The 72,089-nt window shown below is 37.4% G+C and overlaps 2 protein-coding genes and 1 non-coding gene across 3 annotated transcripts; 2 read left to right on the top strand and 1 right to left on the bottom strand.

The window, feature by feature from the left end:
• Positions 1–30,714: 30,714 nt before the first annotated feature.
• Positions 30,715–32,369, bottom strand: LOC104247859 (mitogen-activated protein kinase kinase kinase 20-like). The gene has a single exon (XM_009803988.2). It carries the CDS (start codon positions 32,192–32,194, stop codon positions 30,875–30,877), a length of 1,320 nt encoding a protein of 439 aa, XP_009802290.1. The 5' UTR covers positions 32,195–32,369; the 3' UTR covers positions 30,715–30,874.
• A 29,646-nt stretch (positions 32,370–62,015) lies between these two features.
• On the top strand, positions 62,016–62,122 carry LOC138872226 (small nucleolar RNA R71). The gene has a single exon (XR_011400695.1). It is a non-coding gene; the product is annotated as a small nucleolar RNA R71 (small nucleolar RNA).
• Positions 62,123–65,492: 3,370 nt separating this feature from the next.
• Positions 65,493–67,250, top strand: LOC104212717 (hydroxyproline-rich systemin B-like). Its single transcript, XM_009762067.2, has 2 exons — positions 65,493–65,590; positions 66,316–67,250. The coding sequence occupies exons 1-2, from the start codon at positions 65,503–65,505 to the stop codon at positions 66,939–66,941; spliced, it is 714 nt and encodes a 237-aa protein (XP_009760369.1). The 5' UTR covers positions 65,493–65,502; the 3' UTR covers positions 66,942–67,250.
• The last annotated feature ends 4,839 nt before the right edge of the window (positions 67,251–72,089 follow it).

Here is a 72,089-nt window from a genome sequence, read left to right as displayed (position 1 = left end):
CTGCCCCAGTTTTCTTGCTTGGGGAATTTATTTTTTACACTTATGTTGCACTATGTGCGTTACGCACACTGTGCCTATTATGCACACTATGTACATTATGCATCCTATATTCGCTATGATGCACACTATGACCGAGCCGTGAGGCGCCTACGTATCCTCTTTGAGGAATCAGGTCAAACGTAGTTCCCACGGTTTTGTATTTCTTGTGATTTTATCTCCCTTTTTTCTTTTCCTTCTTTTTATTTTCTTTCTCTTTTCTTTTTCTCTCTTTTTTTTTCCATGTCTTTTCCATTAGTGATTCCAAAAGAGGGGTATGAAATAATTACTTAAGGCTCAAAGGGGGAAGCAAGGGTTAAAAGTGTTTGGATAGAAGAAAGAATTGCCTCCGTCATCTCATTATCCAACAAATGCCAAATACAAACAAATAAACCAAAAATTGCCATAATTAAAGAAATTACGCATAATATCTCTTGACTGCATCTGAATTGATAGCCATGTCGACACATCTACCCTCGACATCTGTCAAACACAAAGCACCGTTGGACAATACTCTGGTCACGATATAAGGCCCTTGCCAATTTGGGGCGAATTTGCCTTTTGCCTCGACCTGATGTGGGAGGATCTTCTTCAATACCTGCTGCCCTACCTCAAACTTCCTGGGGCGCACCTTCTTATTATATGTTCTTGCCATTCTCTTCTGGTACAGCTGACCATGGCACACTGCTGCCAATCTTTTCTCATCTATCAGGCTCAACTGTTCCAATCGAGCTTTGACCCATTCATCATCATCAATCCCGGCTTCAGCGACAATTCGGAGGGACGGAATTTCGACTTCCGCTGGTATTACGGCCTCAGTTCCGTACACCAACAAATAAGGAGTTGTGCCTATGGAAGTTCGGACGGTAGTGCGGTAACCCAACAAAGCAAAGGGTAATCTCTCGTGCCATTGTCTGGACCCTTCCACCATTTTTCGCAGTATCTTCTTGATATTCTTATTGGCTGCTTCGACTGCTCCATTCGCCTTGGGACGATATGGGGTGGAATTGCGGTGTGTAATCTTGAATTGTTGGCATACCTCTCTCATCAAGCTGCTATTAAGATTCGCACCGTTATCCGTGATGATCACTTTTGGGATCCCAAATCTGCAGATGATATGGGAGTGAACAAAGTCCACCACTGCCTTCTTGGTTACTGATTTGAAGGTTTTAGCCTCAACCCATTTGGTGAAGTAATCAATGGTCACTAGAATGAACCTATGACCGTTGGATGCTGCCGGCTCGATGGGCCCAATGACATCCATGCCCCATGCCACAAACGGCCAGGGTGCTGACATCGTATGTAACTCTGTTGGCGGAGAATGAATCAAATCTCCATGTATCTGGCACTGATGGCATTTCCTCACAAAAGTGATACAGTCGTGTTCCATGGTGAGCCAATAACACCCTGTTCGAAGGATCTTTCTTGCCAATACATATCCGCTCATGTGTGGCCCACAAACTCCAGCATGTACCTCTGCCATAACCGTCGTTGCTTGACTGGCATCTATGCATCTCAACAATCCCAAATCCGGGGTTCTTTTGTACAATACTCCTCCACTGAGGAAGAAACCATTCGACAAACGCCGAAGGGCTCTTTTTTGGTCTCTAGAGGCATGTTCTGGATATATCCCCATTCTGAGGTATTCCTTGATATCATGAAACCAGGGTTCGCCATCTGCTTCTTCTTCTATGGCATTGCAGTAGGCGTGCTGATCACGGACCTGGATGTGTAGAGGATCAACATACATTTTGTCAGGGTGGTGCAACATTGATGCTAAGGTGGCCAAGGCATCCGCAACCTCATTGTGAACTCTCGGGATGTGTTTGAACTTCACCGATCGAAATTTCTTGCTCAGATCATGCAAGCATTGTCGGTATGGTATGAGCTTTAGATCTCGTGTTTCCCATTCACCCTGAATTTGATGTACCAAGAGGTCCGAGTCTCCCAAGACCAAGACGTCTTGGACATCCATGTCAGCAGCCAAGCGCAGACCCAGAATGCAAGCCTCATACTCGGCCATATTGTTGGTGCAATAGAAGCGTAGTTGAGCCGTAACAGGATAATGCCGTCCTGTTTCAGAAATGAGTACTGCTCCTATTCCAACCCCTTTCGCGTTTGCAGCTCCATCGAAGAAAAGCTTCCAACCCGGTTCCTCAGGCAATTCCAACTCATTTGTATGCATTACCTCTTCGTCAGGAAAATACGTTCTTAAGGGCTCGTATTTTTCATCAACGGGATTCTCTGCCAAATGGTCTGCCAGCGCCTGGGCTTTCATGGCCGTCCTCGTTACATAGACGATATCAAACTCTGTGAGCAGAATTTGCCATTTTGCCAACCTTCCCGTGGGCATAGGTTTCTGAAAGATATACTTCAATGGGTCCAAACGGGATATGAGATAAGTAGTATACGAAGACAGGTAGTGTTTCAACTTCTGAGCTACCCAAGTTAGGGCGCAACATGTTTTCTCGAGTTGAGTGTACTTGACCTCATGTACTGTGAATTTCTTGCTAAGATAGTAGATGGCTTGCTCCTTCCTTCCTGTGTCATCATGTTGCCCCAATACACAACCAAATGAATTTTCCAAGACCGTCAGGTAAAGAATTAGGGGCTTCCCGGGCTTAGGCGGGACCAATACGGGTGGATTAGACAGATACCCTTTGATTTGGTCGAAAGCCTCCTGACACTCTGCCGTCCAACCTACCGCAGCATCCTTTTTCAGCAGCCGAAATATGGGCTCACAAGTTGCTGTGAGTTGAGCGATGAACCTGCTGATGTAATTGAGTCTACCCAGCAAACTCATTACCTCTGTTTTGTTCCTTGGCGGTGGCAAATCTCGGATGGATTCAATTTTGGATGGGTCTAACTCAATCCCCCGTCGACTGACGATGAATCCTAGCAACTTTCCTGATGGAACCCCGAATGCGCATTTGGCCGGGTTAAGCTTGATATCATACCTCCGGAGTCTTTGGAAAAATCTCCTTAGGTCTGCTACATGGTCCTCCTGACGCCAAGATTTGATGATCACATCATCGACGTACACCTCGATTTCCTTGTGTATCATGTCATGAAACACAGCAGTCATTGCCCGCATGTACGTTGCCCCGGCGTTCTTTAACCCGAACGGCATTACCCGATAGCAGTAGGTTCCCCATGGCGTAATAAACGTTGTCTTCTTAGCATCCTCTTCGTCCATTAGGATCTGATGATAACCCGCATAGCAATCCACAAAGGATCCGATCTCGCGCCCAGCGCAATTATCGATCAGGATATGAATGTTGGGTAACGGAAAATTGTCCTTGGGACTTGCTTTGTTGAGGTTGCGGTAGTCGACGCACACCCTGATTTTTCCATCCTTCTTTGGGACTGGTACCACATTGGCCAACCACTCGGGATATCGAGTGACCCGAATGACCTTTGCCTGCAACTGCTTAATCACCTCTTCTTTGATTTTTACACTCATTTCTGTTTTAAATTTCCTTAGTTTTTGCTTGACCGGAGGGTATGCCGGGTCAGTGGGCAATTTGTGAACCACTAAATTGGTGCTTAATCCAGGCATATCGTCATATGACCATGCAAAAACATCTTTGAATTCCATGAGGGTTTTGATCAATTCTTCTCTGACATTCGGCTCAATGTGGATGCTAATTTTGGTCTCTTGGACGTTATCAGCGTCTCCTAGATTCACAGCCTCAGTGTCATTTAGGTTAGGCTTGGGTTTCTCTTCAAATTGGCACAGTTCTCGGTTTATCTCTTCGAAGGCTTCACCTTCGTCACATTCAGATTCATCATCACAAACGACCTCTTGCATCATTGAGTCGGATTCAGATTGATTTATTAGACTAGGTCGAAGATCCGCTGTGCATGCCATGTCATTAGAACCAGTAAAAAGAGAACTGTTCAGAAAGAAAAAGAACAAAACAAAATTAAAATGGGACAAAAGAAAAGAACTTCATTAAACTTGCGGGATAAAAGGGTTCACACTTTTACAAAAACGAAAGTAAAATTTGGATTACACCCTTGAATAATCCGGACAAAACAAAACACACAAAACATAAATCAAAGCCTACTACCAAGACTCCCCTCGGACAGGAAGAGGAGTAACTGTCCAATTGTTGGTCTTGGCCTCAGGCCCCACAAACTGTATCTCTGCTCTGCTAGAACCTTCTCCAGCTTCCACCATACTGACATCCGCGAATAGCCTCTCAAAACTCTGATTCAGGTCTTCATTTATACCGATCAAAGGTCCTAGAATCTTTGGGACCGGTGGCCCCTTGGCACTTGCTTTGACAAAAGACCTTGAGAGGCGTGGCACTGGTTTAGGCAGAAACCAGACCCTCTTCTTCATTTTTCGCGCTTGCTTTCTATCTGCTGCGGTTGGTTTGAACCCCAATCCGAAAGTTTCCAGATTTTTAGGAAGGGAGACAGGTTGGACAATCCCTTGAAGCTCGACTACCAGGCCTTTTCCCGGCACGAATCCATTACCCAGCATTTCTGAGACCATCATGACTGTTGCGGCAGCTACCCTAGGGTGCGGGATGATTTCTCCTTCAAAAATTTTGTTGGCCGACCCTGTATCGAAAATCTGGTAGAACCAAGGACCTTTGTCATCAGCGGTCTCTATGAAAGGTACAATGGTTCTGCCCATGGTGCACGTTGTATCCTCGCCGTGTAACACGACCTCTTGTTTTTCCCACTCGAACTTCACCATCTGATGTAGGGTGGAAGGCACCGCTTTGGCTGCATGAATCCAGGGTCGTCCTAACAACAGGTTATAAGAAACTGTGGCATCTAACACCTGGAATTCCATGGTAAACAGGACTGGACCAATGGTCAGTTCAAGTACAACATCCCCTACAGTGGCTGTTCCGTTTCCGTCAAACCCTCGGACACAGATGCTATTCTTGCGGATTCTTCCGCGGTCGATCTTTAACTAGTCCAGAGTGGATAATGGACAAATATTGTCACTTGAGCCGTTATCCACCAATACTCGAGTTACCACCGAGTATTCACATTTGACGGCTAGGTATAGAGCTTTATTGTGCTTCGTGCCTTCCACTGGCAGGTCATCATCTGAGAATGTTACCCTGTTTACCTCGAAAATCTTGCTGGCAATGGTTTCCAGGTGGTTTACAGAAATCTCACTAGGTACATGAGCTTCGTTCAATATCTTCAGCAGGGCCCGACGATGCTCCTCAGAATGGATCAGTAACGACAACAGTGAGATCTGGGCCGGTATTTTTCTCAGCTGTTCGACCACAGAATAGTCCTGTACTTTCATCTTCCTCAGGAACTCTTCAGCCTCTTCTTCGGACACAGGTTTTTTGGTTGCAACTGGTTTGGTTCTTCTCAGCTCCACCGGAGCAAAACATCGACCGGATCGAGTCAGCCCTTGCGCTTCACAACTGACTTCTTCCACCTGTTTTCCTTTGTACATCACCACCGCCTTTTCATATTTCCAAGGCACAGCCCTGCTGTCAATCATCGGCAGCTGGACCACAGGCTTTATGGTCACCCGTTCTCTACATACCCCTTTCAACACGACCGCCGGTGTGGGCGGGATCCCTGGTATTACCAACTTGCTTGGCTCGGGTTTGCTTGTTATGGCGGACGGGCTCTTTCCCAATATCACTACCGGCTTGACGCCTTCTCCCTGCGACTGTACACTCGTTCCTCCACTGGTTGAGACTTCTTTCGGGGCGGCTTGGATCATCATCACTGTTTGTGAGGGTTTTCTCAATTCTCCTCCCTCACACACCAACTCAATCATGTGAGTTTCGTGGTGCGCTGGCAGTGGGTTTTGGTTGATGTTAGGAGCTTCTGGTGTCTGGACCTCGATCTTATTGGTGTCGATAAGATCCTGTATGGCATGCCTTAATTTCCAGCACTTCTCGGTATCATGCCCGAGCATCCCTGAACAGTATTCACAACTGATTGATCGATCCAAGTTCTGAGGTGGGGGATTTGGTTCTCGAGTCTGGACAGGACTAACCAAACCCAATTGCCTCAGCTTGTGGAACAAAGCGGTGTAGGTTTCTCCCAACTCCGTGAAAGTTCTCTGCTTCCGCAACCTGTCATTCCTAGCATCTGGATTTCCCCGGAAGCCTGCCCCTGAAGGGTTTCTATACGCCCTCGGTGGAGGATAGGTGTTTTGTGGTGGTGCATATATGTTCTGGGGAGCCGGCGCGCGCCATTGTGGGCGAACCGGAGGCTGAGTGTATGCTTGGGCCTGGTGTACGGAACAATGTGGTTCTCGAGGCGGATAGAAATTTTGTGGTGGGTTGTATGGGTAGTTTGACCTGTGAGGTCTGGGTTGGTTGTAGTGCGGCCTGCCAGCCCTGGACCAACTGCCTGCCTCGATCGTGGCAACCTCTTCTTTCTTTCTTCTCAGCGCACCTCCCGTGCCGCTTTGAATAGCCTGGGTTGTGGCTTTGAGTGCCGAATAGTTCAAGATTTTGTCAGACCTCAGACCCTCTTCTATCATGACCCCTATCTTGACCACCTCGTTGAAAGATTTTCCAACTGTTGTCACCAAGTGACCAAAATAGGTTGGATCCAGTGTCTGCAAGAAATAGTCCACCATCTCTCCCTCTCTCATGGGAGGATCGACTCTAGCTGCTTGCTCTCTCCAGCGGAACCCGAACTCGCGAAAACTTTCCCCGGGTTTCTTCCCAGTTCTCAATAATGTGAGACGGTCAGGGACTATCTCGAGATTGTACTGGAAATGACCTGCAAAAGCCTGCGCCAGATCATCCCACGTGTACCACCTGCTGGAATCCTGCCTGGTATACCATTCTAGTGCAGATCCGCTCAGACTTTGGCCGAAATAAGCTATCAGCAGCTCATCCTTGCCGCCTGCCCCCCTCATTTTGCTACAGAATCCCCGCAAATGTGCCATGGGATCACCGTGCCCTTCATATAAATCAAACTTAGGCATCTTGAACCCAGCCGGGAGTTGGACGTCTGGGAAAGGGCACAGATCTTTGTATGCTACGCTGACTTGATTGCCCAGCCCGTGCAAGTTCCTGAAGGACTGCTCCAGGCTTTTGAACTTTCTCAATACTTCATCCTGTTCAGGGGCCTTAGCCGGCTTCTCAATCTCTGCCGGCACTTCCAAATGTGGATTGTAAGCCTGTGGTTCGGGGGCATGAAACGTAGGCTCGGGGGGGTAGTATTGTGTATCGTGAGCCTGAAACAATGGCTCACTGGTCGTTCTTTGCAAAGGGGCTGATGTTGGTCCCACAAAAATGGGAATATTGGGTGTTGGGAGAGGTTGATGGGGTGGTGGAGCTTGGGAATCATGAGGGCTTCTTTCTTGATGATAAAGGGGATTTGGGCGGCTTGTGGAAGGGCCAGAGTGAGGGTATTCCGGCATGTGCCCCAGTGTTTCAGGGCTCTTTTGTGTTTTGGCTATGGCTAGCTGCATTGCATTCATCTCTAGTCCCATCCTTTCAATCTTTTCCATCGCTTCTTTTAGCAACTGGCTCATCGGCCTCTCTTCCTCATTACTATTCTCTGAAGTAGTCATGCTGGTTGCTATCGGTCCTTTGGATCTGGTTTGATAGGAGTGTGTTGCCAGAGTTCTTTAACAACTTCGTTTGATTCAGACAACAACAAACTTTGTTAGCGTTAGAGTTTAACAGATTTGATCATAACACATAGAGGATGCAATGCACCTAGGCAGTTAATTGTTTCTACATGCTTTGCTTCAAACAACATGCGTCATCCCGGTTTGCTCATTCGTCCCCTTTTAAAGTACTTTGGGAAACCCTGTGTTTTATTTTATTTTGTATTTTCTTTTCTTTCTTTATTAAAAGCGGTCGAATCTTATGGGGATTGCCTACGTATCACGTCCCCGCGTGAATCAGACCAGGCGTAGTTCTGCCTTAAAGTAAAGAAACACAAAATTCTTGTGAAATCGTTAAATTCATTCTCAAAATTTTGCTATTACAAATTACTTCAAGCAAGGAATAGCAATAGTACAGACTCCACAGTTCTTAACCCGTTTTGACTAAAAGAAAAGAAAACAACATATGGAAAAGCAACAAAGCCAAATAAACAAGACTCAACCAAAGATTAATTTTCCAACTTAGGGGCCCGCGAGGCATCATTCGGCCTTTCCGCGGCCCTTGGTGTGAGGTCCCTCTGCAGGCTTTTCAACTCATTCATGATTCGGTGGACGCAACCCATGATGGAAACAAGGAGGGTCTTCCGAGGCATTTGCTCGCATGCCAGGCATCTCATGTAGATGTAATGCCCAATCTCGTCGATCCTTCCTCGAATGTTGTCCCTTTCTGCGAACAAATGCCTTATCTGTCGGTTCTTCAACCCCAGTGTTTGCGCATTGTTGGCAAGCTGATCCTGGAATATCTCCATTTGTCTTTCCATTCTGGTCATTGCATCGTAACATCGCCTTCTGTCGGCTTGGGCATCTCGTGCTTGTTTGACGATCCGATCATGTAGAGTGGAGTTCGTCTCCCTCAATATTCCGATGCTCATCTCATAATCCCTTATGACCTGTTGCAAACGCTGCTTCCGGGCCATTGTGTGCCTTGCCCATCTGACCTTCATCCTTGCTATGCATGCTTCTGATTGTTCTAATTCTTCTTGGCTCTGGATGACCTGACTTCTCAAACTTGCTATCAATCTTTCGTCAGAGCGACGCTTCTGTCGGTCAACGTTACTCTTACTGGCTTGGCGAAGGCGGGCCTTCAAGGTTTGGTTTTCTTGGGCTAGCTTGTTTCTTTCAGCCTGCTCCGAGGCGACTTGCACATTGTTCTCAAATACAAGCCTTTCGACTTGTTGCTTTAGCTTCCCGATTTCAACCCGGTAACCTTCCTCCCTTTTTAACCATCCCCATTGCTCTTGTGAATCATCTGTGAAGTGTTGGACGTGGGCCCTTTTAGCAGGTCTTTGCCGAATCTAAAACCTTCTCTCGAACCAAGCGTTGTACTTTGGGTCTACCTCACCTTTAGCTAGTTCTCGCACCATGGTCTTGGGCTCCAAGAATCTACATTCATGCCACAGTTTTCTAATTTTCCCCTCGGGGAATATGACTCCCGGGCTTAATTCCATGGCATGCTTGCTCAGATCTTCATCAGTAGGGACTACTTGAAACCTGCCCAGTTGTCGTAATACCCGATGAGGGGCATATGGCTGGATGCTGCGAAGCCCCATTAAGAGAACATGACATTCTTCAGCCGACATGTAGATCACCTCAGTATCAGTCAACCAACCGAATGCCCATTCAATTTGGTCAGCTGTTGTTGACCTTAACCGTGTAAACCATGCTTCGACACCTTCAGGAAATCTGGCGCCTGTCATGCGCTTCTTGAATCCGCTGATACAATTCCTCTCGGTCAACCCGTGGTTCATGTATCCTACTCGGTGATGGAGATGTTCCTGCATCCATAGCTGAAGTAACAGGTTGCAACCTTGGAAGAACTTGCCTCCTTCTCGGCATATAGTCAGAGCCCGGTAGATTTCGGACAAAATCAAAGGAACCACAGTACTATTGGTTCTTTTGATTGCCACGTCGGCCATCCCTACCAGACCTATCTCTATCTTTTTATCCTTCCTTGGACAGACCATGACTCCCAAGAATGCTGTGATAAAAGCCAAAGTACGTCTTGCTTCCCATTTGTTTCTGTTCCCTCCGTGAGTTAACCCAAGGTTCGGTTCCTCGAAACCCTGCGGGGTTCCGTACCGCAGATCACAATATCCTCTCGATAAATCGTCATGTTGTACCTTCCGACTAATGCTTAGTAGATCCAGAAACGCATGCGGAGACACTGGCCTTGGCGAAAGCAAATATTGCCCTCTTAACCTCTCATTCAATCCCGCATATCCGGCGACTTCCTCAAGTGTTGGTGAAAGTTCAAAGTCAACAAAACGGAATACATTGCGGGTTGGGTCCCAAAATGGTATTAGAGCTTCAAGAATATCTGTCCTTGGCCTAACGCCCAACAAATTTACAAAACCTCCCAATATTCTTCCTACTACCTCTTTGCTATTGGCTTCCAAATCATTCCACCACATGTGGAGTTGTAGGGGGACCTCGCTGAGGGCCGAGAATGGTTCATTTTGCTCTGTGCTCATCCTGCACATTTATTAAGGTGACCTTTTAGGCGAAAACAGAAACCTTTATTTTGACTCTAAACAAAAATCTTGGAAAACAAAACAAACAGTATATGTATTTATATACATGTGTGTACATATATGCTTTATGGTATATCATTATTGGTAAAATGAAAAGGGGAGTTGGACCCGATGAGGGTTGCCTACGTATCTCACATCCGGTGAGAATCAAACCGGCGTAGTTCGGGTTATAAACTAACTAGCTTATTATTTTATTTTATTTATTTTTTCTTTTTCTCTTTTTTTTTTTGAAAATAGAGTAAAATAAAATAAAAACTCATTCCTCATTCCTAGCCTGCCATTTGTTTTTCTCTTTTCCTTTTTTCCTTTCTTTTTTTTCTTTTTTTTTCATTCTTTTTTCATTCTCTTTTTCGTTTCTTTTTTTCTCTTTGTTGTGGTCGAATCTTATGGAGATTGCCTACGTATCATGACTCCGCATGAATCAGACCTTGCGTAGTTCGGACCAATAAGAGATAAACAATAACAAATAATTTTTCAATTTTCATATTAAAACAAACTGGGTTTCAAGGATTTAAAGATGACCCGCAAACTTGAAAATCAAACAAACCGCACGTTCTAATCAAAATATTGGTAGACTCAAAAACAAAATTCCAGCTCCCTTTCTCTGTTAGACAAATGCAACCAAATGGTTATTTTTGCAAATGTGGCCCCTTCCAAATTTCACATGAATTTTGAGGCCGGGGAAGATTAGTTTGACACTTTACAAACTTGTCCATTCTTTCACGAAAATAAGCGTTCGACAACTGAAAGATACTCTAAGGCTATTTCGGCAAGAACGGTTTAAGACGCGGCCGAAGCTGGCTCGGCTTATTTTATTCTTTCATTTTTTTTGACTAAACATCCAAATGGCATTCACCTGACCGTTTACTCTTTGTTTTTTTTTCAAATTACGCTAAAACCCTTGTGTTGCAAACACGGCCTTTCGACGTCTCGGGGACGAAGCTTTTTAAGGCTGTGTGGGCCAACTGGACCAAACTCCCAGACACGACCCAAAAGGTGGCTGTTTACGCAAAGTCAGCCTTCCGGCGTCCCTTTCGGGAACATTCGGCTATTTATGACAAAACAGCATCACCCGACTTCTTTATGACTCTTTTTATTGTTTTTCAAATTAGAAAACTCAATATTACAAACACAGCCTTTCAACGTCTCGGGGACGAAGATTTTTAGGCTGTGTGGGTCCATATCTCAAAATGACCCAAAGGTGGCTGTTTATGCAAAGTCAGCCTTCCGGCGTCCCTTTCGGGAACATTCGGCTATGTCTTGATAAAACAGCGTCACCTGACTCCTTTATGACAAGATTAAAATTTGACATATATTTTTTATTTATTTGTTTTTTGGCTATTTTAGCAAAAGGTGGGTTGGACATCACCCGACTTAATTATGACAAGATTAAATTTTTTGATTTTTGGCTATTTTAGCAAAAGGTGGGGTTGGACCCGATGAGGGTTGCCTACGTATCTCACATTCGGTGAGAATCAAACCCGCGTAGTTCGGGCAATCAGGAATAAGTAGATGAACTAACTTTCTTGAATTTGTGAAAGAACTACTTTAAAAGAAGAAATGAAGTATATTTTTTTTGGATTTTTGATTGATCTCCTTTTTTGAAAGAAATACTTCTAAGATATATTTTTGAATTTCATTTGCTTTTTTTTTTATTCTAAAGAAGAAGAAGAAAGTATTTTTCGGAATCTTACCTTTAATAAAAGAAACGCTTTTAAATTTTTTTTTTTGAATTTTGAATTCCCTTTCAATTTTTAAAGAAGAATCAAAATATTCTCGCTTTTTTTTTTTTATATTATTTTTTTATTATTTTGTTTATTTAATTTTTTTTTTAAAAAAAAACAATTGAAAAGACTTTCTAAAGAAGTCAATAATGGAAAATATTTTTGGATTATTTGTTTTGAGAATTGGGACTCTAAAAACTTTTGGCAAGACAATTGTTCTTGCAACAGATAAAGATATATATAAATTTTTTGGAAAATAAGAAAAACTTTTTGGATTTTTTATATATATATATATATACTTGCGACAGATAATGAAAGACTCCTTTTATTTTTTTCTTTTATATTTTTTTTTTTGCATTTTCATAAGCAAATAAATAAAAAAAAACCGTTTTTTTTATTTTTTAAAATAAGACTCTTTCTTCATTTTCTTTTTAATTGCAAGACAAACTATATATCTTTTCTATTAATGCTTTTTTTTTAATAAAACAAACTAATAAGACATATATTTTTTATTTTATATTCTCAAAATTTCGGCAGAGTTTCGACACTACTTGGACATTTGTTTTTTTTTTCTTTCTAAAAATAAGTAGTTATATCTCTACACTGCCATTTCCTCATCTTTTCACGATTTTCTAATTTGTGGAAAATGATGACAACATACAAAATCTTTTGAATTTTCATGCCTTGTTTTTATATGTATTTTTATTTTTTATATTTATTGTTATTTTCAAAATGTGACATGGGAAACATAAGGATTTCCAAGACATCTTGGATTTCGCAAATGTTCCCCATGAGCCTTTTTCAACATATGAAGCGTGGGGGACATATGGGAATTCCAAGACTTCTTGGATTCCACAAAGGTTCCCCATGTGTTTTCCCAAAAAGCAAGCGTGGGGGACATAGGGAATTCCAAGGCTTCTTGGATTCCACAAATGTTCCCCATGCTTTGATTAAAATAACATCATGCTGGACATGACCAAATGACCCATTCGCCCTTGACTGAATACAACATGTAGCACATAGGATGTCATAAGATGGTCTATTATTTTCAGGTTGCTTGTCCTAGACGGACCCAACCCCTGTGTTGAGTCCCCTAAGTCAAATGCACATGATGCAAATAAACGTTCCTACTAGGGATCCGGCATGTGGCTTTGTTATACTAGGTTCAGAACCTGGGTGTTTGTTCTAGACCTGGCTTACCCGAGCGGACAGCTCGAGCCGAGGGGGGCAGCGTACCGGGAATACAGAAGCTTCACCGGCTTAGCAACTTGTCCGAACCTCGTTCTAAATTGGGATTTGACACTATACAGAAAAGAAGTCGTACGAAGTACACCCTTCTTCATGATTTAGAAGACTCAGAAAGGATATGGGTTTCGGCACAGTTTATATACAGTTCACATAATATCAAAGCGGTAAAAGCAACATTTAGCACATTAGGCTCAAAACATGTAAAAAATCAGATAAAGCCAAATATAACAATTTATCTAAGCTCGAATTTCTAACCCTGAACCAGTGGTTCTGGAAAAGTCCCCAGCGGAGTCGCCAGAGCTGTCACACCTCCTTTTTTCGCACCTGAGGGGGCGCGAGGGGAGTTTTTCCAATTAAAGGACAATCGAAACGGGATTGGTTTATTTATTTCAGAGTCGCCACTTGGGAGATTTAGGGTGTCCCAAGTCACCAATTTTAATCCCGAATCGAGGAAAATAATGACTCTATATTATAGTCTGCGTACCAGAAATCCGGATAAGGAATTCTGTTAACCCGGGAGAAGGTGTTAGGCATTCCCGAGTTCCGTGGTTCTAGCACGGTCGCTCAATTGTTATATTTGGCTTGATTATCCGATTTTATACAAGTATGAACTTATGTGCAAATTCTAACTTTTAACCGCTTTATTATTATTGTTTTTACAAGAATGTGAACATCGCTTAAAACACGTCTTTGGACTGCGTCACATGAAATGCACCCACAATCCGGAACGCATTTTATTTGATGTTTTGAGATTTGGATTTGGGTCACATGAAATGCACACCCGAGTTTAAGAAAGTAAATTATTAAACGCGCGCCTAAAGAGACTATCACGTTATTATTTTGCGGAGGCCGTGAAATTCGCTAAACGACCCTCCCGAATTCTAAGTAATTTTAAATAAGTATTTACTGAGGGCCCCACAATTTGTATTTTTATTCGGCGAGGCTCATCTCATTCTTATTTTTTGAAGGAATTTGCAACGACGTGGAAATGCGTCTCGGGCCACGTCACAATCAATGTGCCCGTGACTAGAGACATATTTCGACTCCGTTGAGATTTGGATTTGGGTCACATAAATGTGCACCCGAGTTTAGGGAGATAACATTATTAAAGGCGCGCCTAAAGCAACTAGCGCATTATTATTTTTGGTAGGGCCACGAAATTTGCTAAACGGCCCGTCCCAGAATCTAAGTATTTAATACACATATTTTGTGAAGGCTTCGCAAGGTGTACATTTTTATTTGGCGAAGCTAGTCTCGTTTTTTATTTATTTATTTATTTATTATTATTATTTTTATTTATTATTTTTTAAAAAGGATGCCATTTTTACGCCTTTAACAATACTAAACCTTACGGCTTCTTTACAACTAAAATCTCATAACTTGTCAAAAAATTAATAAACTGCGTTTAGCGAATGAGTGTTTCGGGAGTAGTAACAACAAGTACTAATGTTAATTTTGTCCGAACGAACTAAGCAAAGGACCACGAACAAATTAACGTCAAACTCGTGTCACAGAACAACTAGCCTAACTTAATTAAATGACATCAAATAAACAAGAATAACATAACATGAAAATGAACCAAAGTGCAGACAATGGAACATAGGCAGAAAATTTCCATACCAATTTTTATATTGCATCTCAAACATTCCACGTAAAGTTTATTTATCTAATACATCGAGGTTTACTGACCTTTGCACCTCGACAAACTCAGAACGACAAACACGATTCCGACGGAACTCAAGCCGGACCTCACTCGACGAGGAATAATGATGAAACCTTGGACAAACACCTCGACGTACCGGACCTCGACGTACCGGACCTCGACGAACAGAAAGCTCGGACCCACAACTGTCAACGACCAGGGATTGTTTGGTTGCTGCTGTATTTTTCCGGCGCGACACCCGTGTACTTGAAACCGTAGTTGGAGGGATCGTTTGGGCAGTTGACGAAGGGGGTGGTTGGACGACGCAGCAGCGATGGCTGCTGCTTGACGGGTGGTCGATGGGTGTTGCTGGGTTTTGGTTGAGGTCGACGGGACTGGGGCTGCGACGGGGGTGGATTGTTGACGTTGGTCGTGGTGCTGGGGTGACAGTGACGGGGAGGGGTCAGCTGGGTAGGTTTTGGAAGTGGTTTTGGGGCGTCAATGGTGGTTTTGGTCGGTGTCGTTTGGGTGTGTTCGTTGGTGGTGTCGGACGGTAGTGATGGGGTGACAGTGACGGGGAGGGGTCAGCTGGGTAGGTTTTGGAAGTGGTTTTGGGATGTCAATGGTGGTTTTGGTCGGTGTCGTTTGGGTGTGTTCGTTGGTAGTGTCGGACGGTGGTGATGGGGGAGCTGGTCGGGACGTAGTGGTCGTTTGGTGGTGGTGTTTGGTCGACGCAGGCGAGGCGGAGAAGGGTCAGCTTGGCCGGGACGGGGTGGTGGTGTCCGGTAGGGTTTTCTCTTCTTCTTCTTTGTGAAGAAGAAGATGAACAATGAGCAAAAATTTTCTTTCCCGTTTTTTTTCTTTTTTCTGACCAAAAGTCCAAAAGTCCCCACGTGTCCTGGACATGGTTTATTATGGGCTAGGTCCGAAATTAGGCCTAAAACCGGGTAGTTTGAACCCGAATATTATTCTTTTGCCCGGGCCCGAAAAATAGGAAAACGTTGCTTAACTAGTTCTATGTAAGCAAAATAACTACCCGAAATAAGACTAGTATTCAAACAAAACTATATATTTTTTTATTATTTTTTTTAAAAAATATTTTTCAAGATTTAAAATAGCTACAAAATATTAATAGAACTATTTTTGTAATTTTCGTTTTTTAAATATTAAGATAAAATATGAAGTAATGTTTTTTTGTATTTTTCAAAGTTAAAATGACTATAGAATATTAATAAAACTATATTTTTTGTAATTTTCGTTCTTTAATAAAGACAAAAATATGAAGTAATATTTTTGTATTTTTCGAAATTATAATGATTGCAAACATTAATAGAACTATATATATTTTTTTGTAATTTTCGAATTTATATAAAGTACCATAATAAAGTACCATTTTTGTATTTTTCAAAATTATAATGACTGCAAACATTAATAGAACTATATTTTTTTTGTAATTTTTGAATTTATATAAAGTACCAAAATAAAGTACAATTTTTGTTGTATTTTTCCACGTTTATGAGAAATGCATAAACTAAAATTTATATATATATTTTTTGTGATTTTTTCCTTTTTGCAACGAAATAAAGTAAAAATAGTTAAAATGGCTATATCAGACCCAATTTCACATATTCACGCTAAAAATGTGAAAAATCTCGGGGAGGGTCAAAAATCACGTGCTTACAAGAGGTTATAGAGGAATTCTCTACTTCATTTGTCAAGAGGAAAAGAAGTCCAATTCATGGTCCAATTCTTTCCATTACCATCAACCTTGTCACTCTCAATTAAACTTCTTTTCCTCTTGGAAAATGAAGTAGAGAATTCCTCTATAACCTCTTCTTTTATCTACTTAGGAAATGTTAAATTCCTACCTACACCATCACTGTTTGAAACACATGCCATTGCCTTCTCATCATCATTGTCGCTAATGAGAACAACAATTAAAGGCACACTCTGTCAGGTACTGTGTCTAAGTTATTCTTGGTGGAAGTTCCATTACATGTCTAGTAAAGTCATCAACCCCTTCTACAAAATCCTCCCGCAATCCTAAATTTCAATTCATATCTACAAAAGTTCAATTCATATCTTAAAGGCTCAATTCATATCCTAAAAGTTCAATGCAGACACAAAAATTTCAATTCATATCCTAAAGGTTCAACTCATATCCACAAAAGTTCAAGTCATATCCTAAAATTTCAATTTATAATCTAAATTTCCAATACATAATCCAAAAATTTCAATTCATATCCTAAAGGTTCAATTCATATCCTAAAGGTTCAAATCATATTCACAAAAGTTCAAGTCATATCCTAAAATTTCAATTTATAAACTAAAATTCCAATACATAAACTAAAAGTCCAATTCATATCCTAAAGGTTCAATTCATATCCTAAAGGTTCAACTCATATCCACAAAAGTTCAAGTCATATCCTAAAATTTCAATTTATAAACTAAAATTCCAATACATAAACTAATATCCTAAAGGTTCAATTCATATCCTAAAGGTTCAACTCATATCCACAAAAGTTCAAGTCATATCCTAAAATTTCAATTTATAAACTAAAATTCCAATACATAAACTAAAAGTCCAATTCATATCCTAAATTCCAATATATAAACTAAAAGTCCAATTCATATCCTAAAGGTTCAATTCATATCCTAAAGGTTCAACTCATATCCACAAAAGTTCAAGTCATATCCTAAAATTTCAATTTATAAACTAAAATTCCAATACATAAACTAATATCCTAAAGGTTCAATTCATATCCTAAAGGTTCAACTCATATCCACAAAAGTTCAAGTCATATCCTAAAATTTCAATTTATAAACTAAAATTCCAATACATAAACTAATATCCTAAAGGTTCAACTCATATCCACAAAAGTTCAAGTCATATCCTAAAATTTCAATTTATAAACTAAAATTCCAATACATAAACTAAAAGTCCAATTCATATCCTAAAGGTTCAACTCATATCCACAAAAGTTCAAGTCATATCCTAAAATTTCAATTTATAAACTAAAATTTCAATACATAAACTAAAAGTCCAATTCATATCCTAAAGGTTCAATTCATATCCTAAAGGTTCAACTCATATCCACAAAAGTTCAAGTCATATCCTAAAATTTCAATTTATAAACTAAAATTCCAATACATAAACTAAAAGTCCAATTCATATCCTAAAGGTTCAACTCATATCCACAAAAGTTCAAGTCATATCCTAAAATTTTAATTTATAAACTAAAATTCCAATACATAATCCTAAAGGTGCAACTCTTAGGGTTTCTTCTCTTCAAACAATTTCTTCCCCAAATTAGTAGGTAAAACTAAATATTTTGGACTAAATGTATTAATAAGAACCCTAAAAAATTGCAAATAATATATAACTTTGAACCTTAACATGGTTGAGCTAACTTTGAACCCTAACATGGAGAAATTAACTTTGAACCCTAACATGGAGAAATTAACTTTGAACCCTAACATGGTTGAACAAATAATATATAACTTTGAACCCTAACCCGTCCCCGCAAGGGGTGAAGGAGTTTTTCCAATTAAAGGACAATCGAAACGGGATTTATTTATTTATTCAGAGTCGCCACTTGGGAGATTTAGGGTGTCCCAAGTCACCAATTTAATCCCGAATCGAGGAAAAGAATGACTCTGTATTACAGTCCGCGAACCAGAAATCCGGATAAGGAATTCTGTTAACCCGGGAGAAGGTGTTAGGCATTCCCGAGTTCCGTGGTTCTAGCACGGTCGCTCAACTGTCATATTCGGCTTGTTTATCTGATTTTATACAATTATGAGCTCATGTGCAAATTTTAACTCTTTACCGCTTTTATTATTATATTTTAAAAGAATGTGAACATCGTTTAAAAATATGTCTTTGGATTGCGTCACATGAAATACACCCGCGATCCGGAACGCATTTTATTCAATGTTTTGGGATTTGGATTTGGGTCGCATAAAATGCACACCCGAGTTTAAGAAGGTAATATTATTAAAATGCGCGCCTAAAGCAATTAGCGTATTATTATTTCTGGGTAAGGCCGTAGAATTTTGCTAAATGGCTCATCCCGAAGTCTAAGTAATTTTAATTAAACATTTATCGAGGGCCCCGCAATTTGTGCGTTTTATTGGGCGAGACTCATCTCATTTATTTTAAAAGGATAATCCTAAAGTGCCCACAATTTTTCTATTAAAATTGTCTCTACAAAATGAAAGAGAAAAGGTCTTAATTTATTTACATGCTTGAGTTGTTATAGTTGGGTTTCGAATATGATTCATAAATTCTGAAAATGATGCAAGCAGGGCAGTCCGTTGCCAATGCGGGCCCAGGCCCAACGTGTATGACATAAACTAGACCTGGGTCATCTTATTCACATGTTACTACCTAGTTACATTATACTAGGCATGTTCACAGTTTGTCAAATCAAAAAAAAAAACTTAGCAATCTAATTTTAATTCTAAACCATTTACATGCTGAAATTAACCAATAGTATTTAACTAAACAACATTCCTACAAGTTCCGAAATGGTCTATTCGTTTGATGAACTAACATGCTTTTTGAGACATAGTAATCATCCAACAATAACGAATTAACTAGACGGAGTTACTACACCATTTATTTATTTTTAGGCAATATATAGATAGTTCATCCGTTAGACTATCGTCAGATGTTCCACTATATATATATTAAACAACTACATGATTTTGATTAGAGTAAGCTAAATAATTTATATATACAAATAAAATTCAGAATATAATTAAAATAAATTTAGAACTTCAACTCTTCATTTTGTATTCATGCTTTATGTTTCAGTTTACAATAATCAGCGTGTCAGTTGTGTACCTAATATTGGAAGCAAAAGAAAAGGGAGATCAGCAGAAATTCAGTAGCATACAACAACAGCAACACCCAGTAACCAGCAACGAGAAACCAGTGACAGATTTTAAAATTAAGATAAAAATTCAGAAACACCAACAACAATCAACGGACATAAGCAAAGGGAATCTTTTCAGATTTGGAAGACTAATTAATGTTTAACCCTTAATTTCTGAATCCGTATATCAGAGTATTTAGATTGTATATCAGGTGTATACTACTCACTCTTTTAATTTCCAGAATGTTTTTATTTGTATTTTTGGAAGTCTTAATATTTTCGGAATTTTTCCCTCTCTTAAAAATTCAGCTCCTTTTTTTTCTCTATCTTCTTTTTTTTAAATCTGTCCAAGTCCCCCTATTTATTACCATCTTTCAGCATTTTTAAAAAAATTAAAACCCACTATCTTCCACTCATCCCCCTTTTAATCCCACTACCTAATGTTTTGTCCCCCATTATATTAAACAAATACATTATCCTTCCCCCATTATATCTTGTTCCTCATGCCTATATTAAACAATTGCATTATTCCCCACCATTATGTCTTGTCCCCCATCATATACTATTTTAATATTATAAAAAAATATTTAATCTTAATGGACAAAGTACTCAAAAATAAATAATTGTTCAGATTTTTAATTCCAAAAATACCCCTCTGCCCTTACTGAAATTACCATTTTACCCCTGTACGTACTGCAATTTACCAATCTACCCCGTCAGCTATAAACAATTCAGCTAATCAATTCTAACCAAAATATAGCAGCTATAACAAATTCCTAATCAAATTTTATGAACAAATTCAAACTAAATGATGAACAACAAAGAAACAACTTGAATTATTTTGACAGAACAATGTTTTTTAAACAACAAACCTATTTTCAGATTCATCAACAATAACAAACAAATATATTCAAAGCTTGAGCTCAAATTCAAATTAAACTTAAACAAAATAAATAAACAGATTCAAATCACTAAACTCAAATAATCAATTGATCTTCAAATTAAATCCAACAAAATTATAACAAAGATACATGATTCAAACTAAATCAAAAAATTAAAAACCAAAACATAAACTCACATTAAATCACTAGATTAAAAACGAACTTCAAACAAAAAATGAACATGAATTAAATCTTTATTAAACAACAAACATGGAGGATTCAAGTGATTAAACTGACATATTTCTATATTACAACTAAATTCTTTTAAACGAATAAAAACAACCGAAGAAGAAATAATTAATTGAATTTCAACTTGAATCTAACAACATTAAAAATTTCTAAAAAAATACATAAAAATACATGAAACAAACTGAAGAAATAATTAATTAAATTTCAATTTGAATCTAATAACATTAAAATTAAACTAACAATTTCTTTTAATAAATAAAACACATGAACAAACTGAAAAACTAATTAATTAAATTTCAATTTGAATATAATATCATTAAAATTAAACTAACAATTTCTTTTAATAAAAACACATAAACAAACTGAAAAACTAATTAATTAAACGATGAACACGAACAAAACAAGAATCAAACATTTACCGATTTTAGATCCGAGAATATCAAAACAAAATACGGACAAAATGAAACTCAAACCCACTAATCGGATCGAAATGACGAAGAACTTGAATGAAAACAAATCTGTCCGGAAACAATTATTGCACCAAAATCACTCGAATCTGCCCGGAAACTTAAACAATAGACGAAGCTCGATGGAGGGGTGTTTGGCGACGACGAGAACTGAAGCAGCAGCAGCGCGCTGCTGAAGCAGTAGCAGCTACGGGAGGACAGTAAAGCAGCAGCAATAAAGCAGCCATGGCCGCGCGAAGCTTGGAGAAGAAGAAGCATCGATCAGCAGCAACGAGCTGCAGCTCGTCCATGGTTGGATGTAGCAAAAGCAAGCAGCAGCACGACGGAGCAGCAGCGGGCAGCAGCGAAGGACGTGAAGGTGAGGAAGAAGACGCAGTAGCGAGGGGACAGCCATGGCAGCTTGAGCTCGAGCTCGAGCTTGACGCAGCTGAAACGAAGAAGAAGAAACAGCTAGGGTCGTTGATGGGGTTCTTCCCGAAGAAGAAGAACGACGCAGAAGGAGGTGGTCGTTTGGAGCTCGTTTGACGGAGATGGGGGGTGGTTCGTTGGTTGAAGATGAAAGGAGAGGGCAGCCATGAACGAGCTTCGAGCTCGACATGGAGAAGACGAGCTTCGTGGTGGTATGTGTGTATGAGTGTGATGAAGGGGAAGGGCTGGCTGGGAAAGGGCAGCCATGGGAGGGGAGCTTGGAAGCTTGAAAAAGAAGAAGGTAAGAGAGGGGCGGGTGGGATTTTTCAACAATGAAAATTTTTTAGGGTTTTGTTTTTGAAATGAAAGATAGGGAAATAGGGGTGTTGGTTCTTTGGGGTTATGGATTGGGTCGACCCGGTTTGAAATGGACCGAGCCGTAGGGGAAGGTTGGGTATATTTGGGTCTGGGGTTCAAAATTGAAGAAGAGGCCCGATACGATTTTCGTTTACATTCTTGCTCTCTGTTCTTTTACTTCCTAATTAATAAAACTAAAATTCTAAATTAACTTATAAACTAAATTAACTTATCAAAAATACTAATTAATTCCAAATAACTATTATCGCACATTTAAATAGCAATTAACGATAAAATCGCACAATTTAGACGTTAAATGCTAAAAATGCAACGTACATATTTTTTTATGATTTTCTCACTTTTGTACAACAAACTTAAATAAATACTAAATGAAAATGCGACATATTTTATATTTTTATTAATTTAAACAAATAAACATGCACAGACAAAAATACAAATAATTATACAAAAATACCACAAAAATACAAAAATTGCACAAAAAGGAAAATTGTTTTATTTTGAATTTTTGGGAGTGATTCTCATATAGGGCGAAAATCACGTGCTCACAACTTTAAACCCTAACATGGAGAAATTAAACAAAATTAGTGTATTTTGAAAAAAACAAAGAAAGGAGAGAGAAACCTACCTTGGGAATGGAGGTCGCCGGTGGCGGAGCTGCTGCCGTCGGTGGTCGTCGATGGCGCCGCTGTGCTGAGAGTCGGAGGAGGGGGGGTTTGAGTGTGAGAGAGAAAAGAGAGATTTTGGGGAATTTTTTTGAAAGAATGGGAGGGGAAACCCGATTTTGACACCGGAATTAAAAATATCGACCAGCTTTGGTCGCTATTTTGGTAGCTAAATAAGTTTTGACTTTTTGACCAAAATAGCGACCAAAGTTGGTCGCTATTTTTGACCGTTTGACCAAAATAGCGACCAAAGTTGGTCGCTTATTTCTAAAAAAATTAAATTACTTTTAATTCAATTTAAAATTATGTACATATGTAGTATAAATTTAGGATTTTAATTCAATATATATATATATATATATATATATTAATTGATATAAGTCGAGACATTTTAATTTATTGTTAATATATATACATGCATATGAGTAAGTTATAAGTCAATGAATCAATTTAGAAGTCTATTAATACCTAAAAGAACCCGTCCCTGTGTTCCGAGCACTTCATGTTTCATGTTCTTATATATATATATATATATATAGACACACACGCACGCTTCGTAGTACTGCTTAACTGCATATATAGCATGTTAGAGTATATTTTAGTCTATTCATCCTTTGTATTACAAAAGTGTTAACGGGTTACATTTATATTATTTAGATAGTAAATACAAAAGTGATTTTTATTTTGACCATTGTTGACCTGAAAAGAGACCAACTTTGGTCGCTAAATATACATAAATTTAAATTAGCGACCAAAGTTGGTCGCTAAATTTAAATCAGATTTATTTATATTTTATATAATATTTAAAATAATAATATAATTGTTAAACATTAGAACTGGGTCCCAGATTAGCGACAAAAGTTGGTCTCTATTTTTGTAAGCGACCAACTTTGGTCGCTAAATTTGAATTATATTTTTTTATATTTTATAATGTTTTTTAAATAAAAATATAATTATTAAAATTTTATAACTGGGTCCCATTTTAGAGACCAAAGTTGGTCACTATCTGCTTACCCCTTAATTAGTGACCAACTTTGGTCGCTAATTTTAAATTATATTTATTTATATTTTATAATTTTTTTAAAATAATATTATAATTATTATAATTTTGTAAGTAGGTCCCCCTGTAGCGACCAACGTTGGTCGCTAATCTTAGTATACTTTTGACCAAGCAAGTCTGGCCAGTCCGATCAATATTTTGACGAAATTAGCAACCAAGTAGCGACCAACCTTGGTCGCTAATGTATATCAAATAATTATTTTATTATTTTCGTCAATTTAGCGACCAACTTTGGTCGCTTTTCTTGAATTACTAACTTTGATCGCTAAAGTTTGGTCGCTTTTTTTCGAAATTCTAGTAGTAAAGCTTTAAGGGGTTAGTGAAGGACGGTTGGATCAACCAACTCAATATATCGACGGCTATTGATAACTTCACTAATAAGGCCATTTCCTGGAATAAAGATATCTTTGGAAACATATTCAAAAAAAAGAATGAAATCCTTTCTAGGTTAGATGGTATTCAAAAATTCCCTAACTACATGACTAGTACTTTCTTGTCTAACCTAGAATGTGAACTCATAGAAGAATACCAAAAAATCCTCAAACTGGAGGAAGAATTCTAGAAACTAAATCAAGAATTCACTGGATACAAGAAGGTGATACTAATACAAAAAAATTTCACCTCACAACTATGCAAAGAAGAAGAAAGAATAGGATATTTAGCCTCAGAGATGAGGCAGAAAATTGGTTCCACAACCCCAAGGAACTAGTCTCCATCATAACAAACTTCTATAAAAAACTTATACACCACTGAATATACTTTTTCCCATTAAAAACACTTATACATGCCTGCTCTTTCCTCAATTAGCCCCCATGATCACGCTCTCCTCATCAGAGAACCTGCTGAGGGGGAAGTCAAGGAAGCTCTATTCTCCTTTAAGCCTCTAAAGGCACCAGGTCCGTATGGGTTACACCCCTTCTTTTACCAAAAATTCTGGGGAGAAACAAATAACCTTCTGGTCAACTTCTGCAAAGAGTCCTTTAAAAACAAAAGAAAAACTGAAAACGTGAATAGCACCTTCATATGCCTAATCCCAAAGAACCAGAATGCTAAGTTTTTAAGGCAATATAGGCCCATCAGCCTCTGCAACACTGCCTATAAGGTTGTCACAAAAATTATAATAAATAGAATCAAACTCTTTTTCATCCAACCCAAACTAGCTTCATAAAAGGGGGAAGGGCCTCAGACAATGCCACAATAGTTCATAAAGTTCAAAATTTCTTTAGTAGCTCCAAGGGAAAAAAAGGGAAAATCATGGTGAAAGTCGACTTAGAAAAAGCATTCGACAAACTAGAATGGTCTTTCATCAGGTTTTTCCTAAAATCCCTAAATTTCCCAAACGACCTAATTGAGCTAATAATGTCCTGTGTTTCCTTCACCTCCACCTCCATACTCATTAACGGATCAAAAACTGACTTCTTCAACCCTGCTAGAGGCATTAGACAAAGGGATCCCTTGTCCCCCTATATATTCATAATATGAATGAAATTCTATCTAGACTCATCAACCACGAAGTAGACTGCTGTAGATGTGACCCTATAGTCCTGTCAAAAAAGGGCCCCCAACTATCCCACTTATTCTTTGCTTATGATCTCATCCTTATGATGGAAGCTAATTAGAAAAGTTGTGACTCACTTATAGATACACTCAACAAATTCAACACCTTCTCTGGCCAATCCATAAATTTCAGCAAATCTAGGGTAATTTTCTCAAAAAATACCCCTCCTGACAAACAATCCTTTTTCAGCAGGTGCCTTAACATAAAAATCTCAGATTCAGTAGGAAAATACCTAGGATTCCCCATAACAAACCAGAGATTGTCTAAAAAAGATTTCCAATTCATTATTGATAGACTCAATAGCAAACTAAAAGGCTGAAAAACCCACTTCATGAACCTAGTAGGAAGAACCACCCTCATTAAAGCAACTCTTGCAGCCATTCCTAACCATACCATGCAAATATTCAACCTCCCAAAAGCTTCCCTAAACAAGATTGACTCCATACAATGAAATTTCTTATGGGGAAGTACGGAGGAAAAAAGGAAATGTCATCTCCTAAATTGGAACAAAATCACCAAACCAAAAAGTAAGGGAGACTTAGGGCTATATAAAACCCAATGCAAAAATGATACATTCAGTACTAGTTTGGCATGGAGATACTCTAGCAACAAGGAGGCCTTATGGGTCCAAGTGCTGCGTAGTAAATATGAAAGAAAAACCAATTCAAATAACAGATTCAACCCTAGACCATCGGCATCCCACATTTGGAAAAATATCTGCAAAGGAAGTAAGGTCTGTGAAAAAGGCACCAAATGGCTTATAGGAAATGACGGGAATATCTAACTTTGGGACAACTGGTGGATTAGTCATGAATACACACTAAGAAACCTTATCCATGGGCCTCTCCAAAAAGAAGAAGTGGACTTGAATGTGAAATCCATTATACAAGACGGCTACTTTAACCTCTCAAAACTATCTTTCGAACTGCCAGAAGACATAATTCAAAAAATTCACAGTACCTATATCCAACAATCCCAAACATGCAGGGACAAAATTACATGGAACTTCCCAATGTACAACTCTTTTTCCATCAAGGCGACCTATGATGTACTCTCTAACCAAGACAACACTGTAGTAGACAACAACTCAGATTTTAGTTGGATCTGGAAAAGCAATACCCTGAAAAAACTAAAATACTTCATGTGGCTGCTCGTCCTTAATAGACTCCCAACAGCCACCCTCCTGGCAAAACGAAATGTCTGCCCTTCTGACACATGCATCATATGTGGAGTGGAAAAAGAGGATATTAAACACTTGCTCTTCAAATGTACCTACTCAAAGGCAATATGGGGGCAATGCCATATAAAGCACAACTATCCTCAATCGGACAACGAGCTCACTACCTTCAACTGGCTAAAACACCAGCTAAAATCTAATAAATGCTTTAATCATTACATCAGCTGGCCAGGCTTCCTACCCTTCATCCTCTGGTTTTTATGGACCACCAGAAATGAAAAGTTCTTTCGAAAGAATAACTCATATCCCAATATTAGCCAAGTAACCAACAGTGCCCAGGAATTCCTCTTCCTAAGCAAATGGAGCCCTTCACATATACCAAAAAAGACCATCCATATAAAATGGGAACCCCCCACCACAGGGATATATAAATTAAACATAGACGGTTCTTGCCTAGGAAACCCAGGAAGGGGAGGTATAGGAGGAATTTTCAGGGATAGCAATGGCAATTAGATACTAGGATTCAATATGGGCTTTGCCCATGCTACAAATATCCAAATGGAAGCCATGTCTTTACTGCAAGGTCTAAAACTAGCCATCCAAAAGAGACTAACCCCTCTAGTCATTGAAACGGATTGTCAAGAACTAATCAACTTGATAAATAATGATAATTTGTCTTTGTCAAAATATTATTAATGACTGCAGGTTCCTATTATCTGAGGCGGGTACGCCAACTTTGAAGCATGCATTCAGAGAAGCTAATGGAGTAGCGGACACCTTAGCCAAGAACGAATGCAGCTTGAACTCTTTTGCTAATTTAATGTTGTACTATTATCTGCCTGTTTTTGCTATTTCAATTTTTAATAGAGATGGGATAGGCACCTTGTGGCCTAGACAAATTTCATGTTGTAATGACTATCAAATACTATGTTTTTAATAAAATATCTTTATTTACCCAAAAAAAAAAAGATGCTTTCCTTTTGTTACTGTTTAGCCATTTTCTGATAGTTGCGCGAATGTAGGGCCTTTTTGGTCTTGAAAATTTTGAAAATTCTTACTTAGATTAAAGGGGAAAATGATGACTTTTCAAGGTTACTTGCTCAATTTTTAACATGAATGGGGCTAAGATTTTATAAATGGTTATTCAACTTGTACTTTATTGTGCTAAGTCATTGAACTAATTTATAACAAGAAAGTCATCAACTTTGCTTAAGTATATATATCACAGGAAGGCACTAAACAATATTTGCAGTCAAAAAGTGACTTTGTTATTTAAATTGCTTTATTTGGAATAAATACCAAGTGCTAATAAATTTTACTGATTAGGCTGGAAGTGCCCAAGCATCCAGTCCAACTAGGGACACACTGCCCTTTCAAAAATCATGTCTGGTGAAGGGAAGAAAATTGTGTCAATAACAAAATATGAAAAATGCATTTCAGATTTAACTCATCATCTAATATAATACGGCCGAATATAATAATACAATATGAAACAGGTTGAAAAGTAACAATAGCGAGTAACCATTAACAATATATCGCCTAAAATTTTGCTGCCCATCAAACACGACCTAAGGAATAATAGTCACCGTCTCGTCTTGACCGTTACTCATTTTTTTGGAATTTTAAAGCCAAAATTAGTGATATGCATGGCCACTTTACAGTATCATCATCGTTATTATTGGTCCAGAGGTCAAGCGCAAAGACCTCTGGATATTGGACCTTAATCCGGTGGTTTTTGCCTTCAGCATACAATGCTCCTCCCTCAGGTAAAACCTATCATTGTTCTCACTCCTATCATCTCTGATTTCACTCAAGTCCTACCATAGACAAAATATAGTGACAAAGATAAAAGTATAAAGATATAATAACATTAGATTTAAAATTTTAAATAGTAGTTGTAGTATCCCAAATTCCAGTCGTGCTTAGTGCTCACACAATAATCAAATGTGTAAAAGCTGAGAACTTTATTAAAATCATAGTAGTTTTTTTTATAATAACCATGGTGTGGGGCCAGCTTGCACGTACCTCGATTAAAATTTCAAGGGATACCTGCCACCTCGCACCAGCAGCAGGTACTGGATGACTCTGTCCACCAAAGTTTAAATAGATGGGAAGAAATCATCTAATATTTTTACCTCTGCTGGGATTTAAACCCGAGACCTCATTGTTCCTAGTTTCTAGCATGCATGCTTAGTTATATGTGGTTAGTGGGGCAGCGAGATCCTCACCAACGATAACTGCAATTGCATAATAGACGGGCACCATGCTTAGATAGGCTCCGAGTACAACGGAGTTCAACATCGAAAGACAATAATATTTAATTAGTTTGCTTCGGGTGCATGCTCTTCCGGTTGCTCTTGTTTTGAATTCGAATGGACGGCCCTGGTCACGGTTCCACTGCTCCTCAGGTCTTGACTCCGTGCTCATGGGTTCTAAACCACTTCCAATACGTATCGTCATTTTACCTGCAGTTCTTTACTCACTTTGAATATATAATATCTTCTAGCTATGTTCCTTGTTATCTTCTGCACCATCAGCATTGGATTCAGAAGCCACTGTTCATTTTCAGGCTTGCATCTTACATCTGCCTTGGAAGCAATTTCGATTCAATGTGTTCTCCACATGAACCCTCATCTTTACTTTTAAGTTTCTGCCCAATAGGTTATAGAGCATATAGCATCAAACATTACGCAATTTCTAATACCATCAGTTTGGAGACTATGTTCAATTATCACCCTTTCCTAAAGAAGAAACAGGAGGAACAAGGAGTCCTCTTGCTCTTCAACACTCAGACAAACATTATCTAAGAAACTATGAATCTCAATTTAAAGATATCTTCTTCATTAGGGGTTGCAAAAGTAACTCTGACATATGAAACCAGAAAATGAATGAAAATGCAAATATAGAGGCTTGAAATGAGGATAAGAAAGATTAACAAACTTGAAATTGAGGGTCGTAAGATCTGTTAGTTCTTCACCACCAAACGGAGCACAACTTTTACATAAATTTCCTGCTCATTCACTTCGTCTGATCTTCTCTGATTCTAACGGAATTTTTCAGGGATATCTTCCAAAATTCTTCTGCATGTTGAACTAGTCAAAATTAATATGATTCACACGGTTTTCTACCATATGCAGTTCCATTTCATTGTAGTTACTTACAAGTTAAGAGGGAAAAAAGTGATCCATAGAACACTATACCTGTGCTATACAGAACAGGTTACTTACACTATATCATTGTAGTTACTTACAAGTTAAGAGGGAAAAAAGTGATCCATAGAACACTATACCTGTGCTATACAGAACATTATCAGTAGCAAACTTCATGACAGATGAAAATGATACACTGCGAATACAACATGTCCATAGATAACATGAATGCAAATAGAGGAAACTTAAAAGTTTATCATACCTACTCCAGTCACTACATTAAACTAAAATGGCTTCTTCTCCTCTCTGTATAGGCTGCACAATCATAGTGATACAGATGACTACTCAAGATTTCCTACTTTCTTGCACCTATCTTTTCTTCCTTCCCTAACAGTAATCTAAGCATCAAAGAGAATTTTATTTCTGACCTCCTCCAATAGATAGGAAATAGACGAAGCATGGTAAAAGAGTGAAACTATAAGTGTACTCAGTCCCTGAGGAAAGGGCTAGTTAAAGAACAATCATGGTGCACATATGTTGGGATCTAATTCATAAATATTCAGATCAGCACACTGCAGTGAGCATTAGGAAATCTAATCATTGGCTTCCAGTCAGAAAAAAGTTCATTAAAAGCTGGTAGATAAATCTTTACCAATTTGCTAAGTGGTTCAGAAATTTCAAGGTAAGCGGACAGGGATGAAGAAGCTACTAGAAACACAGCGCCTTGAGACGACAGTGATCAAAATCCTGATTATCCGGCCAAATTCCTTTAATAACCATGAGAAGTTAAGTGTTTAATTTAACATTTCCTATATAAAAAGAGTAACAACACACTTCCAGTTGTTAATCCACGTTTAGATCCAAGCACACGTTCCAAACAACGTAGAGAACTTAGTTTGACGAACAAGAATTGTCTAATAGATTGAAGCTGAGCTAATATATGCATATCCTTTATTTAAAAGAAATCCAGAAATGAAAGGGCAGTTAGTCTTGAAAGAAACATGGAGGAACAAACAAAAATTCAGAGTGTTCAGGAGTTGGAAACAATACCATGAAAAGGTAGAGCTGTGGCAGACATAAGTATAAAAGAATTAAAAACTTATCATTAAATTTCTATCAGTTTGAGTTGCGTAAAATCTACAGAGGCTGTAGCTAATAAGGAATAAATGAATCATATCTCCATCCTACCACCTATTGCTAGACACCTGCAGGAATGGTAAATTTTAATGGACATTTCGGCGAATTATTTGATGGACTCCTCGAAGGTACTTGCATTGATTTATCAATCATACAATTATAACCACTATCAATGCTGGAGCTTGTAACGTTTATCCTTTCTTCTACTTTTAATAACCCTTCTTCCACAAAATAAGAGACCGTTTCATCCTCCATAACCTCTGAATCTTCCTCCGACCAGTAATCAACAGAGTCCCCTTCAGATACGCAGCTCCAATCTTCTGAAAAACAGGAAAATTCATCGTCTGTCTCAGTAACCAAGAGCATAGAACCAATTTCATTTATATCTTCAACCTCATCTGATTCTTCCACACCATCATCATCACTTAAACCCTCTACAAATGGATGATTTAGCAGCATTTCAGCAGTCCATCTATACCTAGGCTTCCTCACAAAACAACCTTTTAGGAAATCTTTCGCTTCCTTAGACAATTCGCCTGGAATTTTAGGCAATTCATGCCCTTCCCCAATCTTTTTAAGTACATCCTCAGCATCCATATCTTCCTTCTGATTCCACGGAGGTTTCCCCGTTAACATCTCAAACACAATACACCCAAGAGCCCAAATATCCGCGGCAGACTCTTGTACACTATCAGCTACAGCTTCAGGTGACAAATACATCGGAGTACCCCTCCAATAAGTCTCCAATCTCCTCTTTTTACTCTGATTTTCTCTTTTCGCCAATCCAAAATCACCAATTTTTGCCCTAAATTCATTACTTCCTTTACTAGAATTCAACACAAGCAAGATATTATCAGGTTTCATATCACAATGAACATAACCAATCGTGTGAATATAATTTAACCCTCTAAGCATAGACCTAGTATAAGACCTTACCTCAAATTCAGGCAATCCTTTGTTCCCTAATTTCTTGATCCTCTCAGCTAGGGTTCCACCAGAACCATACTCAAGCAACAAGTTATAAACCATCATACCATTCTCATCAGTTGTAGTTTCATCGCCATAGCATCGAATTATGTACGGACAACCCTTGATGTTATTGAGAACCTCTCTTTCCTTCTGAATTGAACCAGAAATAGAAACCTCAGCGGATTTCACAGCCATAACTGATGGTAAGTAGCCATTTTTTGATCTGGAGTTCTTCAATTTAGCCACATAAACATGCCCAAAACTTCCTTTCCCAAGCATTGCTCCTCTATACCATGAAACTCCATCTCCAAATTCGTTTACATTACTCTTTAGCTCCATCTTCTTCCCTTGAACTTCAACTTTTTTCTTACTTTCCATCCCTTGTTGCACAAAATCTGGTTCTTCCCCCATATAATGGAACTTGAATTACCTCAGAATTATGGGTTTTGTTTGCTTTGCAAAACAAACAAGAACATGTGAAGGGAATAAAACAAAGATAATGAAAAATCCTTAGGAGAAATTAGATTAGGGTTATTCTCACTTAAAAAAATGGAAACCAATGCTACGTATAACAGAGCAAATTAAATGTGCAAAGAAAGTTAGGGTTAATTAAGTTTTAATATTAGGTTAGTATTTATATGTGAAAGACTAGCGTTTGTTTGAAGGAAGAGAAGACGAAAGAAGCGAGTTGGAAAAAATGTGGCTAACTGGAATAACGGTCATGTGTCCTCTCACGTTACTAAATTGTGGCACGACTTGTACAAATTCTGCTTGTTATAGCCTCATAGAATGATCATTTTTTTTTGTTTCCAACTCCGTGTCTGGTAGCCGCATTAGAGCCCGACTATATCCGGATTCTCGCTGCGTAGGGCTCCATTCGGGGAAACGCTCCCTACCAAATATTTTTCCATACCCAGGGCTCGAACCCGAGACCTCTGGTTAAGGGAGAAGTAGTCATATTCACTGCACCACATCTTTTGATAGTATAGAATGATCATTTGACATTAATGTAACATACATTTTTCATAAATTTTGACACTATTATTCGTCACTCTAAATTTCTTTGTAAAAGAAGTAGAAGTAGGAAGAGAAGAAAGGATCCATTGTTAACATACGAAATTGAAAGAGAGATTGACAAAATTTGTATCTAGGGCTTGAAAGAAGAGAGAGAATTGGGGAGAAAGATATCTCACATTTCTGTAAAACCAGATAAAATGCCAAAATCCAGAACCTTCTGTCTCTCTACCTATCTATATATCTTGGGCCTCTTAACTAAACTATTCATAAATAAAAAACTGGGCTAGGCCCAAATACCAAATACAAAAGAGCTAATATCGATAGCAGCCCAACTTGCTTCATGTAATCCCAACACCCCCTCCCCCCTCAAGTTGGAGGGTGTATACACACCCAACTTGCCATTCAAAGTGCGATGCTGCAAACCTGTCATAGGCTTAGTAAAAATGTCAGCCATTTGAGAAGAAGTAGAAACATGAGATAAGGAGATGATGCCATCGGCTAATTTGGTACGAATAAAATGACAATCGACTTCGATGTGTTTAGTGCGCTCATGAAACACCGGATTCTTGTCTATGCGAATAGCAGCCTGGCTTCGCACAAAACAGGAATTGGAGCATCAATAGAAAGACCCAAATCAGATAATAACCAGACCAACCAGGCTAGTTCAGCCACCACCTTACTCATAGTCCTATATTCTGCTTCAGCTGAAGACAAGGAGACGATATGCTGCTTTTTAGATTTCCAACTAAGAAGACTACCACCCAAATGAATGCAAAAACCAGTGACAGAGCGTCTAGATTCATGACAAGCAGCCCAATCACTATCACAACTAGCAAGCAAAGAGAAATCAGGAGAATTACTGAGAAACACCCCAAAAGTAGAAATCCCCTTTAAGTATCGCAAAACATGCAAAGCAGCAGCCATATGTGGGACCCGAGGTGTCTTTAAAAACTGACACAAATGCTGGACAGCAAAACATAAGTCTGGCCGAGTATGAGTCAAAAAATTGAGCTTGCCAACCAAACTTTTATAAGATTCGGGCTTAGGTAATAGCTCACCAACATCAGAATGCAACTTGTGAGCAATGTCTAAAGGATTGGCCACTTCAGAAGCAGAAGACAATTATACTCAAGAAGCAAATCAGAAATGAACCTCTTTTGATGCAAAAGGACCCCAAACTTGTGATAGAATACTTCAATACCCAAAAAATAGTTAAGCAAACCTAAGTCTTTGATCTTAAACTGAGCATCAAGGAAACTCTTAAGTGCAGAAATTTCAGACAAATCATCCTCAGTTAAAATAATGTCATCAACATAAACTGCTAGAAAAACATAACAAGACTCAGTTCTCTTAACAAACAAAGAATAGTCATTTAAAGAGTGAGAGTATCCCCTGGAACAAAGGGCTTGAGACAGCTTTGCATACCACTGTCTAGAGGCCTGTCTTAGCCCATAAAGAGACTTTTGCAGCTTGCAGACTAAAGTAGCAGATCCAGAAGAGGAGGACTCAATAGAAAGGCCTTGAGGGAGCTTCATATAAACTTCTTCATCTAAGTCCCTATGTAAAAAAACGTTATTAACATCTAACTGAAATAAAGTCCACTGTTTTTTAACTGCAATAGCAACTAAACATCTGACAATACATATTTTAACCATATGAGAAAAGGTTTTATTAAAATCAATCCCCTCTACTTGAGTATCACCTCGAACCACTAATCTTGCCTTATATCTTTCCACAATACCATCAGCTTTATATTTTATTTTATATACCCACTTACTGCCTATGGGCTTCTTACCAATAGGAAGCTCAACAACTTTCCAAGTTTGATTTCTCTAAAGCCGCAAATTCTTGTCTCATTGCCTCCTGCCAAACAGGAATGGCAACATCCTGAGCGTATGGATAAGGCTCCACTGGAACATGTTGTGTAGTGGAAGTAGAGGTAGAGGTGGAGCAAGAAATAGAAGGAGGAAGGTTAACAACGTAGTCTGGGAGATGGGAAGGAAGATGATGAGATCTGGTGCTTTTCCTAAGCTCAGAAGGAGGGGGTAACACATTATCAGGTGAGGAAAAAGAAGGCACAGAGTCATCAGAAGGTGAGGAGGTAGTAGAAGGAGGGATAGGAACAGATGGAGAAGTATCATAGAACAAAGGGAAAAAAGGAGAAGAAGAAGGAGTAGGAGCAGAAGAGGGAATCTTATAAGGAAACACAGATTCATGAAACACAACATCTCTGGAAAACAAAATAGACTTAGTTTGCAAATTGTACTTGTACCCTTTTTTGGCAAAAGGATACCCAACAAATACACAAGGAAAAGCTCTAGGGTGAAACTTATCCCTGTGACACTTGGGGACTGTAGCATAACATAAACAACCAATATGCCTTAAAATGAGAATAAGAAGGAGGATGGCCATATAATAATTCAAAAGGGGTTCTTTTGGATAAAACTGAAGATGGAAACCTATTAATAAGGTAAGTTGCTGTCAATACACAATCTCCCCAAAATTTGATAGGAAGATTGGATTGAAACAACAGAGCTCTTGAAGTTTCAAGTAGGTGTCTATGTTTTCTCTCAACAACACCATTCTGTTGTGGTGTGTGTGGGCAAGTTGTTTGATGGATTATCCCATTATCAGAAAAAAATTGGGTGGCTGATGTAGAAGATCCAAGCTCTAAAGTATTATCACTTCTAATCGTTTGGATAGAAAGTTGAAATTGGGTTTTCACCATGGTTATAAATGCTTTAAGAACAGAAAATGCATAGCTTTTAGAGTGCAACAAATGTGTCCATGTTACTCTGCTATAGTCATCAGCTATGGTAATAAAGTACTTAACTTCAGAATATGTTTGAGTGTGGTAGGGTCCCCAAGTATCAACATGAGTAACTTGGAACAGAGAGGTAGACTGAGAAGAGCTATCTGGGAAGGGTAACCTAGGTTGTCTAGCCAAGGGACAAATAGGACATGTAAAAGATTGTTTAGCTGACAGGTCATTAGAAACACAAGGTATATTTTTTATTTGCACAAAAGGAACATATCCTAATCTATGATGCCAAAGGACATCATTTTTATTTACAGTCTGCTGAACAGTACAAGATGATAAAAGAGCAACAGAATTTGAATTCATAACTGGCTGATTTGCATGCAATGAAAAATCAGCATTTTGTACCATATTATTAAAGACAAAAACAAAATTATCAATATCAGGGACAACAGAATTAAAGAGTTCAGAAGGAGAAAAATGATCAAGGTAGAGCTTGTATAGTCCTTGGTCCATTCTACCAAGCTCCAGAAGCTTCTTCATAGAATAGGCCTGTAAAAGTATACATGAGAAAGAAGTGAATAGTACATTACAATTGAATTGGATAATCAATTTGCTCACAGAAATCAAATTATAATGGAAGGTAGGAATGTACAAGATATGATGGAGGGTAAAAGATGGCAACAAAGTTAAAGAGCCTGTGCATGTAACCTTAACCTTGTAACCATTAGGCAGAGAAACTAGATAGGGGACAGGAAGATGTGTGATCTTAAAGAGAAGATTTTTGTTAGAAGTCATATGGTCAGTTTCCCCAGAATCTATTATCCAAATCCGTCCAGCTACACTAGTTAACATGCGCACAGTAGAACTACCATTCAAATACATAGGGGAAGAAAAATTAATACTAGCAAAATTGGCAGAGCCCATGAGAATTGCTGAGAACTAGATTCACCTAGTGTAGACTGTTGGAGCAGGTTCATCAACTGAGTGTACTGCTCCTTGGTCAGGCCAGGAACCAAAGAGTCTTGTCCAGGTGAAGAACATGATGAAGGGGGTTCAGAAATCCCAGAAGCCTGGCCCTCAACACTTGCAGCAGTACCAAATCTTCTAGATTGCCTCTTTGTAAATTTGAAATTTGGAGGAAATCCATGTAATTGTAACATTTTTCAATTGTGTGACCAGGTTTTTTACAATACTTGCAAGGCAGAGAAACCTTGGTTTGATCACAGTTCACCTTCTGGCTATTTTGATCAAAATTGACTCTTTGTGTGTACTACTTTTGAGGTGGAAATTGGGGGAAAGGCTTGTTGAAATTTGCATTAAAAGAAGCCGATTCTGAGTTGAACTGAGTATTAGGGATAACCTGTCTCTGTGTTTCATCTTGCAACAGGATGTTGTACACAGTATCAAGGGATGGAACAGGCTGCATCATCAAAATATTGCTTCTAACCCCTATGTAGACCTCATTGAGACCCATGAGAAATTGATCAACCTATCCTCTTCCTTCTCCTTTTGGAGACCCACCTTAGCAGCACAAACACAAGAATTTGCATGACTACTTCACATAATCCCCAATTCATCCCATAGTTTTTTAAGTTTGTTGAAATATGAAGCAATATCAAGAGTCCCTTGGAAAGTAGAAGCAAGTTCTCTCTTTATTTCAAAAACTTTGGTTCTATTAATACTCTCATATCTATTATTCAATTGCAACCAGATACTTTCAGCAGTCTCGGAATAGTGCACACTCTCAGCTATATCCGGGGATAACGAGCTAGTTAACCATGATATGACCATATTATTGCACCTATCCCACTGCCTATATTGAGGAGAATTCTCGGCAGGTTTAGCACAAGACCCATATATGAACCCTATTTTATTTCTTGCAGATAACGACACGATCATACTACGTCTCCCATCTTCCAAAACCAGTCCCCGAGAATTGCACAGGAATAAGAGAAATGCTAGGGACATCAGAAGGAAGAAGAAACAATGGGCTAGAGGGCTCAAGAGTATATGTAGTGGATGAAGATGTTTCAGGCACAGAATTAACCATGGTAGCAAGTAAATTGATAAAAAAAATGAGAGAGTATACACCTTCAATAGAACAACAACATACACAACTACACAACTACACATGCAACAGTTTAGACAGAGAACGAATATACCGGACTTCTTCGCAACCTAAAGAAGCAAAAGGCCGTGATAAAGAAAATGCAACAGAAATCGACTAGATCTAGTGAAATTGAGACAACGAAACTGAGTGAACACCAAAGCTTTATCCTCGAAAGCAAAACTCGGGTAGCAGAGGAGAAGAAAAACACACAAAACTTCTAAAAATTCCGACGGAAATCGAAAAATCGTGAATTTTTGGCGAAATCAGAAACCTCCGACGAAGACAAAAAACTCAAAGAAATTAAATGAGGGTAACACTGCTAGATAGAGAATGACGAGAATCATCGGATTCCCTGCTCTGATACCATGTTAACATACGAAATTGAAGAGATTGACAAAAATTTATATCTATGGTTTGAAAGAAGAGAGAGAATTGGGGAGAAAAATATCTCACATTTTTGTAAAACCAAATAAAATGCCAAAATCCAGAACCTTCTGTCTCTCTACCTATCTATATATCTTGGGCCTCTTAACTAAGCTATTCATAAATACAAAATTGGGATAGACCCAAATACCAAATACAAAAGAGCTAATATCGACAACAGCCCAACTTGCTTCATGTAATCCCAACATCCATGTAATGAAAGAAATGCCAAACTTTCTTCCGGAACTAAATCAAGAAGTAGGATGAATTTTTGGATTTTAATTTGTGTATCTTGAAAAATAACAAGGCGTGAAGCTATCTTGGACTAGGTAAAATTACAATGAGATGATCAATAGAAGGGGAAGTGCACAGTTAGTCACTAATTAGAGATGTTTTTATTTTTAGCCACTTTTTAAAATGTATTTATTCTTTAGCCAGTGCTTAATAAATTTTTACCCGTCCGGATGAAAATACCGTCTGTGCTATAGACATGGGTACTGTGTAAATATTAAGGACATGTTGTCCTTAACTTCATGAATGCTGTGTAAATATTAAGGACAAAGTGTCCTGTATTTGCACCTTCCATTGTTAAATTTAGGACATCATGTCCTCAACTTTATATGTGCAATGTAAATGTTAAGGACATGACGTCCTTAATTTCATGTGTGCAGCGTAAATGTTAAGGACACCATGTCCTTAATATTTACACAACACTCATGAAGAAAGGGTAAAAACATCTTTTCGTATTAATTTTAATAGAATTGTAACTATTTTTAGTCAACATTAAAAATATTGAATAAAAATTAAATACCATATTAAAAAGTGACTATCCATGTCATTTCTACTCAATAGAAATTGGAAAAAAAATTCATGACAACACGCATTATTCTGCATTGCATTCACCTCTTCAGCATCTTATTCACCCAACATTCCTTATAAAATAATTATATCTAAAAACTTTAATTTCTTATATACAATAATCGATAAACGACAAAGGAGACAATTTTGAACATGTTTATTGTTCTAAAATAGAATATTGTGTTCTAACAAATTTTGCTATATATATTCTTTCCCCTTAAAAGCAAGGCAAATCGTTGGTGGGATTTGATTTTCATATAAATGATCCATGTTGACGATAGTGAAAATGGCTTTATATTTGTGCCTCAACTTATATTAGGTAGTAGAGTAAGTAGTCTAGAGTGTTCATAATAGTAGTATTCGCACACTTTTTTTTTTGTTGGTAGTAGGTTTTTATGACTAATCGTTGTTTTCTTTCATTGTTGATCACCTTACTATCTTGTTGTTTTTATTCTGCTTTTATATGACTTTTTGGTGCTATCCCTTCTTGTCTATATTTTAAATAATATGGTGCTTATGCTTTTCTGAGCCGAGGGTCTATTGGAAACAGTCTCTCTATCCTTACAAGGTAGGAGTACGATCTGCGTACACATTATCTTTTTCAGACCCCACGGTATGAGATAATACTGGGTATGTTATTGTTGTTGTCTTGCATTAAGTAGTAAAAACACCACAAATAGAATATTTGTATGACAACTGTTTCTATCATTTTATTTTTAAAAAGATTATACGTATAATCATTAGCAAATGAAATATAGCTGTCTGAAGAGGGCAAATCTAACACATGTGAACTAAGAAAAGAAATAGCCAAAATAGATACGCATATGTGATATGACCATGTGAGATCCGATCACCGACCAAACATAAATGAAAAGGGAAGTTAACCCTGTATATAGGAGAGTGGCCCAATATGGTTGGGCTTTTCTCTATTTTTAGCCCAAGAGTACTGTAAGGGGATCGATAGGGGAAAATTTACACTATGTAGACGTCTCCTAACATAATAGCCGATAAATATGTATTTTTGATATATTTCCATATAATATACATAGAATATTTATATTCTATACATTGTATATATTTATATTTATATCTATACTATATTAAAAGCACGAAGGCCCTTAGCGAAATGTCGTTCGACTTTTTTACCCTTTAAAAAGAAAAATTGTACTTTGGTTAATTTTCCTAATATTTAGGAATAATTATTTAATATTTTTCCTATTATTTGGGACGGTTTCTTCCAATTCTAGAATTCCTACACTTTCCATTAAGATTTAGGAGTACTAAATAAGCTTTCAATTCACAATAGGGTAGTCTCGATTACCCTATTGTTCACGTTAGGCGGATTTTTGTTGTTTAACAAAATTTTCTCTTTTAACTCCATTTGTATTTTATGAGAAGTTCACGTTATCTTTCCCAACAATTTAACATGACAAGACAAAGTTGTTATGGGGAATAAAAAATTAATTTCCTTCAATTTATATTTTTAGTTCAAGTTTGATTCACAAGTTATTATTATTGTAGTTATCTCACAATTCCAAGTAATGTAAAGCATGTGCCATTTTATACATGAAACAAAACAAAATAAAAAAGAAACTGAGATTATAACGGGTAGAAAATCATTTATATGTATTTAACGGGAATAAAAATTAAATTCAACTACATAAGAAATCATAATAGAATAGAAGGTAACAATCAAAGTATTCTTTAAAATTTCTCTCAAAATGCTTTTAGGAAATATAGGCAATTAAAATATTTTTGAATTAAATCGAACTTTAAGTTTAAAAGGTTCCTATTTAAATGAGAACCAAAACAAGAAAACTAAAATGATACATTGTATAAATTGATGAAAAGAATAAATTTTAATTTTGATCTTAACATAAATTTCATATTCGAACTCTTTTAATATAATCTATCAAGTAATCTAAATATAATCATATATTCTTGACACTAAAATGATACATTGTATTAATTGATGAAAAAAATAAATTTTAATTTTGATCTTAACATAAATTTTATATTCGAACTCTTTTAATATAATCTATCAAGAAATCTAAATACAATCATATATTTTTATTTTCATAGAAAAATAATTTTCTGATGCATAAGGCTAACATTTGGGATGCATAATTATGCATTTGGACAAAGAAAGAAAGCTCCGACTAAAAGTTAAAAAAAATTATAGATTAATCGTAATTTAGTTAGTTAATTATTCTACTTTTGCAATAATAATTTATCTTTTCTAATATATTGAAAATAAGTCTTATATATTATTTTTTATTGATTAAAGTAATCTAATATTTTGCATTTTGCTCATGAGGAAATAAACGTTTTGTGTAAGTTAAATGACTATGTTTCTGTCATTTTAGAATGAACTTTAGAATATATGTATTGTAAAAAAGAAATCTCTAAAATATGCAAGGGTTACGTGCTCTTACTGTAACTAAAAAGTAAGTTCAACTGTAAATTTTAAGTAGTAAAATTATAAAACTGGAATATATTTTATGGTTAATGATGATTTAGGGCTTATATGGGATATAGTTTCTTCCTTTATTAAGATAGTTAAATAGGATAAATACTCATCATTTCATAAATCTACAACAACAACAACAAAAAATTAACCTTTATTTTATAATTGAAACACAATTTTAATATGATGTTTATGTCATTTTTAAAAGTTTTTATTCATTAAGACGGGGTACACGCGCAATGTGCGTACTCTAAAACTAGTATCTTATATATAAGGTTAGCAGTTGTAGTTACTTTGACCGACCGGCCAAATGTGTTAAAAGGCCGAGACTAAATAGTCCAATAAGATTCCAAACTAGGTTTTTCTTTCTTTAATCATTCGTATTTCCATTTAAAGAAAGGACTAACAAAAGCAAAAGCTGGTGAATTGGTCCATTGAAGAAATATAAGCTTTTTTTGCGATTGGTATTTTCGTCTGAACTAAGAGCTTTTCTTTCCCGAATTCTTTCCTTTCAACAATGATACTATGTACATATAAGTTACTTCTTTTCCAAAATTTATTAAAAACTGCACTATGAGTGTGTATACAAGTATAGCTTACTCTTCAAATCATACAAGAAATTGAATATCTCCATAGGATTAGTTGGAGATTGGAGAGTAATAGGTGGAAAAACTGTTAAAATTTGTTAGATGGATTGAGAGAATGAACTATTGTCTTGCCTTATAAATTGTTCGCCTTATGAGCTTGCTTTCATATTAATTAGGCTCAATGCGCATTTTCTTTTTAACATGACATGAGAATTGAATCAATCTCTATTCTTGGTTTACCGAATGAAGTACTCTTATATTACAATATCCATGCTATAGAGCTTTGAACCTGTGGTCACATGCATTAATTGAGAGAGCTCATATATTATCTCTTATATGATTTTAGGCAATTCTTATCTCATTGGCTAACCTTTGAAATTGAGTTAAATGTAAGCTCTAATTTTCTTAACACTTGTACTTATATTTCGTTTGGGGAGACAACGAGGAAACGATCTAACACCTAAACTCGACACTAATTGAAAATGAAGAAGCTTAGTTAGGAATTTAATGAAGAAGCTTAGTTAGGGATTTAATGATGATTATCAAAGTTAGTTCACAAATTTCCTAAGAACCAGGTCATCAATGTAGCTGCTTAACTACTCTAAGAACCAGATTCTCAGGATTAAGGACCAGCTTCTCAGGGTTGATGATTGTACGTCTTTGCAAGACAGTAACTTTATCTCAAAGTTACCTACGCTGAGTTTATTAGAAGATGACTGCTAAACATGATAAGGATTGCTGCCCAAGAAGATACGCATGCATAGGTGAGAGACGAGTCCGAAACTTGTGGAGTCCTTGGAATAGTAGGAGTCCTATCAAACGAGAAGCTGACTACGCATAAGACTCCTAGAAGATCTCGGAGCCCAGGGAAGTTGAATACTATCTTTCTTGACTACTTGGATCATTCCTTTGCACATCAACTGAAGAACTATATTTTTCTACACTCAAGTCGAGTACCAGTGTTCTGTTCTTCTTGAGTCAGTCTAGTAAATGTATTTTAGGAAATCGAGTTATAAACAAAGTGTCATAAATAGTTAGTGAGTTGGAGAGAGTGTTTGTTTTACAAGTTAGAGTAACTTGTAAACCAAATAGATGTAGTAGGAGTACTAGAGAGTATTGAGTTATAGATTTGTAATTGATATATTTGACTCATTGTTCTAGTGAAGTTGAAGTTGAAAATCCTACGTAGTAGGTCGTGGTGTTTGCACCTTTTGAGCCGAGCGATTTTCCACGTAAAAACTGTTGTGTTTACTTTACTGCTTACTTTTACTTTACGTTTAAGGATTAAGGCAAAGAATCAAATTCTTTAGTAATCCATAAATGCACTCAAAATAACAATTATTGATTACTAGCTAGGTAGCTAGTTGTTGTGTATCTTTTTGACTGAAAAATGAAGGCCATAATATTTCCTCTCCAAAGTTGTAGTATAGTGCAGAAGGACCACAGATATCCAACGCAAAAGGGAATTCCAAAAAGCATCTTTTACTTGAGTATTTCTTCCACATTTGGAATTAATTCTTTCAAAGTGGTGATTACATATGCTTTAGTAAATGGCCTGGTGGGGAAATTAAACCAGAGAGTAAATTTATTATTTACTTCCCATTTTATGTGGCAGTGGAGTTGGTATCTAGTATTAATTGCAGTATCACTTTGATTATTGTATGATATGCTAATTATTTCCCTGTTAGCATTTCATTTGCCCAGGTATCCACGAATGACCAGGAAAATTAATAGTTAATTAATGTGCTAGTATCTTAGCTTTTATCAATCTTTGACATAAATTATAATTAATATACTTAGTGTCTTCCTAATCCTTGCATGTCATGTAATATGATGTTCGGTTGGTCCATCATATCGCTTTTTAAGCTTTAGTGCTACAACTTTAGCTTTACTATATCTGTGGAGCATGGCAGTTCTCCATTAATTGAACTTTTGTTCTAATCTTTGATGCCATATAATCTTTCAGGTTAAAAAAAAAAAAAGAGGAATCAACAATGCTATAAATTTCGATTGAAACATTGAGCTATAAGTTACTGCTAAGCCGTGGAAGTAGCCATTAATGCATGCATTAGGTAGGCTGCTTATATTACACCCTTAAGGATACGGTTCTTTCCCGAACTCTATATTAATGTGGAATGCTTTGTTCACTGGATTGCCCTTTATTGAGTTATATATCCGATCTTTTGACGAAAACTGAAATCTACAGCTGTGAATAGGTTATGTGCATACACATGTTATACTAGCATTTTTCGTTTTATATATATACTAGTCTTTGAGTACGTGTTTTGCGCGTGTAACCTGTCTCAATGAATTATATGCTTGTTATTGAGTTACAAAAATAAAATTTTACAAAAAAATAATTCTTGAGAATAATAATAGTTGATCTAATTTAGCCAATTACTTAAGAAAAAAAATTCTACCTCATAGAGATTCTCAATCATGCATCTCAATTACTATATTCAACTTAATATTTCTCCCAGTTTTATAATTTTATTAAAATAATATACCATAGTTTATCTAATACTGAAAATGATAATCTTATACCTCTTTATTGTTTGATTTTGAGCTGTTTTCCTTTCGACTTTGGATTTTTAGCACCCAAAAAGTCTGTCTGTACAAACAATCTAGACATGTATTCAGAGTTTCCATGGGGTTGGTAAGGCGAAATGAGGCTACCCTTTCGTCCATAGTTGTGCATTGGTCCTTTATGCCAGCTAGCATAATATATAAAAAAATAATTCTATGTATTCTAATAATCGCTTATAGCTTCTTACACATTAAACAAATAAGTATAAAAATATACAAAATCGGCTTATGGAAGTAGAAGATAATAAAACTTATTGTATATATTCATATCTGTATAAGGAATAACATAAATAAAAGAATACAATAGAATAATACTATATTCTTTATTTTATTTTTAACTAAATAGTAAATAGAATAGAAACTATAGACCTTTTTTCTAGAATTTAAATATATTATGAAAATAATTTCATATTTAACGTTATACTTTTAAAAGGAGTTGATGAAAAATATATTATATGCAAGAATAATTTCCCCCAAAGTAAAAATAAGACGTAATATATTAAAAATTTAAATTAAAAAAATTATATAAGGAAAAGATAGATTTAATGGTAGAATTTAAATGGGAATCAACCTTTATAAAACCAAACCTAAACTTTATATAGAACAAATATAGATGTAAAAAATCTAACGAAGACAATTAATTATGAAGTAAATAAGGAAAGAATTTACTTAAGTAAAATCTTATTTAGTTTTAAATTCTTAAATGTTAGGTCCTAAATATTAGGACTTTTTACGTAGTTCAATAAGAAAATATTTAATAGTCAAAATTTTAGTTGATTTTAAAGTGCTAGATATTAGGAAAGTTAATTAAATTACAATTTTATCTAATATGAAACTTATTTTTAAAGGGTAAAAAAGCGAACGATATTTCGCTAAGAGCCTTCCTGCTTTTAATATAGTATAGATTCGCGTGATGCGAGTGTACCTTGTACGATGCATATAAAATTATAAAACTATAAGCCCTTAAAAATATATTTTTAATATAATCTCTTGAAAATAACAAATATTGAACCTATTTAGTAAAAAAATAAAAGTAGAGGCTAAGCATGAAACAACGTAACCAAGATGATTTTGAAAGTTTAGTGTTCTTTTATATTAGTTTCGTATCAAAATAATCGTCTAGATACCATGTATTCTAGACAAGTCAACTACATAAAGAAATAAATTAGCGATGAAAAAATTATGCAGTTAAATAATAAAAAATTATCGCTAGTGACAGATCAATAAAAAAAGTGATCAGCTACAAGAAGAATTTCGTAACTAATTCCTATTTTTAAAGTTAAATTATGCAATAAAATATCTTAATAATAATATTAGTTTCTTTTTTAACACGAATTTTTATTGAGGCACTTTAGGTATTTTCGTAAATTAGATTACGCTAATTAATATTTTATCACAAATTAGATATTACTTTTTTCCAAAAATAATTACTCTTCCCTAAAACCTAATGTCGTAGAAAATTTGAGAAATAAACGAATTTAACAACCAAGCTTCTAAAAAAAATACTTTTCATTTAAATTTTAAAAATAATAAATAAATTACATGAAAGGGAAATAAAGAGGCAAAATTGGTCTTTATGATTAAACAAGGACAAAGAACAGAAATTTTACACAAAATCGTGAAGTTTCCTTGTTAGGAACTAACCAAAAAAACTTCCTCCTACCCCTTTGGATTCTTTTATTGTCTTAATATTTTGTATCCTTATTAGGAGAAGATATCAAATAGTAAATTACTTAAAAAAAAACTTAGTCTATTTAGAACTCCTAAATATTTGGAAAGTTTTTTAATTTTACAATTTTATCCGATGTAAAATATATTTTTAAAGGGTAAAAAAGGCGAACGACATTTCACTAAGGGCCTTCGTGTTTTTAATATAGTATAGATAGATATATTTCAAGAAATATGCTTTAGTTTGGAGATCGTTAGCAAAGTTTGAGTGTGTAACAGAGATTTACAGACAAATTTTGGTGGAATTTATCATTTTTTTCCTTTTAACACTATATTTTAAAGTTGCCTCTCCAAGACCCAGTGTATAGATTCATGTCTACCATTAAACTTTACCAAATTAGCTTTTCGATTGAATTAGACCTAACATAGGCGTAATGAGTGAAAATCGAGAGAACATTGTACGGGTGTTTTAATTCACCTAAAGTGATCTAGATTAATTATTGGTAAACAACAGTGAATCACAGGGTAAAAATCAAGTAATTTTCACGTGCTAATTGACTCGAGTGGTGGCTGTTTTCAAGCATACTCGTAGACTAAATCAAGTCAATACTCAAAAACGAGTGAGGAAGACCGACCACTCGTGAGTTTAATTTCTATGCGCTAAAATTGTATATTCTTAATTGCTTTCGACCTAAAAATACAGTATTAAGTTGATTGTGGTGAGGTTTAATTGATCGTGTAAAAATTCTTTACATTTTAGATAGAAAATTTAAATCTTTTTCAGAATATAAAAAGAGAAAAAACAAAAGAGAGTTGATAAGCAAACTTATCGTATTAGCTTTTGTCCTAATATATTACTTCCTCTATCCCAAATTTATGTGAGTACGAGGGTCAAAACACTTAATATTCTATGTAACTTCAGGTGTATATTTGATCACACCCAACTATACCTTATAAAAAGGACATGTGGATGTTGCAAATATAATCTGAGTATTTAGCCAAGAGTCGAACCCACAAGGAATTAACCTATCAATTACTCTCATTATACTTACTAAATTCTACGGAATCAACTTCCCAAATATTCTGAATAACAATTGAAGATGTTTCTACTAATTAAGAATGAATGTAAATAAGCAACTGAAAACTAACTATGATTAAGTTGTAAACAAGTAAGAGAAGGTTCTAAGGTTATGATTTCCCCAATTGATGGAATCCCTTTCGGTTATGGTTCACATAGATTCGCCTAATTATCTCTATCAATCATGAGTACTCTTATTATCGTAAATCTCTTCCGAGTAATCACAATAATTTACTAAACGCACTCTCCCGAGATACGCTAGCTGGCTTTGTTTGTTACAGCTCACTTTAGACTGCACACAAGGCTTCGTTATCCCTAATCTCGCCTTTAAACCCTCAGTTATTGATCCTCATATACTTTGGTAGTGATGTTGTTCAACAATTACCTAAATATGCACTCTCTCCCGAGTTATGCATATTAAATAGGCACAAATAATTGAGGATCCTATCAATTAACTACAACAAGAACGTAGTTGAACAAATAGAGATTAAACCAGACAAACTATATTAACACAACAAGAAGTTCATCCTTCAATAGATTCCATCAAAACCTTAGAATAAATTTTTAGCTACTCATACTAGGGTTCATCATAACAACATTCAAATTCATCACAAATTGTAAAAACAAAAGGAAGAAAGGAAGAACTCGATGTTGAATTATCCTCCTTGCCTCTCCTTGCCTTGAACTAAGCTATGAAAACCTTGATAATCCTCTCTTGGGCGAGCTAGACCTTCTAAAGGTTAAGTGGATTTGTCCCCGAACTTCCAATTTTTCCCCTGAAATTTACTTTTCCGGAACAGGGCTAGCGCGGTCGCGCTAGTGGCCGCGCATATGCCCTATCATTCTGCCTCGACCATCTGGGCTAGCGCGGTCGCGCTAGTGGCCGCGCTAGTCCAGGTCTTCATTTCATCACTTCTTTCTCTCGTCTTCCCACGTACTCAACTCCTAGGGGATTTTCTTGCTTCAATTTAGTTCCAATCATAGTCTTAAGTCCTCATACATGCTATTCACTCCTGCAACGTGTGCAATTCACATTTAGAGCCAATTTAACATCATTTAACTATATTCTAGCAGTGAAACATAATCAATCTAGGGCATAAACAATCGCCAAATTACATAAATCTAGCCTATTATCAACACCTCACACTTAAATCATTGCTAGTCCTCGAGCAATTCACCACACTCTATAGAGGTTCCTTCACTAAGCATTATTCCCTAACTCATCACACCAAGAACAAATCACATAAGTTACGCCTAGTAGTGAACAATCTTCGCCCCAAAAATCGACTCTCACGTGCCGTGCAATATTCATACTTTCTCAAACTACTCTACACAGAAGTCAAGACTTGTCTTTCCTTCATGAACCACATGCCCTCACATCACACAAGAGATTAGTTCCGCATATAATGATATTTAAAAAAATTCGGAACTTGGATATACAAAATTCGCTCACTCTCAAAAAGAATATTCACATGCCATAAAGATGCACCATAGGCTTGCCCGTAGTGTACTACTCTACTAATTGAGCCCACTCAGTCTAAAATTAATAGGACTTTACTTGGTTGTAATGTAAGCTAAGAACGGGTAGGATATATTTGGATATAGTGACTAACATCCCTAAGCACTTTTAATACAATTATATTAACCTTCAAAACTATACTTATGTCAATCAAACACTCCACCACTTTTTTATTTACAACAACCCCATCCATTAGGTGCAATTATAACAAACCACCATTTTTTTTTCTCATGGTGCTTATTCTTTTACTTTTTCAAACACTGCACCTTTTCTCTATTTCAACGGTTCCACTCAAAAACCAAACCACCACCCCACACCTTTGCTTTTGCATAATGTCAATACCATTCAAATGCTTATGGGAGGTAACAGGTTCAAACAGAAGGCTATCCAAACAATTGGGTAAGGTTCGCAATGTGGTTGCCAAAGAAACTTGCTTATAGGCTCAACGGGGTTAACTAAGATGTATTACAGTTAGGTGGGTTTACTTTATATGTCTGGCTCAACAAAGAAATGCCTATATTACTTCTAAGACTGAATGAAACTACTATTTCGCTTTACAAACACACGGGCAAGTTCTAGGCATCAAATGTGAATCATGAAATATAATAAAACTCACACACACATGGCATATCACTCATTCCAGATTGGCTTATCAAGACACTCTCTTCTGAGTATTCAAGTCAGTGACAAACATACAATTTTTAAGGCACTTTAGCAAGAGTCAACCAATGAGATTAAGCGTAACACTCTAGTGTCTATTGTGTTCAGGTGTATCAACGCTAAGGGTTTCTCTTTCGATTTCAGCTCGTAGACCATTAATCCTAACTAAAAAAAACAAAAAATTACCTACACCCGGTTCAAGCTAAACCCTTGGAAAAGAACCATGACCCAAAGAAAAACCAAGAGAGAGTTACTACACTACCTAAAAACAAAAAAAAAACAAAAATCTTTTTGGTATTTTCTCTAGACTTACTACCCTCAAGAAAATTGTCTAAAGGATCCGTCATCAGGAAGGGTCTCCATATTCCTTTTTTTTTTTATTTTTTTTTTATTTTTTTTATCGACTTAGTCCCTCAAGAACCCCGCCAAAAGAGATCTGTCGTCGGGACAAGTCACTTACCTACTTTAAAATTACCTAATGAAACTATTACTGAAAACACCAAAAACAATCAAAGAGAAACAAAGAAACATCAACCAGTCCACTTGCTATATATACATATATACATCGAAGTATCCCCTACCCCCACTTAAAATGTAGACATGTTCTCATGACATAAAAAGTTAAAGAATAGTGAGGTAAAGGAAATTTCCTGAAATATCACTCCTGATCGGAGACGGTGTCTAGGTTCACATGGCAAGCACGACCTAGAGCTCTCAGCCAGCCTAAGAATTTCTTTTCCGACTTCACCTGCCGGTCAGACACCGCGTCAATGCGGGCACCCAAATCAGTGACTAAGGTACGCAACCCAGCCATATCCTGCTCCAAAGCGGTCATGCGGGTACTACGGCGTGGCTGTGAAGTTGTTGCAATGCCAGATGGTACTGCAGCTGCTGCACTTTGCTCATGGGCCTGTGGTTCGATCCCCACGTCCTCCTGCCCAGCCTCCTCGTCCTCTGAGTCATCAGAGCCAGTACTATCCTCCCCACCTGCTGCCGCCGGCTCCTTACCGGTGGTTACCTTGTCAGCCCGAAACTTGTGGTCTTTTGGTACCAGCCCATCCACCGCCAGATTTTTCGGCACCCGAGTTTGCCTGCAAAAGTTAGTGACCAAAGAAGGTAAAAAGAATCCATACCTTTTGACTGGACAGCGGATGAACATCTCCTCCTGAATCACTTTGGCTACGTCGAAGTTGTGACCATTGATGAAGCACCAAATCAAGGCCGCTCGGGGGTCATTCACTTTCGTAGTGTTGAGGGACGGGATCAAACGATTGTTGATAATATACAACCAGCACTTCCTTTCAAAGGTTAGTGCTGAGGAGTGAAATTTCTCACCATACTTCATCCAAATCACCTCCTTCCCGGGTACACATATCGTTTCAAAGAACCTCGCCCGCTGTGTGTGTCCTCGGCCATACCCCTCATAATAGTCATTATAAGGGTCCACAGGAGGGGGCAGCTGGTAAGTCGTCCATATAGCCTCAACAGAGGCATTCACCACCTTTCGGCACACCGTTACTACGCCATTGTCATGCTCCTTCACATTGGCGTAAAACTCTCTAACAACCATTACATTGCCCTCGCCCGGCTCGTCAATGAAATTTTGCAACCCCGCCTCACCAGCTCAGTGTACATGTGAGGGCAGTGTAGCTGAACCGATCTTATATCAATTCCCCTCTCCGGAATCAGCTTTTTAAAGGCCTTATCCGCAAAGCGGTCCTGAGCCTTGGCAGAGAACAAATTTGTTACTATCAAATGGGCATACAGGGGCTGCCCCGCGCGTCCTGGATGGGCCAGCTTGGCTTCTAGAAGAGGCACCAGTGGCGCGATGTTTCCGAGATGGAGCCATAGTACCTAAAAAACGGGAGCACATTAGCACAACCCAACACAAAATTATGACACAATGCGGTTACTCAGACTTCACACGCATAAGCGGTCACAACTACATAATTATGTTCACAGAGGCCTTTCCACAAACACCTTGTGGGCATTAGGCACTCACAACCCATTCCAAGCATTTGACTACCCCAAAACCACCACAATGTACCCACAAACACAACTAATTCACGCTCTAACTCAACCAACCATTCCATCCACAGTTACTATAGATCTAATACATATTTCGACTAAACAAAGGCAAGAGCAACAAAAATGAAAATAGAAAAAAATAAAAATAAAAACGAAAATCAGAGAAAAAGAAAAAAAACAAAAGAACAAAATGGCACCTAGAAGGCATACCTGTAGTGGGAGATTGTTAGGAGAAGCGAAGAAGATGAGAGGGTAGTGTGCTTGAGACTTGGGGAAAGTAAGGGGGAATTTTGAAGAAGATGGGAGTTAACGTAGAAGGGGGATGTTGAAGAAGAAGGGTTGGTACTACATAAAAAATTAACATGAGAATAAAAAAAATAATTTAAAAAAAACAACAAAAAAACGCACAGATGTGGGCGGTCGTAGCGCGGTCGTAGCGCGGCCGCGCTAGTCCAGGCAGAACACTTATCGATTTGCGCGGCCACAGCGCGGCCTCTAGCGCGATCGCGCTAGTAGCGCGGCCAGTAGCGCGGGTACGCTAGTATTTTTGAGCCCAGGCAGAATACTTGCCCATATGCGCGGCCCATAGCGCGGCCTGTAGCGCGGGCGCGCTCCTGGGCAAATTTTTTTTCCATGTTTTCCACCTGTTCTTACCACTTCCGATAGCCTAATCACCCGCCCATTGTCACCTGCATTGGTTAGTACTTCCTAAAAACTCACAATTAACAACTACTACTATCGTTGGGTTGCCTCCCAACTAGCGCCTTAGTTAATGTCTTGGCACGACGATTACAACAATTCAATGGGTTTCCTCAAATGCAGCGCCTGATTTAACGTCGCGGCATGATACAGACAAGCGCATTTAAGGATCGCTCGACCTCTAAGGTTCCGCCATGTGGGTTTCTGACATTTCCTTTCGTACTTTCATGCCTATGTACAACTTCAATATCTGCCCATTGACTCTAAATGTGTGAGAGTCTTTCTCTGAGGCAATCTCTACAGCCCCTGAAGGCAATACTTCGACCACTCGAAATGGACCAGACCATCGTGACTTAAGTTTACCAGGGAAAAGCTGTAATCTTGAGTTATAGAGTAATACCATGTCCCCGGGTTTGAAATATCGCTCAACAATTTTCTGGTCGTGTAACCTTTTCATTCTTTCCTTGTACAACCTTGTGCTCTCAAAATCAAGATGTCGGAATTTGTCAAGCTCATGCAATTCAGTGATTCTATTTGTGCTCGCAGCTTCAATGTCTAGGTTCAGCTATTTCAGTGCCCACCAAGCTTTATGTTCAAGTTCCACTGGCAAGTGGCAGGCCTTCCCGAACACCAACTTATATGGTGACATACCAACTGGTGTTTTAAAAGCAGTTTTATAAGCCCAGAGTGCATCATCTAGCTTTTTCGCCCAATCAGTTCTTGTGGCGTTCACTGTCTTGGTCAATACACTCTTTATCTCTCTATTAGACACTTCCACCTGTCCACTTGTCTGCGGATGATATGGTGTTGCCACCTTGTGACGCACATCATACTTTGCTAGCAGTTTCTCAAAGGCTCGATTACAGAAGTGGGTGCCTCCGTCACTGATAATAGCTCTCGGTGTCCCAAAACGGGTGAAAATGTTCTTCTTCAAAAATCCCACCACCACTCTTGCATCATCAGTGGGCAACGCTGCAACTTCTACCTATTTGGACATGTAATCCATAGCAACAAATATTTACTTATTTCCAAAAGAGCTGACGAAGGGTCCCATGAAGTCAATCCCCCAGACATCAAACACTTCCACCTTTTGAATTGGGTTCATGGGCATTTCATGGCGACAAGAAATGTTCCCTGTTCGCTGACATTCATTGCAACCCCTCACCCATTGGTGCGCATCTTTAAACACTGTAGGCCAAAAGAAACCGGCCTCTAGCACTTTCGCAGCTGTCCTGACTCCTTTAAAATGCCCTCCATACGCCGATGCATGACATGCCTGCAAAACAGAAGATTGTTCTGTCTCAGGGACACACCTCTGGATCATATTGTCAACACATATTCGAAACAGGTAAGGTTCATCCCAATAACATATGCGGCAGTCACGATAAAACTTTTCTTTTGTACAGAGGAAAGGTCATAGGGAACTATACTGCTGGCCAAGTAATTTGCAAAGTCTGTATACCATGGCACTTCCTCAAGACTAGTAGCGAGTAGCTGCTTGTCTGGAAAGGTTTCCAGAATGTCCTCAACCTCAACTGAGTTTTCAGCTCCCTCAAGTCGTGATATATGGTCAGCGACTTGGTTTTCTGTGCCCTTACGGTCACGAATTTTAAGGTCGAATTCTTGCAGTAGCAACACCTAACGAATCAGGCACGGATTAGAGCCCTTCTTCTCAATCAAGTACTTGAGAGCTGCATGATCAGTGTATACAATTACCTTAGAGACAATCAGGTACGATCTGAATTTGTCGAAAGCAAACACCACAACTAACATCTCCTTCTCAGTCACAGTGTAGTTCAACTAGGCTCCACTCAGCGTTCTACTGGCATAGTAGATTGGATGCATTAGCTTTTCTTTCCATTGTTCCAGCACTGCCCCTACTGTGTAGTCACTAGCGTCACACATGAGTTCAAAAGGTTGCTCCCAGTCGGGGGCAACAATGATAGGTGATGTGACTAGCCTCTTTTTCAGTTACTCGAATGCTACCCTGCAATCATCAGAAAACAAGAAGGGGTGATCTTTTTCTAACAACTTACAGAGTGGGTTGTCAATTTTTGAGAAGTCTCTTATGAATCTCCAGTAGAAACCGGCATGCCCGAGGAAGCTTCTGATTGCTTTGATTAAAGTTGGAGGGGGCAGCTTTGCTATCACATCTACTTTAGCACGATCCACCTCAATTCCTTTGCTTAACATCCGGTGACCCAAGACTATGCCCTCTTATACCATGAAATGACACTTTTCTCAATTAAGAACCAGGTTAGTCTCAATACACCGTTTCAACACACGCGTCAGATTTATTAGGCACTCATCGAATGAATTTCCCACCAATGAGAAATCATCCATGAATACCTCCATTATGTCCTCCACCATGTCAGTGAATATGTCCATCATGCACCTTTGGAATGTGGCGGGTGCATTGCATAGGCAAAGAGGCATCCTCCGAAAGGCATAAATGCTATACGGGCAAGTGAAGGAGGTCTTCTGTCTATTCTCTGGTGCAATGGAGATCTGATTGTATCCTGAGTACCCATTCAGAAAACAAAAGTGTGACCTCCCTTCCAATCTGTCCAGCATCTGATCAATGAAGGGAAGTGGTCTTTCCGGGTGGCTAGATTTAACTTCCTATAATCCATGCAAATTTTCCAGCCCGTGATGGTTCTCGTAGAGATTAGTTTATTGTTATTATTTTTGACTACCGTCATGCCACCCTTTTTAGGCACACATTGAACCGGGCTAGCCCAGCTGCTGTCAGAGATTGGGAAAATGATTCCCGCATCTAACCACTTTATTACTTCTTTCTTCACCACTTCCTTCATGTTGGGGTTCAGCCTTCTTTGATGTTTACTGGAAGGTTTGTGGCCCTCTTTCAGCAAAATTTTATGCATACAGTAGGCAGGACGGATTCCCTTTATGTCTGCCATGGTCCACCCAATGGCAGTCTTACACTCTTTGAGTACCTGCAAGAGTTGTTGTGCCTGCACATCTAACAAAATAGATGAGATAATAACAGGTAATGTGGAGTCAGGTCCAAGGAACTCATACCTGAGATGGGCGGGCAATGACTTTAATTCCAGCTTTGGTGGTTCTTCGATGGATGGCTTGGCTGGAGGAGTTTCTCTATTTTCTAAGTGCAAGGGCTCAAATTCAAGAGTTCTATCACAGAACCCTCCACCCTCTAACGCCAACACCCATTCTGCCAGTTCTTCTCCATTTACCTCATCTAAATTCATCAAACATGCAGCAAGAGGATCCTCAATAGTCAGCATCTCATCATCAGTTTCTACGATTACATCCACGGAATCAATAAGAGAGCAATTGGTGAATTCACTGGTTCGCCTCATAGATTTCTACACATTGAATGTTATTTCTTCGTCGTTCAATATCATCTTGAGCTCCCCAGTTTCACAATCAATGAGAGCTCTCCCAGTGGCCAAGAATGGCCTTCCCAAAATTATGGAAATTTCTTCATCCACCTTGCAGTCTAAGATCACAAAATCTGCAGGGAACACAAATTTCCTCACCTGAATCAACACGTCATCCAAGATACCAGAGGGTCTTTTTACAGCCCTGTCAGCTAGCTACAACAACATAGAGGTGGGCCTAGCTCTTCCAATCCCCAACCTCTTATAAATTGCTAGGAACATAAGATTTATGTTGGCCCCTAGATCACAAAGTGCCTTAGCGAAAGCAAAATTACCAATAATGTAGGGAGTTGTAAAGCTCCCTGGGTCAGATAGCTTCTCCGCAATTGGTCTAGTCACCACTGCACTGCAGGTCTGAGTAAGAGTCACCGTGGTCAAGTCTTGGAAATCGAATTTTTGGGACATTAAATCTTTCATCATTTTTGCATACCCAGGCATCTCTTTCAAAGCATCTATCAAGGGAATATTTACCTGGATTTATTTCAGCATCTCCAAAAACTTCTTATATTGATCCTCTTTTTGGTACTTAATCAGCCTTTGAGGGAATGGTGCAAGGGGTCTCTTCTTCCTAATGATTTGGGATTGCTCTTTATCAGCTGCCACCTCAACTACTGGTTCCTGAGCTGTCTCATCATCTTTCTCATTCTCAATCTGAATGTTATTTTTTTCTTGGGCAGGCTGGACTGTCACCTCTGTCAGCTTTGTTGACTCATCTAGTTCAATGGGTACTGGTATGAGTGTCTTAGCCTGTCTGGTTTCTCAAGCCCTCTCTTGCTCTACATCTAAATCTCTACCACTACGTAGACTCACTACCATCAGCTGCTTCGGGCCTTGATCTTTTGGATTTATCTGGGTGTCTGCAGGTAATATCCCATGAGGACGATTGTTCAGAGACATCGAAATTTGGCCCATCTGCACTTCAATATTCTTGATAGCTGAATCATGTGCATCTACTCTCTCGCTAATTTTTGCATTAGACCCAATAACCTGCTGTTGATACCCAATTTTCCCCTATGTATTTCTATACAAAATACTCTCAAAATAGCATGTACGTACATATGTAAGCACCCCAATAGTTTTGGTATTTTTAATGATTAAACCCACCTACTACCTATTTTTACACCATAAAAATGCAATAATTATTTCCAAAATTATCATTTTGGTGAATAACTCATTTCGTTCTCACGTTCACGCCAAAATATAATTAAGGTGATTTTTGCACATTTTTACAAATTCGTATGGCATTTTTAAAAGCTAAATTGCATATAATTGCAATTATAGCCTATTTTGTAATTGATAGCATCTTATAATTATAAAATTAACCCCAACATTTTTTACTTAATATTTATATGATATTTGTTTATCCGGTACTTTTAATTGTTCTTAAAATCGTTATTGCTATTTTTTATAAAACAAAATGGGAAAATGGCTATTTACAATCTAGCCTCAATTGTATTTCAATTTCAGCCAATTTGCATCCCAATTCAACCCAATCCCAACCCCCAAATCAATTTCAACCCAATTACCTGATCCAATTGCCCAAACCCGCCCATTTCTTTTTTTAAAAAATCTGAGCCGTTGATCATTTTTGATCAACGGCCCATATCTCTTCTTTCCTTTTTAATTCCAAACGACCCCTAAACCCTACCCCATTCTTTCATAAGCGCCGCCTCTAACTCCTCTCTTCTCTCAAACACTCTAGAGCTCTCTCGAAACCCTAATCGCTCTCTGCCACCTCCAACCCCAAATCCACCGGAATCCATGGCTGTTCTAACCATGGATGACCTATACTCACCCCCTACTACTCTCACGTGCTTGATACCTAAAGTTTCAAGGCCAGACTTCAAGGGTCTTTGCCCAGACCTTCGTCGATTTGAGGTTTTCAGCCATCTCCGGCCTTGCTCCGGCGTGTCTTAGCCTCCTAAGCCTGATTCCGACCTTATCGACTTCAGATCTGATCTTGTTTTTTCCAAGCCTTTCTCATTTCTAGGGTTATCAGAAACCCTAGCCTATTCGAGGTTCTTTTTCGTTTATTTGTTTAGATCTGTGCTTGATCTGTGCCATATTTGATGTTTTATGCGTTTTTCCCAAATTTCCTTTTTCAAATCTTTTGATTTCAAACTAGGGTTTCTGAGTCTGTTTGTAATTTTTTGTTCGATTCATCTGCTTATCATCTCTAAGTTCGACTGGTGTTGAAAACCTAATTTTTGGAGATTTGTTTGAGTTTCTGAGTCTATCCGTTTGATTTACTTTGTTTATACCAGATTACTATTGCAAACCCTAATTTTTTGGGGTTTTATTTGATATTCTGAGACTGTTTATTTGTTTCACTTGCTTATCGCCTCTAAACTCTACTGATTTCAAAAACCCTAGTTCTTTGGGGTCTGTTCGAGTTCTTGAGTTTGTTTGTGCAACTCGCCTGTTTGAAATCGCTCCGTCTGATTCCTTTACTTCAGCATCTCGTTTTCTTTATGTGACTCTTTTGGTTCTGAGTTCTTGCTACCTGTCAAACTCGACTATGATTTTCACTCGACTCTTTGCATGCCTCTGATCCTTTTCTCTATTACTAAACCACTGAAACCTGACTATCATGTTTCGAATGCTTGCTCTATGCTACTACTGTATGTTGTTTCTTTTGTCATAGCTTGGCCTCACATGTCTATTACTTGTGCATTCCTTTATATACTGAGTCCCTTCTGTGATTGATTTTCAAACTCATAACTGATTTCAAAACTTTTCCCTCTTACTCGCCTGTTAAGGGTTAATTGATTCTCTTTCTTGGTTTGGCCTTACTAAACCCTTTCCAAAAATAAGTACAATCCTGTACTTGGACTTAAATACCTATTGTATGATTTTACTGCTCCTTTTATGGCAACAACCATTCTGCTTACAGACTGATTTTCTTTCCTTATTTTTGATCCTGTTAGTATCCGTTTGAACAATAATCCCTTGATTAAAGGGAAGTCTTGTGTTAATTGATTCTGATTGTGATCATGCCCATATTTGTGTTAAAGCTATACTTGTTACCTTATTCTTTACTCGTTTTCAAAACTATAAATACCTATACTCTTCTCTTTCAAAGACACAAACACACACAGCTTAAGTCACTACTTCTTCTCTCAAATACTCTTAGTTTTTCTTAAAAGCATTCGAGTTTTTCTCTGAACTCATAAGCTAGAGTCCTCTTCTCTGATTGTGCTTTGGCTGCAAGTATTCTGCTTTTTTTCCTGCTTACTTTTCTGCAACTGGTATGTCTCTTCTTGTTTAAATTTTGCCTCTCTCTTATGTGTTTATGCTTCAGTCTTCTCTTTGTTTATTTTACTGCTTTTTGCAAGTTTGTTTATTCCTGCTCCTATATGAATCCCCATCCTTTAGCCCTTTGTATGTTGAGTTATGGTTCAGAAAACATGACAACACTTGATATTGTTGTTCATGTATATGGACTGGACTCCCTGAGTCCTAAACTCTTTCAATTCCCATTCCCCTTTCCCTTATGTGTATTCTGAGCCTGAGACTTTGGTCTGGCAGTATCCTAATCACCGTCCAGACCATAGTCTGACCTTCAATAGGTCTGTGCTCTTCTTTGTTGGCTGAACAGGCCTGGTCAGGGGTGTTCCATCCTATCCTATGGCTAGGCATGACCACCAGCCTGCCATGGCACTCCCTAACCCCGCCTCTTGCACTTACACTCATTCTTAGAAACTAAGTTCTGCCCCCTCTCTTGTGAGCCTTGCCTTGGGACCCCCTGAGCTCCCTCTGAACTTGGACACCTGAGGGATGGCCCTTCCACACTGCACTATAACTCTTTCTAATTAATATCTTGGGTGTAAGCACTGCCTGGAGTTCTTGAAACTCCTTGGATCTCTGAAACACCCTAGATAAGAGAAGGCTTTGGAAATATGGATCTCGGAAGTGGTTCAATCTCATATTGTTAGATACTAAGTCTGAATTAGGCTGCTCGGATGTAGCTGTAATTTCTGATGTATTTTTATTTCTGTCTTATTTTTCTGGTCTGTAATAATTTGTATAAAATCGGGGATCTAGTGAAAAGGAGAGGGGATTTACTTTTATGCACAAAAAGGTAGAAACCATGCCTATAGACTTTTACTGTTAATCTATGCAATCTCACAAGTAGAAACCATGCCTATAGGATCTAACTTTCTAATTTCTGCAACTATGCATACAGATACCATGCCTATAGGGATTTGCATTTCTGCATTTATAATGACATTAGGCAAACTGTTAGGTTTAATGATAAATCAGCATATAGATATCATGTTTATAAGGCTGTTAACGTTTGAAAGGTATTAAAATCAGTAACTCATAGAGATCATGCCTATAGGAACTTCAAATCAGAATTGTTTCACTCGTCTAAAACAGTACTGACCCTTTTTGCTAAAACAAGCGACTTTCTGCACGTTTTCTGAGCCCTTAAAACTTTTCTTGCAAACAAATCAGTGCATCTTTTTCCTTCTTGATAAATATTCTTAAATCAGTGCATATTTTCTGAAAACTTACTGCTTTCTTGATAATTTGACAAACAATTTTTTTCAAATCAATCTGAATTCACTTCTTTATACTTATCTGATAAACCTTTTGAATCAGTCTGCAATTCAGTTCTTTTGTTAAAACTCGGCAACTCTTTTTCTTAAACAAGTATGTTTTCTGAAACTCGTTTTAAACCATTTTCTTTGTATTAAGTCTGCAATCTTTTCTGAAACTTATCTTATTCTGCAACTCCTTTACAATCAGTAGTTCTGTCCCACACTTAAGGTAAAGCTGACTAATTAAAGTGGCTCAGTTTTTGTCAACTGCATTCGAGCGAGCCTAATGCGGACTTCTTGTCTAAAAGTATGTGTTGAATCAGTCCTCTTATCGCTTAAATTTTTAAAAACCAAACCAGTACATGCAAGACATGCTAAACTCTATGGCTTATCTGATTTAAGGAGGTTTACTTGAGCCTTACTTGCTTATGTGCCTCCACTTTTACTTGTATTATGTGTTTTGATTAACGTCTTAGTATTTTGTCCTTTGAAACTCTCAAAAGGCCCCAAATCCCTTTCCCTTTAGGATTAGTAGTCCTAGATGCCTCCGGGACTGATAGAATTGGGACGGGTACTAGCATGCACTAAGCAACGAAACTTTCCGCGCTTTAATACCTTAACGGGGTGGGAAGGGTAGAATATGGATATGATGACCGGTGCGCTAATATCACGTGTGACCCCTATTCTGAGGAGTGATTGCTGGATATTGCATTGATGTGATCCATATTATCGGTAAACGTAGGACCCCTTTCCCCTTTACTTGTTAATTTTTTAAGTTTTCTTTTTAAATTAATTTTCCAAACTCTCTACTCCTTCAACTCTTAAACTTGTTTGCAAAACTATGTGAAAAATCCTTTTCTTTTCTACTTGTCTGCTTAAAGTCACAATTGTAGCATGGCCGGAAACCACACCAGTGGATCTTGAGGGGTGCCTAACACCTTTCCCTTGAGATAATTTCTAGCCCTTACCCGAACTCTGGTTTTTCCAATTCAAACCTTTCTTAAAGTGTCCTAATGCACTATAATCATTAGGTGGCGACTCTTCAACTTCTAAGACCCAATTCTCTAAAGGGAATAGAGTTGTCCTCCCAATGTCGTATACCCGATTTCGACCCACTCGTAGAAAAAGGGGGCGTCGACACCTGCTGCATCATTGCCTCAAGTCTAGCAAACCCATCTTCCTGCCGTCCACCATGCTCCCGCTGAGGAGGCTGATACCCTTGCTGCTGATTTTGATTGTTATATCCCTGTAGCCTTGGGTAAGGTGCCATATTGTTAGGAGGTCTCATACCTCCCATGTTACCATTATTGAACTATTGCTGGGCTAGACTGTATGGCTGATTTTGTTGGGCCCAATTCTGACCACCCTGTCTCTGGCCTCCATAATTAGACACGTAGTTCATGTCTTCAGGGTAGTGATAATGATCATGTTCTGCATTCCACTGACTACCAATTTGTTGACTAATACAAGATGTACACAAGCCCCCATTGGTAGTATCTACGATGTGTACCTGCTGCTTCTACCCTAACTCTTCCACCTTTTTGATGAGTATACTCATCTGTGTTAATAAGGTGGCCATATTTTCAGCCATAAAGTTGGATGGATCTAAGGGCACTGAGTGAACCACTGGAGTGATCGATGCATTCCTGGTTGTTCACCCCAAATTCTGTGCCATCTTGTCAAGCAGACTCTGGCCTTCTCTCCATGTTTTGCTCAAAAATGCTCCACTAGCTGAAGCATCGACAATGTTCTTCACGCTATCTGACAATCCCATGTAAAACCGCTGCCCCAACATCAGATCTGGGATACCATGATGCGGATATATAACCAGTATCCCTTTGAAACGTTCCCATGTTTCATGCAGTGTCTCCATTGGTCTCTGTTTAAAACTCAAAATTTCATCAATTTGTTGAGCAGTCTTGTTGGGTGGGTGGAACTTGTTATGGAATTGCTTGACTAACTCCTCCCAAGTTGTTATGGAATTAATGGGGAGTGAGTTTAGCCAGGTCTAAGCAGCTTCTGTCACTGAGAATGGAAATAATAACAGCTTGATTGCTTCCGGAGTTACGTTGGGTTGCCTTTGTGTTTTGCAGATTGACAGAAAATTCTTCAAGTGTTGTTGAGAATCTTCGACTTGTGACCCCGAAAATAGTCCCTTGTTTTGCAACAAGTGCAACATATTATTCGTGATTTAAAATGATTCAGCTTGTATCTGCAGGACTACAATCGCTGTGGCCAGATTTTCAGCTGTGGGTTGTGCCCAGTCATAGAGAGCAGCCTCTGGCGCTATTGGTACAGCTGGGTCTACTTCGTGATCCCCCATGTTTGGTTCGAATTGCTCAGTTGTTTGTTGTTGTTTGTTTTTTCCAGTTGGCCCGATTCAAGGCCTTGAGAACTCTCTCGGGATCTGATAATGCTTCAAATACTTCACCAGTTCTTGATGAGTTTCTAGGCATGCACCTGTACAACCAAGTCAACAAACGTTAAAATTTCAGTGTATAGATTGGGTGTAGAGAAGACTGACTACGCTAAGAATTTTTGTATTTCTTTCAATTGTAATTGATACCATCGTTAATTCACCGGCAACGACGCTAAAATTTGATCACGCCCAACTATGCCTTATAAAAAGGGCACGCGGACGTTGCAAATATAATCTGAGTATTTAGCTCAGAGTCGAACCCACAAGGAATTAACGTATTAATTACTCTCGTTATACTTACTAAATTCTACGGAATCAAATTCCCAAACGTTCGGAATAACAATTGAAAATATTTCTACTAACTAAGAATGAATGTAAATAAGCAACTGAAAACTAACTATGATTAAGTTGTAAACAAGTAAGAGAAGATTCTAAGGTTATGATTTCCCCTATTGATGGAATCCCTTTCGGTTATGGTTCACATAGATTCGCCTAATTGTCTCTATCAATCATGAACACTCTTATTACTATAAATCTCTCCCGAGTAATCACAATAATTTACTAAATGCACTCTCCCGAGATACACTAGCTGGCTTTGTTTGTTACAGCTCACTTTAGACTGCACCCAAGGCTTCGTTATCCCTAATCCCGCCTTTAAACCCTCAGTTATTGATCCCTCATATACTTTGGGAGTGATGTTGTTCAATAATTACCTAAATATGCACTCTCTCCCGAGTTATGCACATTAAATAGGTACAGATAATTGAGGATCCTATCAATTAACTACAACAAGAACGTAGTTGAACAAATAGAGATTAAACCAGGAAAACTATATTAACATAACAAGAAGTTCATCCTTCAATAGGTTCCATCAAAACCTTAGAATAAATATTTAGCTACTCATACTAGGGTTCATCATAACAACATTCAAATTCATCACAAATCGTAAAAACAAAAGGAAGAACTCGATGTTGAATTATCCTCCTTGCCTCTCCTTGACTTGAACTAAGCTATGAAAACCTTGATAATCCTCCCTAGGGCGAGTTAGACCTTCTATATGTTAAGTGGATTTTTCCCTGAACTTCCAATTTTACCCCTGAAATTTACTTTTCCGGATCTGGGCTAGCACGGTCGCGCTAATGGATGCGCTAGTGGCCGTGCATATGCCCTATCATTCTGCCTCGACCATCTGGGCTAGCGCGGTCGCGCTAGTGGACGCGCTAGTCCAGGTCTTCATTTCATCACTTCTTTCTCTCGTCTTCCCACGTGCTCAGCTCCTAGGGGCTTTTCTTGCTTCAATTTAGTTCCAATCATAGTCTTAAGTCCTCATACATGCTACGCACTCTTGCAACGTGTGAAATTCACATTTAGAGCCAATTTAACATCATTTAACTATATTTTAGCAGTGAAACATAATCAAGTTGGGGCATAAAAAATCACCAAATTACATAAATCTAGCCTATTATCAATATTCATCATATTTCTTAAAATAAAATTTACACATTTACAAACTATATGCAAATGGCAAAGATTCAAAATATTTATAGCCCGTTTGGATTAGCTGATTTGAAGTAGCTAATAAGCATTAGGTGTTGAAAATCACTTTTAAGTGCTGAAACTGATTTAATAAATAAGTAATTACATGTTTGGGTATAAGTGCTGAAATTAATAATAAGTTGCTGCAGTATTTTATACAAAAGTGCTGATAAGCTCTTTTTATGTAAAATGACTTAAATAACCTTAGAACTGTTTACACTTATAAGGGTGTAATTTCTTCAAACTTTTAGATTCCAGATCGATTCAAATACAAAATATTATATTTGTTATTTTATTTTAAATACAACTGTGCCTAGATAAGATAATTTTTATGATACATATAATTTATTTTATGATAAGCATATAATCATAAGTTATAATACTTAATAAATTGACAAAAGTTTCTCAGTAAAAAATAGACCTAAATAGGATAAAATATTTGAAGAGAAACAAACACTGTCTTCATCACCACAACACTTAAAAAGCAATACACCCAAAATTTGATAGGTCCTCATTTATTACATATAGTTCAAAGATTAATACACAATCACATAGATACAAATATGCAAAGGAATAGCGAATTTGCTTATCTTAAATAGTCAATGAAAATTGCATACTTGAAGAGGCTGGGGGGGGTTAGGTTGAATACTTGAGGCAGTGAGTATTGATGTAGGAGTTTTGTTCTAAATAGGAATATTTTAAGGATAAAATAGTAAAATTCTTGGTCAAACTTAAAGTGCTTATAAACTAAAAATTCATAAGCTGGGGGTGACCAGCTTATGGCTTATTTTTGACTTATAAGCACTTGACTTATAAACACTTTTAACTTTACCAAACGCGTAGATAAATCGAAAAATGCTTATAAGCTAGTTTGATTAGCTTATAAGCTTAGCGAAACACCCTCTCAGAAAAGTTTGAGAAAATTATAATTAAAAAAAAAGCAGTTTGATTCCCCTAACAGTAATACATTCACACAATATATGGTATGGAGGGAGGGAGTATATATATTATTATGAATACTATATTTATTTGATTAATATAACGAGTTTCAAAAATCAATTTTTTTTATTAAATTATATGGCAAGTTAAACTATGACAAATAAGGTGAAACACATGATGAAGTATATACGCAATAGAACTAATTAAAAATGTGTTTTTTCTGCAGAATTAGATCCTATCATAGATTGTTCAATATAAAAGTATTATCCTAGTTAACGACAGTTAACATCAGTTCAGAAAAGAAAGTTTGGTGCTAATGCACTGCCCACTTGAGTTTTTCTCCTTTTTGTCTATAAATAGAGACTTGAAAGAGGTCTGTTTTAAGCAACAACATAACAATGACTAAAATGATTCTCTTCGTCAGAGCTAATTTCTTTCTTATTTACTTTCTCTTTTTCATAAGATCTGAAGCAAGAACTTTACTAGGTACTAATCTTTTCTTATTTTTCACTTAACATTAGTATCATTTCTCACATGCAGATATTAATATAACAATACTGATATTATGCTACTCTATATTTTTATTTACAGTATTATATTTCTTTTGTGTCGCTGGCCTGTCTTCTTATTCTTTTCCTCAGTTTCCTATTTCCTGGGTGTTTTGAAACATAGGAGTATTTTATTTAGAAACGTGGTGATACTGATAAAACCTATTCAAGCCATCTGGAGGAGATGATGTTTTATTGTTGCCTCCTTTTTGTAGTTATCTTTGTTAGGGACAAAGAAATTTAAAATTTAGAAGTGTTGTGCTCAGACTAGTTACGTTGTTATTGATTACGTATACATTTAAAATTATTTTTACATGGGTATACATAATTTAAGCCAAAAGTAGAGATTGTTACTTTTTCTTTTTTTGATTAACAAAAACAGAGATTGGTTTATTAACTCTTTGACCCTCTAACCATCTATGGTGTTGACTGCCGCGGGAAAATCAGGAATTTACTTAGTTAAGAGTGTTCAAGAATTAGTACATATATATTTGATCTATACGCAGTATACTCTGGTGGTGTTCCTAGCTATGCCTCTCGTGTTGAGTAATTAACCACAGAATTTGTGAAACTTTTTTATTTCCTTGTGCATGCACATAATTCATTGACTTGTCTAGTTATAAGCGAATCACGTAGACTAACTTATGTTTGCTGGTGCTACAGAAAATCATTATGGGAGGGAACCAGTTCCACTACCTCCAACCCCAGAATCTGCTTCACCAAGTAACCAAGAAAGACTTAAGAGGCACGCTCATCTTCCACCTCCTGCGCCCAAACATGGTCCGAAAATCGATCAAGTCACAACAAGCAGATATGGTAGGGAAATCAGTGAACTGTTAATGACAATTACAAGCAATGTTATTAGTGATAATGAGCTGCTAATTTTGCTTCCGAGTACTTCATCGGACAACCAAGAAAGATTTGGGAAGCAGAGTCATCTACCACCACCAGCACCAAAGCCAGCTGATGAACAGGGTCAGATAATTGTCACTTCCTCTAATTGTCAAGATCATGATCACATGAATAGTAACAACTATGGAAGAGAGGAAAAAATACTACCACCTCCAACTCCAAAGCCAGCTGATGAGGAGGGTGAGATTAGTATCACCTCCTCTACTACTACTAATGATGATCAGAATAGTAACTATATTGGAAGAGAGGGACGAATACTACCACCTCCCTCACCCCACCATGCTGCACCCATTGGTCAACTCACTAGCAGATATGGCGGCCAAGGACTTAAACCTTACAAATCTCTAATTTCCTCCTTACCTCTTCAGGCTTCCTAATTGATTAGGCTTCTATAGCTCTACGTCGGAACGTTATGTTAAGTGGCCCTACTAAGTAGTAGTAGTAGTAGTAGTATAGTATTTGGTTTAGTACTTCTTAATATAACCTGCTTTTAGTTCAGCTATATATATCAGCTATATATATATATATATATATATATATGAAAGATGGACTAATAACGTGAGTTAGTCTATATATCCTGCAGGCTGCGTGCATGCTCTATATGTATAGTCGGTGTTGTGTAATATAACTATGTACTTGGTAAATGAATTTAATGAGTGATGGTTCATGGTTTCAGTGCAACGAAATATCTATTATCATTAATTATAATGACATGCATTCTGACGCGCCGACGCCTACACTAACCCAATAATAACATGATACTGTATATGTTTTCGTCTTTGTTATTATTAAGCCATACTTAATTATATATAATATATTAATTTTTACTTTGATTCACTTAATCATAGTAAATTAGTATAGTTTGGCGCAGAAGATTGAGCAACTTCAATAATGATTCCAGTATTATATTCCACTAATGTTTATGATCACCTTTTTACAAGTTGGAGTCGATTCTTTTTTTTTTTTTAATGGTCCCTTGTGTCGAGAAAGATGATAGATAGCTCAGTCCAAGAGAATCTAAAAGGAAAAAGAATGAAAAAGTTTAATCTTAGATTGTTCAGGGGAAAATGCATAATTATATATATCGATAGTGTTTACTTGGCCACCTTTTGTATACGATGTTATCACTTACTCATAAATAAACAATAGTATTCATTTTTGCTTTGAGTTTATCGTTGAATTATGATAAGCTATTTATAAATTAATTTGGAATAAAAATACTGAGTGCCATCGATTAATTATTTTCGTTTTTCCCTTGCTGAGAGGGAGGAGCTTTGTGCAAACTTGTGGTGGCAAAATGAATTAAAAAAAATAGTATCCATCCATTTTATCCATTATATAAAGAGTTGGATAATGGACTTTTTAAATATGGGTCAAATATGGATAAAAATCATATTATCCACTTAGAAAATAAATACTAATGTATAACTAACGAGTTTAACTTTTACATTTGTAAAGACTGAAATTGGGAGTTCCTCAAGTTTGAAAGATTAGGAATTCTCACAAAAATAATATTCAAAAAATCATAAATAATAGTATAGATATTCATATTATTCGATGATTAACCCACTTTTAAATATGAGTCAAGTCAATTAATTTATCCGTTTTTGTATTACCTATTTTCGACGCGCTCATATTCAACCCGACCCGTCCATTTGCTTGCATTCCCACGGATGTTTTGGGTTTAAGGCACAATTGATGGTGGGATAGGTACATCTCAAAGAAGGCATTAAAATCATGAATGTGTGCTACTTCAAAGTTAATTCTGAAATTAAAGAGCCACAGAATATAAATATACTAGCTTAAATGATTATAAAACCAACATCTGTAAAATTTGTGGAGAGTGGGCCTAACAAGCCACTAACTTTACCAAGAAAGTAAAGATACTCTTTTTTTTGATGGAAAATCTCACTTTATACCCATTAATTTCAAATTATTTATTCTTTAATGCTTAAGTTCAAACTATTTATTACTTTTATTTATGCGGCCCAAATTATTTATCCGACTATTCATTTATTCTATTAAAATAGCTGAGAAAAATCAGAAAGAGTGCGGTCTCTTCTCTTCTCTTCTCTTCTCTCTTTCTTCTTGATATCAGTAATTCGCCAATGCATGTTATTTTCCTTTTCTCTGAAACCCCTTATATATTTTTCAGCCTTATCTCTTTAGTTTCTTCTACATATTCAAACACCATCTTCTCCTTTTTACTAGATCCAACAGTCACCACCTCAAAAAAATCATAAAACCAATAACGAAATACCAAAAATTTTGCAAAAAAAAAAATATTACCCTTATGATTTCTTGAAATATTCTCGTCAAAATTGAAGAATTATTGTTAGTTTGAGGAATTATTATTTTTGGGTAGTTTGGGTTTTGTAGAGTGAGAATGAAAGTGACCCAGAAAGAAAAGAAGGCTTGGTCTTAATTTTAGTAATTCTAGATCCTTGAATTATTTCCTTGTTTGCTACTTCTTGAGTTACTTGTAGTTTGTTCTTACAAAATTGTTCTTCTATTTTCCATATATGCTTCTTCAAAAAGAAATTAGATCTGATTATCTGAGAAGTTAACTTCTGGCTAGTTTCAATTCTGCTCCACTTTTTCTTGATTGTTCTTTCCCTAGCTCTTGCTCTTTCCTTGGCTTAAAATTTTTATTTTGAAGATTTCTTATTTGATTCAAAGTGAGTGCTGTTAAATATTACTTATAATACCTTCTGGAAGTTCATACTGAAATTTGATAGCATTTGGAGTTGATTTGAGATCAAAATTTTCAGCTGAAAATCGAAGAACAACACATCTACCCAATATTATACTGCTACGATATACAATATGATGTAGGAGTATAAAACTATACTGCAACAGTATACTATTATAGTTTACAATATACTGCAACGGAATATTGTAATAATCGAAGAAGAATACAGTTGCCTAATAGTATACTACTATAGTATACAATATACTATAGGAGTATATAGTTATACTGCAACAATATACTATTATAGTATTCGATATATTGTTATAGTATATAGTAATAATATGCAATATACTATAACAGTATGATGTAATAGTATACAATATACTATAATATTATACTTATTACTCGTAAATTTACTTGCCTTTTTCTTTTTAATTTGCTTTAAGATTTTACCCAGCATGAGGGGCAAATTGAAAATACAAAAAAATCATTTTACACCAGGATCTAGGTAGGCGGGCGGTAGTCCGCACGGCCATCCAGATCTAGCTGCTTTAGTATACTTTAAAGGTTGGCGGTAGTCCGCACGACCAATAAGGATTCGAAATATAAGAAAATTCTATTATAGTTTAATGACTGTATGGAAGGATCTATATCCTTTTACCCAAGCAAGGGGCCTGTCTAAGCCCGATACATACTCTTACTGAGCCCATGTGTCTAGCAGTTCTAACTGTGAAAGAGGTAGCCCTTTTGACAACTTCAGCGGGCTTTAATGTCACAGCTGGCTAGACGTAGCCACTAAGGCAAAGCCAATAAGAGTAGTACCAGAACCGACTGTACCACCATCTTGGAACCAAATCAAGAAACTATATTAAAATTTCTTTATATTTTGAAAGAGTCTGGATTCTTCATGGTTAATATGCAAGAGAAATTAGTTCTTCAACATAGATATGAATCCGTTTAGCCGGACATAGTCATGGCTAGGGAGAGAGACTAGAAATACTAAAAAGAAAAATAAAAATATGTACCTTGTAGGCCGAGAAGCAAGGCCCTGAAGATGAACTCCAAAACTTTTATTAATTCTTCAACTTGATTTACAAACTATAAACTAAACTATATACTAAATGTTTACAAAGGTGGTTGGTTGAGAGAGAGAGAGAAAGAGTAGAGAGAGAGGGGGGTTCCGGCTCTTCCTTCTTCAAATGAAGAAGCATCCTTATATAACAAAAAAAAGAAAAGAATCTTGAATAGTAAAATGGGTCCCACATCTGGGTCCCTACACAGTGTTTTTACTGTAGATAAACAGTGTTTCTACTGTGGATGAACAGTGTATCTACTGTTTAAGTGGGTCCTGGCGGCTGATAAGCTGTCAAGTCTTCTTTTTGTCCAAATTGTGCATTTGTTGGAGGAATTCTTCCACCTTGTCGATATCTCTGTCAGATAATATCATTTCTGGCTGTATAGGTTGTGTATCTTCTACGAGGTCATCACCACTCGTTTCACTTCTCATCGAAGTGTCTGATTTTTCGCACTGATCTAGTGATTGGAGCAGATTTCTTTTCAATCCTTCTAAGTATTGATTTATCAAATCAATTTTATCTCCGTCTTGGATTGATATTCTCCGAGCAATATGTTTAACAGTGCTTTCTTCTATTATCCTCTTTTGAGGGGCCGTTACATATAAATGGACTTGTGTTTTAATAGAATCTAATAATTCTTGTCCATATAACGTCTTTGTTTTGGGATCAGTCTTCATCAATTTGTCCCAAAAATTATTGTAGAATACCCTATATAAACAAGGGATTTGTTCTTCCGTATAACCTAATTCCGGAGTCCATTTATGGATCCAGGGGATTGAAAATTCAATAAAGAAGTAGATTTGATCAATTTTTTCTAGGTAGCAGATATGATCTGCGTGATATAACTCTGTTAAGAACGGCGAAGCTTTTGTCCATTCTTTGTATAACTTTAGAAATGGTTCGGGCAAAATCTTGGTAGTAGGACCGTGGTATGACCACCAGTTTAAAAACCAGTTAGGGATAGGTCCTGTAAATACCTTTGCGCATACTTTGATAAACCAAGTATGCTTATGTCTCTCATTGTTATAATAAAGCACCCTATCAAATGCTTGAATATAATCCCAATAAGTGAAATTCATAGGTGATTTATTAAGGCTTATCTGCCTTTCTTTCATTGTTGAAATACCCCATTCTTCAACAGATATAATCTGTTTGATAATGACTTTTGAAAAGTTATAAACATTTTCATTCGTGTTATAACCCGAAAAGTGCTGGAATTCTGCACTACCTGTACTGATCAGGATAGTTTCATAATAGGTGCGGGTTTTATATGATTCACCCGGATAGTATAATCCATTAATCAGATATCTCTGAAATATTTTCCACGGTTCTTCTTTTCTCTGAATCTCAGAGTTTTCAAGGAGAAATATCATTTCTCTCTTTGGTAACTTTTCATATGACTTGATATCGTCATTGTCTTCCTCTTTAGCAATTGAAGCAAAAGTATCACTTTGCTTTTTGGATGCTAAATAAGCCTGCAGATGTCCATATAACGGACTATCTTCTGGAATATCTTCCAGATGTATAGAATGTCCTGAGGATTCTCCTGTATGCGGCACCTTTGAGTTTATCAAACTCTTTTTTCCTCTTTGTATTACTGGAGAGTTTGATGAGGATCCGTATGACGATCCCTGAGAATAAGTCCTACTAGGGGAAGATCTTCCCCTACCTCTGCCCCTGGTGACCCATGAAGGGTCCATTCTGCAGAAATTGCAAATCATTATTAATTAAAAAGGATAGCATAATTCTAGTGCTGA

Source organism: Nicotiana sylvestris, chromosome 6 (assembly GCF_000393655.2).
Source record: "Nicotiana sylvestris chromosome 6, ASM39365v2, whole genome shotgun sequence".
In the NCBI taxonomy this organism is placed as follows: Eukaryota; Viridiplantae; Streptophyta; class Magnoliopsida; order Solanales; family Solanaceae; genus Nicotiana; species Nicotiana sylvestris.
The sequence above is the reverse complement of the archived record's forward strand: the minus strand, read 5'-3'. Positions and strand labels throughout refer to the sequence as shown.

Coding starts and splice junctions, on each gene's coding strand:
- LOC104247859 (XM_009803988.2), bottom strand. CDS start 32,194: ATGGGGGAAGAACCAGATTTTGTGCAACAAGGGATGGAAAGTAAGAAA.
- LOC104212717 (XM_009762067.2), top strand. CDS start 65,503: ATGACTAAAATGATTCTCTTCGTCAGAGCTAATTTCTTTCTTATTTAC. Junction 65,591..66,315: donor TGAAGCAAGAACTTTACTAG/GTACTAATCTTT, acceptor CTGGTGCTACAG/AAAATCATTATGGGAGGGAA.